General features: G+C 41.2%; 3 protein-coding genes across 4 annotated transcripts; 2 read left to right on the forward strand and 1 right to left on the reverse strand.

Moving 5' to 3' along the window:
* Nucleotides 1–1,130: 1,130 nt before the first annotated feature.
* Nucleotides 1,131–22,865, reverse strand: LOC308365181 (gamma-crystallin M3-like; the record flags this gene model as incomplete). 2 transcript variants are annotated; one of them, XM_080838534.1, is made up of 4 exons in its annotated part: nucleotides 1,131–1,406; nucleotides 1,621–1,869; nucleotides 22,506–22,745; nucleotides 22,857–22,865. In XM_080838534.1, 4 exons carry the CDS (start codon nucleotides 22,863–22,865, stop codon nucleotides 1,131–1,133), a joined length of 774 nt encoding a protein of 257 aa, XP_080694660.1. The 2 variants fall into 2 exon arrangements, with proteins under 2 accessions (XP_080694660.1, XP_080694661.1); XM_080838535.1 differs by lacking the exons at nucleotides 22,506–22,745; nucleotides 22,857–22,865 and adding an exon at nucleotides 2,030–2,038.
* A 5,225-nt stretch (nucleotides 22,866–28,090) lies between these two features.
* LOC308366070 (gamma-crystallin M2-like) lies at nucleotides 28,091–29,432 on the forward strand (the record flags this gene model as incomplete). The annotated part of the gene is made up of 3 exons (XM_080839705.1): nucleotides 28,091–28,099; nucleotides 28,368–28,610; nucleotides 29,166–29,432. The coding sequence occupies 3 exons, from the start codon at nucleotides 28,091–28,093 to the stop codon at nucleotides 29,430–29,432; spliced, it is 519 nt and encodes a 172-aa protein (XP_080695831.1).
* A 4,581-nt stretch (nucleotides 29,433–34,013) lies between these two features.
* LOC308365198 (gamma-crystallin M2-like) lies at nucleotides 34,014–35,318 on the forward strand (the record flags this gene model as incomplete). Its single annotated transcript, XM_080838553.1, has 3 exons — nucleotides 34,014–34,031; nucleotides 34,184–34,426; nucleotides 35,046–35,318. The coding sequence occupies 3 exons, from the start codon at nucleotides 34,014–34,016 to the stop codon at nucleotides 35,316–35,318; spliced, it is 534 nt and encodes a 177-aa protein (XP_080694679.1).
* Between the last annotated feature and the right edge of the window lie 36,771 nt (nucleotides 35,319–72,089).

Consider the following 72,089-nt stretch of genomic DNA (forward strand, 5'->3'; position numbering starts at 1 on the left):
TCTTTCTCCTACCCCTCCTCCTTCTTCTCCTTGCCCTTGCCCTTCTCATTCTCTTCCTCCTCCTTGTCCTCCTCTTCCTTCTCTGTCCTCTCAATCTTACCCCTATCCTTCTCTGGTTGTCGATCTTTTCAAAGTTCTCCATAGTTTACCAAACAAAACAGAGGCTCAAGACACTTTTATGGTGCAGTCCTCACTGCAAATTGGTCTGTTTAGAGATTTGACTATTTGTGTCTTGTAGGTTGATGCTTTGAGATTTTACTTGAGAAGTGTGTGCAACAACAGAACATTGTGTACAGTGTTTTGACAACAACGTGATGTGTAATTGACATCAGAGTGTTAACAAGGAAAATCAGAGTCTAATGCAGATAAGGGAGTCTTAAGTATTGCCAACTTGGGTCGAGCGATTGATACATGAAGTGAAGGTTGTGCAAATTGTGCCAAATTTTCGCTTTTTAGGTCTTAACAACTGTGAAAAACTGTAAAATGAGTTGCAGATGCACCATCAAAATAAATTGTAAAGACATTTTGTCATGTTCTTCACTGGATTTAGTAAAAATTCCACTCTGAGTTTTCAAAGGTTGCTTTGAGTGTCATGCATTTGGGTCCCGCAGTGTTACAAATTCTCTTTGGACTACCTTAACCTGTTTCCTTAGAGGTATCTTGTAACTTGGAGCAAATATTCACGTTTCTATTGATGATCTCCTTAACCAAAACAGTTAACATGACTAGTAATTGACTCAGACTTGATCTGGACTACGTTTGACATTGTGTATCATGTAAAGCATTAAAGTATTAATGAAAATCTATTTAAAACTATTTGCTCCTCATAGACTATATTATCACTTTTTTTGTAATTCTGACTGGACAATTTGCCTTATAATTCTTCAGGAAAGATCTGTTTGTAATAAATAATGCTAAATTTAGTGTTTAAAATTGTGTTTGAGTTTCTTTAATGAGAACTCCGTAGTAAAAGTTATGTTTCCCCTCATTAAACCTTGGTTGCAAAAAAATAAAAAATACTCCTTAATTTCTAAATTAAAACAACTAAAGAGGATGTTCTTTGACAAAAAAGTTAGTTTTATTCAACTTGGTTGAGGTACACGTATCATCACATAATGATGCGAAAAGCTTTAACAAGACTCCATAATGCGTCTAATAGACCCAATCCTCATGGGACCCATTCCCATGTCCCTGAAGCTTCTGTACTCTCCAGGCTTCATATACATCATTCTGCCCCTGTAGTTGGGCTGCTCGTACATGAGCCAGTGGCCGTCCATCACATTGCAGGACTGGCAGTCAGACATACGGAAACGTTCCTGGATGGAGTCACAGTCGTCCATGAGCTCGTGCATCTGCCCACTGAAGTTCTCCTTCTCGAAAATCCTCATGCGGAAGGTTCCTCTGTGCTGTTGCAGAATGAAACCATCAAGTCAATCCATAAGGCAAGTTAAAAATACACAGTTTTTCAACACTAAAATTATGTTTTTTGAGACAAAATGGCTTATTCATGGTAGGGTTTAGGCATAAAAGAAGCTCTTTGACTGATGGGACTGTCTAGAGTTTTACATGATGTCCCATACCAGCCTTTCATGTTGGCATGACCAAACAAAATCAGCGTACCATTGGAATCATGCGGCTGGATCTGACGCAGTCACTCATAGTCATGCCCATCAGTCGCTGGTTGTCAGGATAGTCTCCTCTCCTAGCCAGCATCTGGTGACCCATGAAGTTAGGGCGCTCATAGACCATGAAGCAGCCACTCTCAACCCTGCAGGAGTTGCAGCGGCTGAGGTAGGAGGTCAGCTCAGCACAGTCGCTGCTGGTCTCATAGGAGCGACCCTGGAAGTTCTTGTCCTCGTAGAAGATGATCTGAATGGAAAACATAATCACTGATCAATGACAGTCTTAACAGCAGAACACATATAGACTCAATATTGTAAACATAAACTTCGGTGAAGCGAAGGGACTTCGAGGATTGCACTGAAACAGGAAAAAGTCACTACAGTAGTGAGAATCATTATCGGTATACCCTGCCCATGATGATGTTCAATGCCTTCCACAAGAGCACTGGTAGTACTATATCAACACGTTATCACTGCTGCTTTTATACTGATCTTGATTGCTTCATGATCTATGCACCCATTGTGTAAACTCCACACTCAGCAAAGCTATATAGCGGCCTATAATGTTTGTTAAAGCGGTCTGTAAATGGTTATTATTCACAATTGTTTGCATCTGGGACAGTGCCAGATTCTTCCTGTGTGTTCCTAGCGAACAGAGGGGGTTGGTAGGGTGGGGCGGTGTTTGTGGCACTGTTTGTGGCGGGCAGGGGGATATGGGCAGCAGCAGTCCTGACCTTCTACATATTTAACCAGTGGTACCTTGTTTTTAAAAGCTATATCCTTGTGATCTCTTTCAGCTGAGTGCATTTTTATTGTGTTTTTTTTTATTCTCCCTTCCAGCTAATTTTTACGATTGGATGAACACTAAAATCAAAAGTATTACACAATGATCTAACCTTACACTCAAGGAGCAAAACATCGGCCCGTGTTTGCACCACTATAAGCACTATGTCCGTTCACACTTTTTGCAAAACAATACACACAGTGATTTGCAAAACACTAAACACACTTGTATACATTAGACACAGAAGTATATCAAGATGCCACTTCCTTGCAATTCCAAAGCATTGACTGTCAAATTACCACACCTATGTGACAATTGGTTACAGTTTTTCTCGATTGCTTTCACACACACAAATCATGGGTGTACTTAATCTAATGCTCACATCTTCTTTGCACAGCAAGAGTCTTCTCTGGCGAATGAGTTAACTATTTCTCATTGCTTTCACACAAATGTCTTTGAGTTTTACAGTTTTTTACGATTGCTAAAACACTAAAAACCCGTTGGCTGAACAAAGTTCTCAGTTGCCGGAACTCATGTAGCTAATTGTGCAGTCTGTTGTCAATACCTTCAACTATTTCACATGGTAAAACACAATTTGCAGATCTCACTTAGACTTTTCAGCAAAACTCTAAACACATTCTCAGTCTCAAAACACATTCTGCACTCTAATGCACATGACATGTCATCCATACTGGTAAACACAAGTGGCAAAAATGAAATACACATAGAGAACAAACGTCATTGATTACAGTTTTTTTCCATCGCTAACGAGCGCTTACCTATACTTAAAATACTTTTTCTAAACTCTTAACACAGACTTACACCTACAAAACACAATTGGCCAAATAGATCATTTTCTTCTCAAAAGCACATTTTGTTAACTATATACTAACTCTTCATTTCAAAATAGAAGACATCTTTCTCTGCACACACTAACTTTACCAAAACACTGGACATCTGACTCAAAATGAAATTATTCTTTCAAAGAATAACTCTTGTTTTCACTTCACAAGGAACATGCAGCCAATCAAAGTACACCAGGTTTCAAAATACTGGCTATTGTGGACATTACAAAAACGGCATAGACTTTTATGTTTCAGTTTTACAGGTATTTGCATGCAAAACATGCAATCCACTGTTTTTTACGCCAAATGTTTTGGTTGGGAACTGTATATCCACATGTAATGTTCACATTCAAAAGCATTCCAGTAAAAAGCGAATCAGTTTTTTTTTCTTTACTGTTTACTACAGGAGGTATAGTAGAAATACTGTTTACAGTATGATACAACAGAAAACGTTTTACAGTATTGTTTAAAGTTAACAAAATATCCATGAACAAAAAAGCAGCAGTAAAAAGCCCAGTAAAAAGGGAGAACTAAAAAAAAGCACAAAATTCCTTTATCTAATTCCTGCGATCTTCAGGGTTAGGCCACAAGTTTTCATCCACATCGCATCTGATGTTATCCAAGGCGATACACCTTGGATAAAACCGCTTGGAATGCCTGATCCACCCTTGACAATCATCAACTGTGATGTCCCTGCAGCCAGCATCCATGGCTTCAAGGAGGGACAACTGGTCATGTGGATGATGGTCATAGACTTTCCACCTCCATGTAGAAAAGAACTCCTCTATGGGGTTGAGGAAAGGTGAATAGGGTGGAAGAAATAGACAAATCAGTCTTGGGTGGACCTCAAACCATGCTGTAACTGCTTGTGAGTGATGGAAGGCCACGTTGTCCCAGGTGATAACGAAGGTCCTCCTGTTTTCACCCTCCTGATCCTGCTATGGAACCAGGCGCTGGTGGAGATCATCAAGAAAAGCAAGGAGGCGCTCGGTGTTGTAAGGTCCAACCTGACATTTGTGGAGGAGTGATCCTGCATTTGAAATTGCTGCACACATAGTGATATTTGCCCCTCTCTGTCCAGGAACATCAACTGTGGCCCTTTTTCCAATGACATTTCTTCCACGTCGACGCCTTTTGGCCAGATTAAATCCTGCCTCATCCACGTATACAAATTCATGAGGGGCCTGGTTGGCCTCCAATTCCATAACTCTCTGAAACTAAGTTTATGTAAATCATGACATTACAGAACTATATACCATACAGTACTGTAACCTATTACTGAGTAGGTTACCTACTTGAAAAGTGCAAAGCTTATAGAACTGTACATTGAATTGAATATACACACCATACCTGGACATATTGTTGTCGTAACACCTTGACTCGCTCACTGTTCCTCTCAAAGGGAACAGTGTAGAGCTGTTTCATCCGCACTCTGTGTTTGGACAATGTCCGCGTAATGGTTGCGAGGCTGATGCTATTGATATTGTGAAATATCTCTTGGTCCTCCAAAATTCTGCTTTGAATCTCATGCAGTTTAATTGCGTTATTTGCAACAACCATATCTACTATGGCAAGCTCTTGTTGATGATTGAGGAGCTTCCCTCTTCCCCCAGAGGGAGGAAGACGTTGCATTCTTTTGAGGGACAAAACAAATCAACATGCATTACTGTATGGCCTCATTGACATGTCAAGTGAGAATAGAAACAATCCATGTAAAATCTAAACTTACCAGTTGGTTTGTTGAAAGATGCGTATAATTGACTCAACCGTTGACCGCCTCAAATTGGGCTGTACTCTTTCACCAGCCTCTCTTAGTGAAAGACCGTGGTTTATCACATGGTCAATGATAGTGGCACGAATTCCATCACTCACTACTGCCCTTGTAGCCCTTAGAATGCCACCACCACGCATTCTTATACCTCTACCTTGCCCTCTCCTTAGGCCTGCTCTCAGGGCCGCTGACAGGTTTGGCTGGGCCCGGGACAAAATGGGCCCAGCCAACCCAGCCAAAAACTAAAAATCTTTTTTTTGTTCCCAAAATTGTCAAACGCCGAAACACAACCACAGAATTCCCTTGTGCAGCTCCCAAACACATGACGTCGGGATGACAAGCCCATTTATTACGGATAAACCAAAAGGAATATTTACAACTTTAATTGGATAGGCTATGGACTGAGTGAAGTTATGGCTTTCAGAATCATACCACAATAAAACTCACGCTATTTTATTCACTTAGAGCTCATTACAGTTTTTTTACAATTGGATACACACTAAAATCAAAAGTGTAACACAATTATCAAAACCTTCACTCAAGGAGCAAAACAACGGCTCAGATCTGCACAACTATAAGCACATTTAAACATCACACTTTTTGCGAAACCATACACACAAGTGATTTGCAAAGCACTAAACACACTTTTATGCTTTAGACACAGACGTATATCAAGAGGTCACTTCCTTCCAATTCCAAAACAATCTGTCAAGTTACCACACCTATGAGCCGGTCAAATAAACACAGCCATCAAGTGCCCAAACACATGATTGCTTAATTGTAGACACAACAAACAGGTTTAAGCACTATAGAAATGCAGCAGATGAGTAACTGTAATCTGTCTTCAACCAAAATGGAAGGAGTCAAAAGAAGAAGAGTGAGGGTGAGAGGGGGAATCCACAGAGGAGGAGAAGGAGGAAGAGGCCGAGGCCATGCCATGAGGCTGAGGTCAAGGTGGAAGTAGAGGAAGAGGAAGACCTGTAGCAGGAGGAAAATGTGCTCAAAGAAGAAGAAGACCAAATGTATCAAATACAGCAAATACAGTCAAGGGTACTTTTATTTATCGCCAGACCCGCGTGTATGTCCGCTGAACTTCCAGAGAATGTTTGGGGAACAAGGCGGAGCCCATTCATCTGGCGAGTTTCAAGTTAACGGCAATCAAAAACTAAGATACAGGCTACCCCAAAATGTCACGTTTATAACCCATTCGTTACATCCAACTCTATCTAAATGGCAATTTCACACGTTGCCATGACACTGGCTTATTTTAAACCATGAGCCGCGTTACACTGGCTGTAATTCAACTGACTGATGATTCTCAAATCAATTCAGCCTGATTGGAGTGCGCAGTGCGTGCCTGCCTGAAACATTTGATTTGGACATGGGCCTATTTGCGGGGTATTGTGCATATTCTAAGATTCAATTAGATATAGGCGTATGAAACACAGTGTAATAAAGGCGTTGTGGTTATCAAATTATTTAATGCCCCCTGTCTGTCTGATATTGATCTCCGTGTGACTTGCTCATGTGGTGCTGCGCTAATATGTTTGACACACCGCCTGTGCCTGTGTTACTTGACGTCGGCGCTGGAACAAGTTGGCCGTGTCTTACCTGGCTCTGCTGCACAGCTGCCTTTACTGGTACCTGCAGCATCACCTGAGTCTTTTCTGAAATATTTATAAAGAGATCCCCTCAGGCTTTGGGCTTCTTCCTCTCTTTTTTTCGCCTTTCTTTCTTTTTCAGGGCTCCTGACATGTGCATGTTGAATCGATTCGCACACTGACCACTAATGGAATGATGTCATCTTTTTTCTTCTCCAAAGACCAAACCATTTTGGCATAGGGGTGATAGGGGGTTATTGGCCGTTTTTTGATGAAGGGCAATGAAGGCAAACAATCTAGGAGTCATTAATTGAATGCAAATAAAGCACTTTTCTTCTCTAAATCAACACATTTTGAAGTATACATACAATAATTAATCCCAACTTCAGGGGGGTCCAGTTATGGGCCCCCCCCATTCCAGGGCCAGTCCAGGGCCCGGGACAACGTACCTGTTTGTCCCCCCCTGTCGGCGGGCCTGCGTGCTCTTCTCCCTGGACCTGCTCCTCTCACTACTCCTTCTCCTCTCACTACTCCTGCTCCTCTCACTTCTCCTGCACCTCTCACTACTCCTGCTCCTCTCACTACTCCTGCTCCTCTCACTTCTCCTACTCCTCTCACTACTCCTGCTCCTCTCACTACTCCTGCTCCTCTCACTTCTCCTGCTCCTCTCTCTACTCCTGCTCCTCTCACTTCTCCTGCTCCTCTCACTACTCCTGCTCCTCTCACTACTACACCTCTCACTGCTCCTCTCACTGGGCCTGCTCTTCTCCCTGGGCCCCTTGCTCTAACTCTTCCTTCTTTTTCGGTTTCTGTTTCCAAAAACATCACTCCTCAAAGTCCTCCTTTTACTGTATACCTAAGTAATGCCATTTATTCTAAGCCAGACTGGAATCAGCTGTGGTTGACCCAATATACCCAACATACATCAGCTGTGTGTCAATTATTCAATTGTTTGTTTATTATCAGCTGGGATATATTGTTTTAGAACTGATATTACTGTATTACAGAAGCAGAGGTTTTTATACTGTATCTAAGGTTTGGAATATTGTGTTTGCAATTGTGGGATGTTGTGTGTTACTGTTAACATTTGTAAATAATACAAAAACAATCCATAATTTAGTTTGGAGGTATAGCTTGTCTGTTAAGAAAATGTAAGCATTATATAAATGTGTTCACTGACTGCATATTGTGTGAAAACAATATGAAATGTGTGAATGGTATGGCCACAAAGGACCGATGTTGTGCTAATCCTGTTTAGAGTTTTGAAAATGTGACTACTGTTTAGAAAAACGCTCGTTAGCGACTGAAAAAAACTGTAAACACAACCACTCAAAACTGATTTTACTAGGAGAGAAAATTTTGCTTATGATGTCGACAAAGTGCTCTGGCCTGACCCAGCCCAAAGACAAGAAGAAGCACATTGATTACATGTTGACTCCTTTGATTTTTGTCCCTTTTACTGTAGTAGTGTATACTGTAGTAGGCCTACAGTGCATTGTAGGCTGTATAATGTACAATTAACAAGTTGTATGGCCCTGTAAAACGGGAATTCCTGGACCAAAAAAGGGACCGGGCCGTCTGAAAGGCTTTGAGTGGACGATGCTTTCTGTGTTTCTCTGAAAAAGTAATATTCATTAAACCACACATTTAATGCTCGTATTTAATCTGACTCCATTATCTCTGAGATCTGACCCTACTTTTTGGGAACCCAGTCTAAGTTCCTCCCTTAAACTGTATATATTTATATTAAATCGTGAGCTGGTCTTCAACCCTATGCACTCATCATCTGTATTTGAATTTCTTCTCTTACTTTCTAATAACCGTGTTCCACACAGTAATAGCGTCATTAAAGGACTCGCCTCGGCCGGCCGATTCCCTTTTGAACAAGTCCACCGTCATAATATGCATCTAGTCTGAGCTAACCACAGAGGTCTCATAATGCTGCTAAAGGTATATTTTCAGCTTGATGGCGTCACGTGATTCAGGGACAGAACGCCAGACTGGTGCCCGTTCCTAGTTTAAAACACGCGCACGCCGTACAGAGGCTGATCACCTACCTATCTCTATATTATAAATTAACAGTTCACTATGGCATGTCTTAGCTCAGGTGATTATAGCCAGGAACCCCCAGACTTACATTTCTTGATGCTGGTGTCTGCAACTAAACCCTAGTCAGTATTAGCGGGACACTATATCATAACATCAGTTAATGATTTCAGAAGAAGGCAGCGTAGGTCAGAATTACCGATTTATTATAGCAAGAACACGTTACCATTACTATTTATAAAAACAATCCTAAGTGAATAAACCAGTCTAACTAACAAGGAACATATCTACATTGAAGGATACTAAGTCTGCAATACTACATGAAACATAAAAACACTTCCAGAAACATGAACATACCTGGCTGCTGCGAAATGACTACTCACACGGATGTGAGGGAGATCTGAAGACAGAAGACTCCCCGAATTTTGTCTCTCTTACCCTTAAGTATCCATTTTCGTCCTGCATCTAGCCTAATGAATACCCCCCTTGACAGGAGGTTTCTCAAGATGAGTCACACATTACAGTTTTTCACTGTTGCTAAAACCCGTTTTTCAAAACAGTAACGTCTTTCTCAAAACTGCACACAGAAAATTGAAAACCTCACACACAAAATGCTAAACCTGACACTCCCTTTGCAAGATGACTCTTTGCTATCAAATCTCTTAACTGTTCACAAAATGGAACTCGTGTTTTCATTTGGTACACACAGCCATATTTTCAAAACACACACACATACATTCATTTAGTACACACAGCTAAGCATTTGCTGCACACTACCAAGCATTTACAGCACACAGAAGTGCAAAATTGAAAACACAATCATCAAATCACACCATATGAATGACAATGACTCGTTGAGCCATTTCTCCTTTTGTAAAATGTATCAGTGTAGGCCTACATTTTTCATAGTCAAACATAAAACAGCAATACCGTTGTTCTCAAAAACCATATTTACAATTTCAGTCTCCTGTTCCACCAAACACTAGATTGTATTGACATAAAATTGTATACAAAATGCTTACAGTTTTCCTCAATTGCTTACACACATTTTTTTTTTTACAGTAAAGAATGCCTCGTTTTCTCAAAACTCTAAACACAAATCCCAGAACAACTAACAAAAAATGCAAAACCCTTTATATCTCCTGGAAAATGCTACTTTGCTTTAAAAAAATACAGAAAGTGTGTTTTCTGCCTCCTCAGTGTGGTTCTCTTGTGGTCCTGCAAAATACAAATACTTTGAGCACACTATATTCTATTGATATGCAGTAGTACAGTACACAAGGCAAACAGATTTCGTACTTGTTCTCCATCCTGAAGGTTCTAATGAAAAACCATGAAAAAATGGTCTACCACAGCGGCCCAAATCTCATTGGAGATGACCATTCTCCTTCTTCTTTCTCCTCCTCCTCTCTCTCTTACCCCTCTCCTTCTCTGGTTGTCGATCTTTTCAAAGTTTTCAATAGTTTACCAAACAAAACAGAGGCTCAAGACACTTTTATGGTGCAGTCCTCACTGCAAATTGGTCAAAAGACCTAAAAGTTTAGAGATTTGACTATTTGTGCCTTGCAGGTTGATGCTTTGAGATTTTACTTGAAAATTGTGTGCAACAACAGAACTTTGTGTACACTGTTTTGACAACAACGTGATGTGTAATTGACATCAGTGTGTTCACAAGGAAAATCGGACTCTAATGTAGATAAGGGAATCTTAAGTTTTTCCCACTTGGGGCGAGCGATTGATACATGACGTGAAGGTTGTGCAGATTGTGCCGAATTTTCGCTTTTTACTTCTTAACAATAGTGAAAAACTGTAACAACCAAATGGAGAGAGTTCTCCCCCACAGTGGGGGTCGAACCCCCTCTACCCAGAGACACTTCTGACCCCTCGCAGAGGCCAAAATGATCAGGTCTCTGATATCTATGTTTTACTTAATATATACAGATGTAGAACTGAGACCATTTTCCCACTCACATTGAGACCATTAAAATGAGTCCAAACATCATGCAGAAATCACTTTCTAATATCACATTGAGTTTGACCCTCTCATCCTCATTGTCCTGTTCCTAGTTTGTCCTCAGCACGGAAAATTACACCGAGACAAACAGGAACAGAGATCTGAGATAAGAGTCTCTGCAGGGGGCTGGGAAGATCAACACAACACCAGCACAACAGGGCACCATAAAACAACACCCAGCCCCACCAAATGAATTAATTACAGTTTTTCCCAATCGTTTTCAGGCATTTAGCGAATCATGGGTCAACTTCATCTAATGCTCACATCATCTTTGCACAGCAAGAGTCTTCTCTGGCGAATGGGTTAACCATTTCTCATTGCTTTCACACAAATTTCTTTGAGTTTTAACACACTTTTCAAAACAGTTTACACACTTCTCAGAGAAAGACACAAAACCTAATTGAATAACCTTGTCAACACATTGCAGACACTTAGTAGCAGCCTACTGGCACTGCTCTCTATATTCTAAATATCGTCAGCACCTGTGTGAACTCTCTGTGCAAAACTACGTAATCAAGCAGTTCTCAACCTCTAAAAAAGGGTCAATAGATTGAAGTTGATACCAAGCATGTATCGAGGAGGCCACCACCAACAACCTCAGGATGAGGACAAGGAAAAGGTTGTGGTAGAGGTAGAGGGGCCCCTGTCAGGGGACGTGGCATTCGTGTAAGATGCTCAAATGAAATTAGGGCAAGAGTCATTGATCCATAGCGAATCATGACCTCTCCATGAGAGAAGCTGGCCAAAAGGTTCTTTCAAACCTGAGCTGTCATACTGTGGCATCAATTGTTTGTACGTTCAGCAATGACAATACAGTAACACTTTGCTGGCCTTCACAGTCAATATAATGTAGTATGTTTCACTGTATTTGCACTCTTGGCAGCAACAATTTCTATACTTTTGTAAAGGATGTTGTCACAATACAATGTATACTGTAGTTTCACTACATGTTAAGTTACAGTATTTACAACATATACGGTAAAATTCTGATTACGTGTATTGTAACAGTATTTACAGCCTATTGTACTATTTTTACAGAATCAACACACTGGCCCACACTGGTGGCAGGGGGAGATTGTTCACTGCAGAATAGAGTTGACCTTTTCACTGTATATTGAAACCTATCATTTTGACGTACAGAATATACATGTAATGTGGAAAAAGTACTGCAATACTGTAAATATTTTTGTGTCAGAATCTTTGCCATTTTGTGCACATAGAACAAATGTAACGTAATCAATGGTGTTGACAGGTCCTTGTTTAGAATATATGATATAGTGTTTAGCAATACAAAAACAGAACAACAATATTTTACTGTATACAAATTTTCAGATTTTGAATACTTTCTGACAGTATATTCCCTAAGTAAGAGTGCTCAGTACAAAACCCAAATTGTAGTACGTTGTCAGTGGTAAAATAGTCAATACTGTGAGGGTGTTGCACAAAAGTTGAAGTGATGGTTTCATAGGTTGATATTGAAAGCTGTATTTTGAGTTTTGCTATCCATTGTTAAATAAATGAGAAAACATACATTTTCAATTGAGCTCAAATTGTAGCTTTTGAAGGAAATGTTTGGTTTTGATGGGTGTGTGATACATTTTTGAGAAGGTAGTGTCATTCTGCAAACATTATATAGTGTTTTGGTCATTTCAGCTTCTGTTAAGGGCTGTGTGTGAGCTGTTTTGAAAAAGTAAACAGTGAATGGAAAAATTCGCCAAAGCGATTGAGAAAAACTGTAACAGAGGAATAATGCCATCTGTGATTTTCCACTTCAAAGAGCCATTTCCTCCTTACAGCCCTGAACATTGTGCTTTCTATTTGCTACAGTAACAGTACTGATTGCTCAATAGATTTTGACTTGTTGCAGGTTCATATCAACAAAGAACAAGAGTGGGTTCGTTACAGTTTTTCACTATTGTTAAAAAGTATAAAGCTAAAATTCGGCACAATCTGCACAACCTTCACGTCATGTATCAATCGCTCGCCCCAAGTGGGAAATACTTAAGATTCCCTTATCTACATTAGAGTCCGATTTTCCTTGTGAACACACTGATGTCAATTACACATCACGTTGTTGTCAAAACAGTGTACACAAAGTTCTGTTGTTGCACACAATTTTCAAGTAAAATCTCAAAGCATCAACCTGCAAACCACAAATAGTCAAATCTCTAAACTTTCAGGTCTTTTGACCAATTTGCAGTGAGGACTGCACCATTAAAGTGTCTTGAGCCTCTGTTTTGTTGGATAAACTATTGAAAACTTTGAAAAGATCCACAACCAGAGAAGGAGAGGGGTAAGAGTGAGAGGAGGAAGAAGAGGAGGACAAGAAGGAGGAGGAGTAGGAGGTTGAAGAGTAGGAGGACAGAGAGAAGGAAGAGGAGGACAAGGAGGAGGAACAGAATGAGGACAAGGTGAAGAAGGAGGAGGATCAGGAGAAAGAAGAAGGAGAATGGTCATCTCTAATGAGATTTGGGCCGCTGTGGTAGACCATGTTTTCATGGTTTTTCATTAGAACCTTCAGGATGGAGAACAAGTACGAAATCTGTTTGCCTTGTGTACTGTAATACTGCATATCAATATAATATACGTAGTGTGCTCACAGTATTTGTATTTTGCAGGACTGAAAGAGAACCACACTGTGGAGGAAGAAAACACACTTTCAATATTTTTTGAAAGCAAAGTACCATTTTCCAGGAGATATAAAGGGTTTTGCATTTTCAGTTAGTTGCTTTGGAATTTGTGTTTAGAGTTTTGAGAACGAGGCATGCTTTCAAAAAATGTGTGTAAGCAATTGAGAAAAACTATAAGCATTTTGTATACAATTTTATGTCAATACAATCTGGTGGAACAGGAGACTAAAATTGTAAATATGGTTTGTGAGAACAACGGTATTGCTGTTTTATGTTTGACTATGAAAAATGTAGGCCTACACTGATACATTTTACAAAAGGTGAAAGGGCTCAATGAGTCATTGTCATTCATATGGTGTGTTTCGATGATTGTGTTTTCAATTTTGCACTTCTGTGTGCTGTAAATGCTTGGTAGTGTGCAGCTAATGCTTAGTTGTGTGTACTAAATGAATGTATGTGTGTGTGTTTTGAAAATATGGCTGTGTGTACCAAATGAAAACACGAGTTCAATTTTGTGAACAGTTAAGAGATTTGATAGCAAAGAGTCATCTTGCAAAGGGAGTGTCAGGTTTAGCATTTTGTGTGTGAGGTTTTCAATTTTCTGTGTGCAGTTTTGAGAAAGACGTTACTGTTTTGAAAAACGGGTTTTAGCAACAGTGAAAAACTGTAGTAGTGACATGCCGGGTACAGTACTATAGGGGTACAAGGAGGAGAAAGAACCAACAAAAATTACAGCAAAGCAGAGTAGTAATTTCTGATACATTTTTAGCTACTATGAGAGAACATGTTTTCGTTCATCAAAAGATGACGGATAATTATGAAATTTGTTTTGAGATCAAAAATGTACTTCTCCTTGAGAACTATATGTTTTGAACAATGTGGGTTGTTTTTTTGGTGTATTTTTTACTGACTGCTTGAAAGTGTATATCATTTTGATCACTTTGTTTATGATTTAAGAGCAGTGTTTGATTTTGAGCACAGGTAAAACTGTTTTGAGGCAAAAGTTTCATTTTGCAAGAGGATTCAGAGGTTTTGTAAGTAGTGCTTGAAGATGAGGTTTCGATTTTACAGTTTTGAGAAAATGGGTGACTGTTTCAAGAAATGTGTTTTAGCAATCGTAAAAAACTGTAACACACTTTTCAAAAACACAAAACCTAATTGAATAACCATGTCAACACATTGCAGACACTTAGTAACAGCCTACTGACTGAGTTCTCAACCTCTAAAAAAGGGTCAATAGATTAGGCCACCACCAACAACTTCAGGACAAAGAAGAGGTTGTGGTAGAGGTAGGGGGGCCCCTGTCAGGGGACGTGGCATTCGTGTAAGATGCTCTAATGAAATTAGGGCAAGAGTCATTGATCTGTAGTGAATCATGATCTCTCCATGAGAGAGGCGGGCCAAAGGGTTCATCCAAACCTGAGCCGTCATACTGTGGCATCAATTGTTTGTACGTTCAGCAATGACAATGAAACTTTGCTGGCCTTCACAGTCAATTTACTGTACTGTGTTTCACTGCATTTGCACTCTTGGCAACATCCATTTACAGTAAAATGTGTTGCCACAATACAATGTATTACTGTAGTTTCACTAAAGTAATTTAAAACATATACAGTCATTACTTTATATTTACTGATTACTTTATATTTACAGTCTCTATAGCCTATCCTTGTCGCATCCTGAACAAACATCTGGTGCAGATGAAACAGATATATCAAGTGCCTTTTGAACGGAACTCGGAGAGGGTCAAACAGCATGAGTATGTGGAGGTATGTATTGTTCACTTTAGCACTCTGATGGTCCATACTGCACATAACCTTTTTATATGTTAATGTACTGTATACTAAATATATGCTGAACTAAACAATCTTGTCTTTCACTGTATTTCAGAGAGTTTTACAGATGGATGCTGATGGCAACGGCAATCCCTTGTGAATTTATATACAGTGCTGCTTGAAAGACTGATGGGCTTTTAGTACCTTCTTCCTGTTGTCCTCAGATATCTCCTTTCCTCTCTGCATTGTTGATCTGTGTGGGTACACCTTGGCACTACAGTAGTTTGTTTGGTTTCCTCTCTCTTTTAATCTGTGAAGTGCAACCCTTTTTCTGAGGATGTCTCAATTGATTGGTTTGCTTAATTGACTAATTAAGCACCCAAATGTGTTTCACCGAATCTGTTACCTACTTGACTTTACCAATGCAGCTGGGAGCCCTGTAAGCAAAATGACGTCCCCTCGACGTCCTGTTCTAAAAACGTAAATGTGTATGGTTCCCTTGACAACTCAAGGGCGTTTTGCACGCCGTTGCAAGAACGTCCCTAGGACATTGCGGTGACGTCTGGAAAACGTGTTTCTATAGGTCCTGGGGACGTTCTGCAGGAAGTTGCAAGAACGTCCTGAGGGCATTGTGGTGACTTCTGGGAAACGTGTTTTAGACGTCCTGGGGACGTTATTCAAGGACGCACCGCGGACGTAGCAGGCACGACCGTTTTTGCTGAGCTAAATGAAGAAAATAAAATAATAATAGATCGCGGAACCGTCATTTTGCTTACAGAGCGCACACACACACACACACAAGTTCATTTATATTACACATTTCATATGATATACATAGACACACACACAGACACACACGCGCTTACAAACTTGATTGCAAGGCATGGGAATTGAACCGTTAACCTTCCTATTACTAAACCATTTCACTACCTACTGTACTACCACTGTCTGATTACTATTTTGTCACTTTAACACGTTTATCACAGTGTGAGACAGCCAACAAACGTAGTCATTTTTTCCGAGGGTTTGAGGAAAAGCATATTGTAGCGATCTCAGTCACTACGCATTGAGGGTTTTCCATAATGATTCCTTTTTTAATTAACATCCATGGCACGTCACGGACGTGCGGGCAGGGAGGCAGAATAACTAGCCAAACTAAGAATGATGAAATAAAATAAATATGAATGCTTCTCTACTGATCTGTGCTATAAATGTAATGTCTGCATGATTTCAATACAATGCATACATAGGAAGGTCTATCAAGTATCTAGCTTTAACATTGAGCTTTCCACAGACCTTCAAAGATGCTGCAACAGAACGTAGAGCTCACCGGTCAAATTGTCTGATTGGAATTTCTTAAAAATCCCGTCTCGCAAACACAATCTGGATTTGACAACAATCCTAATATTTAGGCCTATAAAGCAAACGTGCACTGCCCTTATTATGTTTTAAAGGAACAGGCTAATCTGCCGTTAGAAAGCCCTAGATGTTCGAACAGCATCACCAGAGAAAAAGCCGAAATGTCGGGCGCTTAAGGTGCGAGGTAATTGAAAGCCACAGTAAAATGTTCTGTTAGCACTGCGAAAAGGCGATGCAAAGGATTCACAAGAGGGTCGAATAATTTTAGAATCTCAATGAGAGCAATGACCATGTTGCGGCGCTCATTTTAACGCCACAGCAGGTTGCGATTAAAGGCCACTTATTGACGCGCATCAGATATTAATGTTTTTGTTTCCCATTGTAAACTTATGAAAATAAACATGTTGCATTCTAAACCACCTGATTATGTTATTATTTAAGCTATGCAGGCCGTCAGTTTTCTACAATAGGCTAATTTAGAAGCAGAGATAGATATTTGGCTGGCTTATCATTAAAATGTCGGGCAAATGAAAAACATTTTTCTCTAGCGGAACCTCTGGTTCAGAGAGGACCATCAGAGTTCGTCAAGGGGACGTTTTGGAAGGACCGAATGCGAACGTCCCGCAGTGGACCGCAGGTAAAGGTAACGGGGACGTTTTTGAAGGACGTCCTGGGGACGTATGCTGAGAGACCAAATAAGAACGTTCCCTAAAAGTCCGTTTTAAGGCTCATGCCAACGTCCCGCAGTGGACCACAGGTAAAGGTAACGGGGACGTTTTTGAAGGACGTCCTGGGGACGTATGCTGAGAGAGCAAATAAGAACGTTCCCTAAAAGTCAGTTTTAAGGCTCATGCGAACGTCACACAGAGGACCTGCAGGTAAAGGTTATGGGGATGTTTTTAAAGGACGTCCTGGGGACGTTTGCTGACAGACCAAATTATAAGGTTTCCTAAAAGTCTGTTTTAAGGCTCATGCGAACGTCATGCATGAGGACCACAGGTAAAGGTAACGGGGACTTTTTTGAAGGATGTCCTGGGGACGTGTGCTGAGAGACCAAATTATAATGTTCCCTAAAAGTCTGATTTAAGACTCATGCGAACGTCACAGAAGGCCCAAACGTAGACTTGCTACGAACGTCAAAAACGTTCTGGTAACGTCCTCTAGCGAACGTTGTGGCGGGGACCAATTGGGGACGATTGGGGACCTTGCGAATGTCCTGTTAACGTCCTGGGGACGTTCCCTGTTTGTGGGGAGTTCACTTACTTTCACACATACACTGATTCCATGTTTCTTGTAGTTTTTTGGCTACTCACACAATTTTCTCTGAAAAAAACCTGACATTTTATATATCGAAAACTGGTGATGACAGAATAGGAAGATCATGGTAAAACAACCGAAAACTCTTAACTGCTCCAGGGGCTAACATACTTTTAAGCAGCTCTGTTACTTGATGAGGCAGGGTTCAATCTCAAAAGTAAGAAGGAGAGGCAGAAACATAATTGGCCACAGGGCTATAGTCAGTGTCCCGGGGCAACGTGGGGGTAACATCACCCTTTTCGCTGCCATTGCCCAGAATAGGGTCCTCCTCCGCCATGCCAATATAGGTCCATACAGTACACCTCACATCCTCACATTTTTGGACAGATTGTACATCACAGCAGTTAACAACATGCACCAGATGCAATACATTGTTGATCATTCCACCTCTCTGCTCTGGTCCAGAACTGGTTTCAGCACCATCCGCATTTCTTAATCCCATACCTGCCACCATACTCTCCATTTCTGACCCAATTGAGGAGTTTTTCTCCGCATGGTAGTGGTGGGTTTATGATCTCCGGCCCCAGGTGCAGGTACCCCTCATTCAGGCCATGGAGGAGGCCTGTGACCAAATTGAGCCCGCAGCCATACAAGGATGGATTCAGCATTCAAGAAGATTCTTCCCTTTTTTGTTGTGAATCTCCATGTTGACATGTTTGAGTATATGGAGAAAAATACATTATATTTTCATCAGGCATTGTTCTTGTGTGGTGTCTATTGTATACAAGTGTGTATTGCAAATCGCTATGTGTATTGTTTTGCAAAAAGTGTGAGCAGACATTGTGCTTATAGTGGTGCAAATGTGGGCGATGTTTTGCACTTTCTGGAAACACACTGACTAATCATGATCAGAGTAGCAAAGAGAAGCTACTCTGAAAAACTGAAAAACAGGTTTTCAGTTAACGACCCTGCGTGAGTGTGGAGAGGCCTGCAGGACATCACCAACTATAAGAAAACCTCCCCCCACTCCATGGAGAACCCTCAACTGGCTGACGATCTGAATGTGTTTTACTGCAGATTTGATCACCCCACATTCACACCCCTCACCCGTTCCAACTCAGACTTCACACCATCAACTGCACCCCCTGTCATCACCTCCCCCCTCCTCTCTCATTCCCCCCCTGCACTGACAGTCTGTGAAGAGGATGTGTGCCAGCTCTTTCAGAGACAAAAGACAAGGAAGGCATCAGGCCCAGACGGTGTGTCACCCTCCTGTCTGAAAGTCTGTGCTGATCAGCTGGCCCCCATCTTCACACGGATCTTCAACAGATCTCTGGAGCTGTGTGAAGTCCCCCCCTGCTTCAAGCGCTCCACCATCATCCCAGTCCCTAAGAAACACTGCATCACTGGTCTGATTGACTACAGGCCCGTCGCCCTGACGTCTGAGGTCATGAAGTCCTTTGAAAGACTGGTGTTGACACATCTGAAGGCCATCACAGGCCCCCTGCTGGACCCTCTGCAGTTTGCCTACCAGGCAAAAAGGTCAGTGGATGATGCTGTCAACATGGGGCTGCACTACATCCTACAACACCTCGACTGTGCTAGGTGTGTGTAGTGTTTTGGAAGGAAAAAAAACTTAAAAATTGTGCTTTAACAATCGAGAAAATCTGTAAATGTACCTGCCATTCACCTTCATTGTGCCAGTAATAGAATAATAGAAAAATATTTACTGACAAACTCAAGTTACCTTTGTAGTGAAAATGCATTGAAAAAAGTGATCAGGCAAATTTTACTAGAAGAACAAAGACAGCAGCTGAAACTGATTTATCACAAGCTCTGCTTCAGATCTTGCCTTTGGTCCATAGGCTGCTATCTGAATACAAATATTTATGTACAGGTCATTGTTCATTTCAAATTGAACATGTAATTTACAGGGGAAATATGGCCTGGCATTGCTGCTTATCGTTGGCTTGTTTGGGCTTTGGCTTCGGGTGGCCATCTAAAGATCCAAGTTAAAGTCTTTAACAGTATTAACCTGATTGCTGCCTTCTAATTCAAACTGAACTTCCTCAGATTGCATGTTATTTTACCTTTTAATGTAATTTAATGTGAAAGGGTAATAGAAGGTTATACTGACACATACTTGGTCCAAATCTAGTGTTGATAGAGTGGAGCCTCTGCAAATCAAAATCTATCCGAGAATGCCAACAGTGTTACTTGATGACTTTTTCATTATAGATAGATAGATTAACTTTTATTAATCCCGTGAGGGAAATTCAATTGTCAAAGCAGCAGGGTAGTGGGAATAGGAATCAAGTATCTATACATTTTCATCAAAAATAAATAAATACAAGTTTGAATAAGAGATAAAATAAATAGATACACAGCACAACTCTTTATATAAAACTTATGTTTGATTTGTGTTGGTTGTGGAGTCTGATAGCTACTGGCATCGAAGGACTGGCCTAGGCGCTTTGTGGTGTGCCGAGGAGGGATCAGTCTGTGGCTGCAGTAGCTCGTCATAGAGGGGATGGGAGGGGCTCCTCAGGATAGCATCCAGCTTCCTCCTCGTCCTCTCCTCCGCAACTGCCTCCAGTTTATGTAGTTTAACTCCCACCACGGAGCCAGCCTTCCTTACCAGCTTGTTTAATTTGTTTGCCTCGCTGGTGTTGATGTTACCCCCCCCCCCCCCCCCCAACACACCACGCAAAAGAAGAGGACATCAACTAATGCATTGTTTTTTGACTAATACAAATCTAAGTATTTAAACTGTATTCGCCAGAGCACTGTTTTTAAGAAAGCCCTCCACAAATGCTTGCCTTTGGTGAAGTAATTGCTTGATTAGTATTTTAGCTAGCATGCTTATATTAAGCTGGAGATGGCAAAATAAATGTGCCTACTCTATCCTGTGTCTTGATATGGTGCTGTAGGAGAATTATATCAACACTTCAGTGGCTGTATTTTGTCACTGGTTGTGTGCCATACTTTAAGGAGAGCCTCGTCGATCAGGTCTTGGTACTTTTTTCTTTTTTCAGTTGGTGAGAGATGGCTAGCCTGACCTCCCAGGGCACTGTGATTTTGGCTACTATGATGGTCTTTGTGCTCCTGGATAGAAGAACCATGTCTGGTCGAAGTTAGGTTACCGCCACCTCCTCCGGAAAGACAAGTCGTCTCTTCGGATCCATTTGAGTACTTGCCAATTCCCAATATGAGTGTTAATTTGCCTATGGCGATGTTTTATCAATTTCTCCTACCCAACTGTTTCCGGTAGGCAGGTTTGATAGGGCAGCAGAAAATGGCAGACAGACATAAAATCCTGCTACCAGCTGTTTTCCGGCAGGCTAATCTTATAAAACAGCCAAAAATGACAGAGCACCTCCTGACCGCAGCCTTGAGTTTAATGTAATGTTGCCATGAAGTGGTATCGGAGAAATTTGTATTCATTTATCGCATTCATTCTCCAAAGTATGAGCACAGCACAGTATCGGCCCAATACCAAATACCAGCATCGGTGCATCCCTGGGGAACTTACTTTTAGGATATACTCTCATCTTACAGGATTCAGTTGGATAAATTGGATGCAATAACAAAATGTGTTAGTTTAACATTATAACATGTTTTAAAGAGAACCAAGAGTAATGTTATTCCAATATAATGTGATTTATTAACCTTGTCAATTCCTCTTTTATTTTTCAGTGTTCTGAACCACTGTATATGTCAATAAATAACAGTTTTAATGACTTAATATATTAAATACTTATATGTTATATAATATTATATTATATTATATTATAACTGCATGTTAATCAATGCAATACAAGTCTGTGAACCATTATTCTTTCAATGATATTTTACATTGGTGGGTTATGGACATTTTACCTGAAATTTGAGGGAATGGAACTGGATTTACACAAAGTGAATGAATTGCAGGGAATGGCATTTGGTGGTGCATTGTTTGAGCCAAAGCTAAAATGGCAGCAGTTGAAACGTGGTGTAATTGTGTTGCTCCGCTCTCGTGCAGCAGGGAACAGCATACACACTCGTGCCGGTTCTATCATGACAGTTTACCGCGTGGTTGAATGACAATGGCTCCCTGAAATGAGTTTTCATAGGGTGGAAATGAGTCAGGTGTCAGAAGAAGAATGTTGAGTGTGTGAGTGTGAGGTGAGGTGAGGTGAGGTCGAGCTATACCACAAGCATTGCATTTTTGCGCACTAGTCAAACCAGGAAAGGCAGGTACGTTTGTTTTGTTATTACAAATGTTTTATTTGTGAATTTTGCCTGAATGTTTTTTAGATCCAAAGACAGTCATTTGTAAAACAGCAAAATGACTTGTCAATGAATCAGCAAGTGAATTAGAATCTTAAAGAATGACAATCTATCCTTGTCCTTGTTACTGACACTGGTCAGTGATGCGCCTCATGCTCATGAATCTGGTGTTGCTGTATCCCATGTCTCTGAAGTTTCTGTACTCTCCAGGCCTCATGTACATCATCCTGCCTCTGAAGTGGGGCTGCTCATACATGAGCCAGTGGCCATCCATAACGTTGCAGGACTGGCAGTCAGACATACGATGGCGATCCATGATGGAGTCACAGTCATCCATCAGCTCCATACTCTGACCTCCGAAGTTCTCCTTCTCGTAGATCTTCATTCTGAAAGATCCTCTGTGCTGTAGTTAAAAGGAAATAATAGGTGAATGCTTGAATGGATCTAGGTGTCGTAATGACTGAAGTGATCAACAAACTAATATGGGGAAATAGACTCTATAAAACACGTTTATATCATGAACATTGGTTACCATGGGGATCATGCGACAGGAGCGGACGGAATCAGTCAGCCCCATGCGGGTGTAGTCGGAGTATTCGCCCCTCCTCATGTAGAACTGGTTGCCCATGAAGTTGGGACGCTCGTACACCATGAAGCAGCCGTTCTCCACTCTGCAGGAGTTGCTGCGGCTGAGGTAGGAGGACATGTCAGGGCAGTCGCTCATGCACTCATAAGAGCGCCCCTGGAAGTTCTTCTCCTCGTAGAAAATAATCTACAGAACAAAAAGCAAAAGTATGGAAGTTATCAGTTTGTAATTTCTAGTAAGAACCTTAAAAAAAGATTTCTAGTTTATTCAAACAGTTCTTCATGTAACATACTGTACCTTGCCCATGTTTGAAGGGTTGTCGACCTGGGATTCCATCCAACTGCCGTGTGTAGGCTCACGGACGCCTTTTATACCTCATTCGGACTGCAACAGGTTTTGTCATTCAAATGTCCTGAAACCTGATGAATAAGCAAGTTCACAATTTCATTTAGTGTCCACAACAAGAGTAATGGGCACATGAATTAGGGACTACTCATTGTGTAACCAGACTCCAATGTACATTCATGTCTTTACATTAAATGGCATTGTGATACATTATGAAAATATACAAGCAAATAGAGAAATTAAGAAGGTGAGACTTAACAATACTTGTATCTGGATCTGGAAAGAAAACTAAAGCAGAAAAAGCAGAGGGCCAGATTTCTTTCCAATACAAAAATAACTGATTTGCAAGCAGACATTCAATTATTCATCATTGTTTTAAAAGGACACTGACCCACCTAATTTATATAGCTTAATGCTATATAAGGTCTCATAATTAAAAGCAAACATATCAACAGTATTATGGAGAAAGTTAATTCAATCAATGTTTGTGAGCAGAAGACAAAGCTGTCAATATACAGTACAACTTGTGATGTCTTTTGCCCTCTATGGGTTGAGCCATGTAACTACAACTTTAATTGCTTCAATTTTCAAGAGTGGATGAGCACATTTTGGACAGTTGGCTTGATTATAGTCTGTGCCACTGCCAAGATAGAAAAGTTTTGGACTTGATCTTACCAGGAACTCAGACTGAAAGTGCATTTATGATAAACATGTCCTATGAAATTATTTAAAAAGTGGATACATGCAACCAACTCAGATGTGCAAGTGAAATCCTATTGTGACCCATTCTCATTCATTAATAGTAATGAAGATTGCCAGCATAGATGTGCATAGGCTCTGGGCTCTGTAAAGCGCCTTGAGACAATTTGATTGTTCTGGCACTATATACATAACATTTTATTTTAGAAGGACAAAGGGCTGGGAGAGGGGAAGAGAAGCACATAAAAAAGGGCAGATAAACCTCAGGATGATGAGCTACTGGGATGTGGCATTGTTTTTCAAGAATGGCTAATGCCTTCAATGGCGGAGCTCGATTGACCAAGGAGTCAAAGAAGTGTGCATTCAAGGTTTCAACTTGAGAAGAACATGGAAGACAAGTAAGTTCCATGTCGACTCAGGACTAGAACTCAATGCCTTGAAGTGAAGCGTATGTTTACTGTGTATGGGTTCTTCGCCAAATAAGTACACCATCACATGTGGTGTTATCTATGGGTTGGTGTCACTGGCCATATGATGTCAGATGTAACAGGTATTTGTTTTCAGTTGTTTTAAGGACAACCGTATTTTTCAGTATTGTGGTGACTTCAACTGGCCACTTTCTGGGGATCATTAAGGACAAGAAATCTGTCAAATCCAAAATCACAGGCTCTAGAAATAATATACTAGTAATTTTAATACCGGTAGTTTGAATAATTTGATGGTATGAAGTAATCATATTGTGTTCTCAAATTCTTAACTTCCTAAAGTAGTTTGTGTCATTGGACAAGTATTTGCTTAACAATGAACCACACTATGTTAACATAGTGTTTCAAAGATAAAAGAAGAGAATAGTGAAGGCCTCCATATCACTTGTTTGATTATGTAATGTTTGTATTGAAATGTGAACATATAGCATACGGTTATAGAGGTACACCAACATCTGTAACTTTGTAAACACCTGTTTTTATAAAAAAAAAACTGTAATTGTATAGCACCTTTCATACAAAACAATGCAGCTCAAAGTGCTTAACAACTAAGAAATTACGTGCACAAAGAAATGACACAGTGATTCACTTAAAAATAGACATAAAATAAACATAAACATGAAAACTGGGATGCACTGAACACACTCATTCAATACATTCATTTATTGTTAATAGCATTTTGTTGGCTTAATCTACACCTACTATTGACTTTGAAAGTAACCAGAACACAGCTTTTACACTTTTTTTTTATTCTAACAATCAGACAAACAGCATACAGAAAATATGAATAGGTCTACCCCTACCACTGTACTAGAGGGTGGCAAATGTTTTCAACTGTCAAGACGGTGATCATACTTCTCAGAAGCACAGGTGTCTTAGTTTTTTGGTTCGGTGCTATTGCCAAAAAATAAGAAAGTAAGGCCAAATGGAATTAGTAAATGACTAGAAGCATACATGTACAACATGCAAAAGAGAGGTTGAGATATAAGCTAAATAAATTCAAACACTTCATCCAAATAATGTAAGGATACAGACAAAAGCAAGATTTAGATATAATGTCGTGATGTATATGTAAAACATTGAAATTGAATTTAAAGGATTTAAGCTCCAAAACAACTGTTTGGAAAATCGCTTTCATTCAAATATTATTTTTCCAGTTTTGTCACATACAGTAGTACAAAGAACCTTGCATAACTGCAACATTGACAAGACGGTCACCTTTTCCATCGGTTACAAGACAAAGCAAGAGGTCTTATACAGAGATAAGCTGCAAAACATCAAAGCTGTTGAGAGTCAGAGTGTTGATCCACTGGTGCCGCAGGTCATGGAGCATCCTGATAGCTGACGTGTCGTCATAATAAGGTGTAGACCTCCTCTGCATGTAGCTTAAGTTGCCGTACATTCCTATATTCTCTTCATATCAGATAACCTTCAGATCAGCAAAGGAACGCAGCTCAGAAGTCATTCATGCCACCGTCTGCCTAGAATGTACTGATTGGCCAGCTGGAGGGATAAACCTGGAAAAAGGTGAGTGACAAGTGACAAAAGTGAGTGACAAGTTATGACAATGAACTAGATACAGAATATCTGATAAAGCAAAAAAATGTAGGGTTTTCAAATGATGGCAATGATAATTATGAATAATAATAGGAACTAATTATCATTATTCATTATTATACCTTCTATTAATAAGAAGTAATGAGAGTAGTCTTAATAATAATGTGAATTATATAATAACAACAATAAACCAGGGATATTGACTTGGGAGTCAACTGATATGCTCAGCATTCACAAGACACACAGTATTTAAAAAAAAAATGAGTTATCAACCCCAGTTGCAAGCAGGTCACATTTTCCCTTGAACAAAGAGCCTCTCCAACTTCATTCATGCACATAACTTCTTAAACAGCACATAACACCTTTTGATCTTCCTGAATAGTAGCCATTTGACGTAGTTTTAAGTGAAATCATGTCCTCTTTGTCATCAGCTAAATCACCTTTAGAGCTTACTGACAGACCGATACTGATATCTACCGCAGCCTTGTCAGTTGAGCATTTCCAGACTGTAATACCAGAAAAAAACGGTTAGTGTTTCCTAAACATTTACCCCCTTTCACAATGAAAAAAAATTGCCCGCCCCTCCACCCAACACTACCAGTCACATATTACCTGCAATTGAACCTTTAATAAAAAAATAAATAAAAAATATGCCTGTCAACTGCTTTTCTTAAACATTTCAGTTAGGGTTAAATATTTTAGTAGTTAAACTGTTTTGAGCTGTTTTGATTTTTGTTTAAACTTTCTCACTGGGAGATCAATCCATACAATGTTCATGTAAGCCTGTTGTTCTAATACTTAAGCTAACTTGTAGACTAAACACTATATATATAAGTACAAAGTAGGCTACTATGCTTTAAAAGCACTGACATGCTATGCTTTAAGAGCACTGACCCCCCTCCCCCCCACCTTGCTGTAAGTCCAAGCCCCCTAAAGTGCTAAGGAGAGGTTTATCAAGGGGAAACCCCTCAGCCATACAACCCCAATACATCTTATTATCAATGGTCTTGGGAAATAGGTCTGTTGTAAGTATGCGCCATTAAGTTTAACTATAATTTTACGGATAATAAGTTGCTGATGACTATAGTCCTGGCCTTGAATACTTCATGTCCATCATTAGTCTGAAGCAATATTTCAAGGACATGCATGAATAAACTGAGAACATCCTAAAATAGAAGCACCATATTTCTGAGGATGTCCATTTCCTCTTTCAAGATCCTTGTTTTCCCATTTGTTTAACAGTAATGTAACATTAAACAGTTTTTTTTTTTTACTTCCACATGATTTGATTTGCTTTGACAAAAACAAGGAAGGAGATGTGGCTGGAGTGTGTCTTTTAACAACAACAACACAGAACAGTAAATATCACCACATGTAAGAAGTTTAGTTGAAAAATATGTTGTTTGCAACATCTTAAAAATGTAATCATGGTATTGGTATTTTGGGACTAAATTGATTAAGATATGTTTGAAAAGGTTAGGTACCGCTTGCCAATTTCAGACTTAATCTCAATTCCTCGTGTTGGTTTTAAGGCCTGGAAACTCACAACTAAAAAGATATTGTCTTGACAGATTTATAACAAAGTCATAATGTGATGCAGAGTGATTAAGGTGATGATAAAGATGACACACTTTTGTTTCTAGAACAGTTATATAGCACAGTAGTAGTAGTAGTAGTATATAGGTGTGCCATTATTAGCTTATACAAGTACCGACTTTTAAAATGAGATTAAACGTTCAAATATAGGCCTTAATTGCAAGGGTTAATATACTTACACTTATGGTATACTTTAGTGTAGGTGCATCCTTTTTTAGTGATGCTGGTGTCATAACAAACATCACAAATTCCCTAATTGAACTGCTGTTTAACCCCTCAAACAGTAATGTCCTAGTTTGTAAACGTGAAATAATCTAAATTAATGTCTAGCCTCTTTTGCATGCTATTGCCATGTATAGAATAATCTACACATGATTTCATGCAGATAAACATAACATGATTTATTAGTACAGTCTAGTGTATTTAGTACATGGTCACTTTTAAAGAAAATGCACAAATTACCTGCCCATTACACTTTTGATAGGTTATCACTTCTCGATAATGTGTAACGGAAAAGATTCCGCAAAATCCTGTGCAGAAGTTGGCATATAAAGAGTCAATTAATATGAGCTTCTGTACATGCCATACATTAACAAAGAATGAATACAGGCAGACCGACAGACTGTCTGAGTTAGCCTCTGCAAGGTACTATCACATCACATCCCCTGAGGCAATTGTTTGATAGAGTCATTACATTGTGATAGAAATCAAACCAACCATTTTGCTGATATGCAAATCAAGGTTATTTAGTTAACAAAGGCTTTCCCTCGTCGGCACATTCTGCTTTTCGATATAAACCTCGAGTGTGCTGCGACCGAGTGGGAGGTGAGCAATTCAATAAATGTAACAATGGGGAAGGTAAGTCTTACTCTGATGTTCACAAAACTTTCAGGCTTTCTTTAAAAAATGCAGCTTGCATTAATAAGATAAGATAAACTTTTATTAATCCCATTAGGGATGTTCAGGTGTCAAAGCAGCAAGATTTTTTAAGTGAATAGGAATCAGAAGTTATGAGCAACAGTAAAACACAAAGACAGCTGGATTAAATGGCAAGAGAGACAGATAGGAGGGGTGCTGCGGCGCATTTGAAGGTGAAGCTTACCAGTGCTCTGTGTCTTCGTTTCAGATCGTGTTTTATGAGGAGAAGAATTTCCAAGGTCACAGTTATGAGTGCAGCAGTGACTGCCCAGACCTACACTGCTACTTCAAACGCTGTAACTCCATCAGGGTGGAGAGCGGCTGCTGGGTCCTCTATGAGCGCCCTCACTACAAGGGCTATCAGTACATCCTGAGCTCAGGAGAGTACCCTGACCACCAGCAGTGGATGGGCTTCAGCGACAGCATCAAATCTTGTCGGTGTATAACAAATGTAAGATCATGATAATAATGAACCTGGTGTTGCACAATAATCGCAAAGGGTAAAAAAGAAATGTAGGTATTCTCCATTTGATGTAGCTTAAAATAGTTATAATAATGTTTTTGTAGTCAGTCCGTAGAACGTATTGTGTGTGCCATACCTGTTAGGAACCCAAGACTAGACATGCATTAGGCGCTATTAGTTAGGTGGCATCAAACAATTGAACTTGCTCTTTGATGTCCCCTTTGAGATTTTGAGAAATTGGACATTAAAGAGTGTCAGGCAGACTTCTGATGCAGAGCAGTGCACTGGTTGAACTGCATGCTAGAGAGAGCACCAACCAGGCATTATGCAGCGAAAATCCAACAGACAATAAGGAGAGATAAAAGGCTCATTTTTTTGGCAGCAGTATGCCCATGCACATTATGATGAAGGAAGTCAGGAAAATAGCCAAGAAAACCTCATAAAAAAGGGTCACTATGAAGAGTTATGTTAAGCTCTCAAGTTACATAATAGTGGAATTTCATCCCCCGTCCTATTCTACATGTGTCTGTGTTATTTTTAAAGGTCTTTGGAAATTCCTATAAACTAAGAATTTATGAGAGGCCAGAACTTGAAGGACAGATGGCAGAGTACTGCGAAGACTGTCCCGCACTCAGTGAGGCCTTGAAGTTCAACTCTTGCGTGGTGATGGATGGCGCCTGGGCCTTCTTTGAGCAGCCCAACTACAGGGGGCGCCAGTACTTCCTGGAGCAAGGGGAGTACCGCAACTACACAGACTGGGGTGCCACCTCCCCCTCCGTGGGTTCTTTCCGCAGGGTCACTGAATTCTAGATCACCATGGTGTTCCTACACTGGTTTTCAAAAAGTTGCTTGTGTGCCTCACGTACCAGCAAATAAAGCAATGACTATGCTGCAAAGTGTGTTTTGTAATCTTTGTCAGCTTTAAGAGGCTGTGGAAAACCAAGGCAAACATTCTACCTCAACTAAGTTGTCCACATGAGACTGTACTCTGTCTTTGTCCACTGACTCAGAGTTACGTACCCTGTTGTCTTTTGAAAAAGTAATATAGCAGTGACAGTAACAGCACATGAAACAATAACCAATCCCCAAGAATTTAAGCAGCTCAACTGTTTCGAGTCTCTCAAGTGACTTTCCCTGACTGCATTTTGCATTGCAGAAGACTTTGCTTGGGGACTGCAGATAGTTCTCAGAGACTTTAACCACATGATGTATATTGTCCTGTGTTAACTGTGTATTAAGGAAAAGTATGTGTTCTCAAACGTTTTGGAGAAAGAATCTAAACATTTATGTATTCATTAGTTTGTTTGGTCTCATAAACTACTTTTAGTCGTTTAATGGTGAGCTGTGTATTCTTGATGAATATGTCAGTTTTGTTGCTTTGAATTGGTCTACTTTGAGACAGAAAAACAGTGGAAGTAATAACATGCCTGGCCTGAAGCCGAACAGCGTTTTGCTATAACATAAACAAATATATAACAAATATAAATGTTGAGCACACAAAAAAAATAAGTGATATCGAAGAACATAAACATATTATCTAAAACACTAACAATAAATAAACACTTGGTATCAGTCACAACCCTTAATGCTGATCAATGGTGAAGTAGTGTAGAGATTGATTGTAGCACTGATTCTGGAGTTGTTCTTCTGTGATTCATTTTCTCTAGAATGAACTTTTTCTGCCATGTTGTTTTGTTTTGAAAGGGGGTCTCTTGAACAGTCAAAAATAAAAGGGCATTCAAGTGTAACTACATAGCATTACCAAGTACTGGGTAATACTTTATACCACAAGTACAGTTTAACACAAAAGTGATCATTGTTTACTTATACATTGAAATTCTCCACACATGACCCTAACCCTAAGTATAATAATAAATAAATAATAGTAAAAGTATTATTTTCTACATAGTATGTGATGGTATATACAGTAGTAACACTGTAACAAGGGCTGTATGATATAATCTTGCTTGCTGTTAACAATCACACAAGCTTTTTCAAGAACATATCGCATCCTGCAAAAGTAATTGCAAGTTGTCTTGAAAACACAAATAATGTAGTTATTCAAAACTCAGAAGAGTGTCCAAGATAGATCAGCAGCATGCCTTGCTTTGCTTTCAGAGATGATGAGCCCAGTCGTGACGGCATGTCTGAGAGCTGCACAGTTAATAACACAACTGTTCATCTTCCCCCCAGCAGTGGGAGGCCCTGAGACACCCGCAGACTGATGAAAGTCATTCAGAGAACTCATAGACCTATGGGTTCAGTAAATATGGGTGATCCATTTTCACAGAATTAGATGTTATGTTAATAACACAACATGCACAACATTCATCCTTAACACCAAAATCTGTTGTATTATGCAAATACAATGACAATAAAGGCTTTTATTTTCCTAACTGTAGGTGCTCTTATTTTACTCTCTTTTTTTACTACCCATATTTGCTCCAAGTGTCCATTTCCTGCTCAAACATCTCCTAATCCCTTTTCACAGTTGACAGTGTGACTTGTAATTCCTTGGTGTCTCTTCTCTTGGACTTCATGTATTTGGTCAGATCATCCGACGACTGTGCCTCTCTACTTGCTCCACGGAAACCATAACATAGTCCTGATGGCCTTGATTAGAATCAGAATCAGAATCAGAATCAGTATCAGAATCAGAATCAGAATTGTTTTTATTCCCAAGTAAGTTTACTTTTTTGTTTTGACATATTGGTGTAGACAATAAACTTAAAAAAACATAATAAGGTATGAGGTATGTTCACCTTCATGTGTGCTGCTGAGTAGAATGCAGCCCACTTAGTTTGAATAGGTATAGACGGAAGGCATCTGGAACAGATGTAGAACCTTGATCTTGTGATCTTGGAGTTTTTGGCCCTGGAACCTCTTGAGACCCCAAACATGTTTTGGTTAGGGTCTTGCCATTCAGAGAGTTGTTCTGGGTCTTGGCTTGGGCTGGTTTCAGACGAGACCACTGCCTCTTCCCAGCAAGCTAAAGCAATGATTGTGTACTTCCACCACGAGTAGCACCATATCTTTGCTATAATAGAGAAAAGGCGGTTCTGTCTAGCTTTCAGTAGTACCTTCTGTATCACATGCAGGTACTGACCTGAATTAAGGTGCAACAAAACAAAGCACCTAAACAAGCTTGCCCATGCAGGAGCTGGCTGGCAAACAAGCAAAACACCGGACTGCCTGATTGCAACAGTAATGGTTGAGCCAGCCAACATTACATCTCTCTCTCTCTTTCTCACACACACACCCACTCTGTAAACCTTCAGTACACTTTCTGTGTGTGTTTCTCTTTCTTGGTAGACTTAGTCCCACACCCTGTACCACAGCCCCAAAGTTGGCTCAGTCTCAGAGATTGTTTGTGTGGAGCCTACCAGACTCCAATGGGAATTCACCACCACTCACGGAGTTCAATCTCTGGTTTGGGTATTTCAACATTAGCATGTAATTTCTTGATTGTACTGCTAATCCTGGAAGATCTGTTTCATCCAACACAAAGTCACTCCAAAATCAGCTTGCATAAACAATGTTCATAAATATAAATTGATCTCATTAAGCATATTGTGATTTTATCTTTAACCATCCTGATGTACTTAAGTTAGTAAAGATTTTCATTCTTTTTTATGAAATTGTAAAGGAAAACTTAGAAATAATTAGAAATGTCAGAGTCTGTGGACTAGAATGTTCCCAATCAGATTTTCCAATATGATTGTTTTGGGTAGATTGTACTGGACCTGCCAAAGACAAGTAGGTCCTAATCATGAACATATGCAGTGTAATCATAAAAATACATTTATGATGAATAAATAAAAACAAAATGTTCTCCATATATGTTGACTGACTGCCTGATTTGTTGGTGTGGTTGTGCCTTGATGCCAAATCTGCTGTAGAGCACAGATAGCTCTTGGCCCTGTTTATCCATTTGGGCAGAGCATCTTGCAATCTGCTTCCACTCCATCTGCACCTCCCATGTTCAGTATCCCAGCATGGTGGGGACCTCCTTTGATCAGTATCCCAGCATGGTGGGGTGGTCTGCACCTCCTCTGATCAGTATCCCAGCATGGTGGGGTGGTCTGCACCTCCTATGATCAGTATCCCAGCATAGTGGGGACCTCCCATGATCAGCATCCCAGTATGGTGGGGTGGGGACCTCCCATGATCAGTATCCCAGTATGGTGGGGTGGGGACCTCCTATGATCAGTATCCCAGCATGGTGGGGTGGGTCCTCCTATGATCAGTATCCCAGCATGGTGGGGTGGGGACCTCCTCTGATCAGTATCCCAGCATGGTGGGACGGTCTGCTTTTTTACCATCATTGGTCTGGCGTTTTTCCCCCTTCTTTGATGCCAGTTGGAGGTCCTTCTGATCCGTCTTAAGAACCTTATCCAAACATTCCTCACCTAAAATAGACCCAGTGGCACAAAAGTAAAAGCATTTCAAAGTAATCTCCGGTTTAGTTAGTAGTCACAATATTCAATGCCAGTGCCTATATACAACACGTCATACCATACCATTTTACATGGGCTCATACATGCTGTTCAAGGAAAATCGTGACCTTCACATGTTGGCTAAAGTTAGCTACTTTTTTTTAAAAATTTGTTTTACTATTTTTAGTTTTATTATTAATTGTAGTAACTGAATTTTCTGAAGCGTCATCACATAATCTGCTAATGTCGCTATTGCAGCACCAGAGTGGACAATCTGTGGGGTTAACCCTCTGGGAACTACATCGCTGTAGAGGGATTCTTTTTTTTTTCTTAATGTCAATATGCCTTTAAAGCTCGGCGAGTTTTTTTTCCTAGTCATAAAAGGAACACCAACGGAAATCTTTAATCTTCAACATATATGCCACTTGTGCATCAATGTTTTTAGTGAGAGGAAATATTCCAAAAACATCAAGGCATGTCAGACTACCTAAAAAAGTCTAACAGGCCTCAGTCCCCAGAGGGTTAAGGGTGGGGCTAGCGGCTACAAATGCACCTGGTCTTTGTGAGGCAGGTGGCAGCCTTCACACGCTCACTCAGTTGTGTGGCCAAGAGCCAAAGCTGTGGAAACTGTTGCAGCGCCCAGAGTTTGGAAAACAATTTAATTGGATTGATAAATCTTTTCTGGAATCACGTATCCCTGGATCAAAAGGTCAGTGTGCTGACACAATGGCGAGTAAACGTTGCATTAAGCCACACATTTAGAGACAATCGCAGCATCAGCTGTTGCGCAGATGGTGCTGTTAAAGCTGAGGCTTTTCGGATGACAATGATTCCCCTGGCAGTGCAATTCAATGTCCCACATATATAAATCTGACCCGTACCACTGTCAATACGGCATACATCTAAAGGGAGTATAAACAATTTCTCATCAAAAGCACCCGGACAGGCCCAAACCATGGATCGAATGGGAAAGGTGAGTGATGTTATACTTTATCCCTGTTGTACTTAAAGTGAGGATTCCTCTTGACCTTTGCCCCCTCCTACTGTATTCCAATTTACTTTCTCAATCTGACAAACACACTCAACACACAAACAAACACACATCTGAACACTGTCTATTCACAGATTACCTTCTATGAGGAGAGAAATTTCCAGGGGCGCTCTTATGAGTGCAGCAGTGACTGCCCTGAGCTCAGCTCCCATTTCAGTCACTGCAACTCCATCAGGGTGGAGAGTGGAGCGTGGGCGATCTACGAGCGGCCCAACTACATGGGCTCCCAGTATGTCCTGACAAGGGGGGAGTACCAAGACTACCAGCGCTGGATGGGCTACAACGACATCATCAGGTCTTGCCGCTTAGTCCGAAACGTGAGTCCCAGTCCCTGAAGAGAGACCACTCGTCCAGTCCACACACCGACTGGTGGCTACTCAGATCGGTCTTGTACTGGAGTGACATTTTGTCCTCTTTCCGATTCAGTCACTAACAAATACAGAAACACACATGCAAACAAACACACAGTGTCTCGCTAATTTAGACTAGACCAGAATGAAGACATAGAGACAAATGTCACAGAATTACATTTCAGTCGATCAAAAAGTTGAATATTCTTTTGCATCATGAAGAGCGATAAAAAAGTTTTTTTTAATGGCAACATGATGCAATAAGCAAGACGATATTGTACTATCAATATTATTATTATCATATTACTATCACAAGCACATAGCTTGTAAAAAAAATTGCACTCAACAACACTTCACCAACTACCAATACATCAAGCAAGATGTGTAAAGGCTGTTTTATCTACATCAGTGTAAGTGAGAGTCCATAGACACATTTTTAGTCATTCATCACAACTCATCTTAACAAAAAAAAGGTTAATCTTTTCCTCCTGCACTCCTGTAATTAAAACGGTCAGGAAGTGAAATAGTGTGTAACTGAGAATCAGTCTCCTGAACCTCACACCCCCTTTCTCAATATCTCCTCCAGGCTTCCGGCAGTTTCCGCATGCGGATTTACGAACGTCCTGACTTCCAGGGACAGATGATGGAGTTCACTGATGACTGTCCCTCTCTGCATGACCGCTTCCATCACCGTGAGGTCCACTCCTGTAACGTGATGGATGGGGCCTGGGTCTTCTACGAGCATCCCAACTACCGCGGCCGCCAGTACCTGCTGGAGAGGGGCGAGTACCGTCGGTACACAGAGTGGAACGCCATAAACCCTGGTGTGGGTTCTTTTCGCCACGTCCCGGAATTTTAGGCCAGTTTCCTAGAAGCACCTGTGTTCAGATAACTGTTGCTCTGCCATTTAATAATAATAAAGAAAAACAAATCTTTTGAGCTCAGATGAATGTCAGTGTTTTCAAACTGCCTCTCGTGGAGTCTACAAATTAAAGAGCCATCTCAAAAGGATAGCAATACCTTCCTATGGGTCTCGGTAATCTTATGAAATGCCTGTTTAAACAACTAAAAAGTTGTCTTTCCTTTGCTGTAATTGTAATATTGACATTTGGTGCTATTAAATATGAGCAACCCCAAGATCTTTTGGCAGCATGTGAAACTGGCATTGTCTTTCTTACCATAGGCACACAACTACATTCTTAAATTAATAGATATTTAAGACTGGAAGGTGGAAAAGCACCAGTGTCCTAATAATGTGTGCAGCCATTATAACTCTTCTTCACACAAGCATGATTAAGACAATGCACTCATCTCCCTTACATGTTCAATCCAATCTACCCAATACAAGCTATTTGAAATCATTCTGGAAAATGTATTTTCTTGATACAGTATGAAGTAGAATGGATCGCAGACCCTCACAGTTTCCCGGTATTTTTTTTGTCAGTAAGAAATGTATTGCATAAATATATTTTCTGTACATTTTAAAAAGTTGAATCAGACTACTGAGCACGAGAGTAACATATCACACTGCATGAAAGTTAAACTCCTCAAAAACATTGTATTCTATTGTCCTGTTTTTCCTATAAGGAGTTTAAGTTGAAAATTACTGTCAAAACGGACTCAAGACTTAACTCCATCACCCTAATCCAATTGATGTGTCTGGGGGTGGTGAAACATAGTATTTCAAACAGAGCTCCTCTCATGAAGTGACAGGTGAAAGGCAGGAAGTGTCCGGTCCCATCATTCCTTTCTCCATCATTGATAAAGTTATTTTGCCATACTTGGCCCTTTCTAGGACACGTGTCTGACACAAGCGCAGTAAGAACAATGTATAAGTTCTCAGTTGATATTTTTACTTTACCCTTAAAAAAACATATTCCCAAAATATGTCTGTGTTTTTGTTCAGTAACAATCAAAATGATCCATGACTTCTCAAAATGTTTTCATAGCATGAAAAGGTCAAATCCCTATAGCCCTTGCAGTCACATAGACATTTCTATTACTCGATACTCCCCTCTGTTGGCTAAGCATGGGAAGTTGTGTTCCAAAGGGATGTGCCTATTGCATTACGCCAATTAGACATTGTAATGTTACAGTTTAAACGCCGGCCAGGGCTCTAAGGTAAAAACACCTAAACAGCCATAAGGTCTGAGAGTAAAACCTGTGGGTTGCCAGATTGCTTTGTGGCCTCTAACTGTTAGAACAACTATGAGAGACTCTTCTGTTCCAGGTCATTAGCCATGCAGAAGCCAAAGCAGGATGTACAAATAAAAGAGAGAGAAAGAGAAGAACAACAGTTTGTGCCAGTGGTGTGTGCCGCCAACAATTTGAACAACAAAAAAACTCTGAGGTCGTGTTGATGATTTAGGGGGATATGGCTGGGAGGGCCGCAGCTATGCCAGAGGGCCCTGGAGTGCTGATGTCGGCAGGGAAACGAGCCCGCGAGCCCAGAGCCTGCTGAAACAACACAATCTTTTCAACATAAAGGGTCCCGGCCAGCACATTCTACCCGGCCACCACGTGCCACGTCCGTGTTTGTTCAAACCCTGTCTCTTTTTTTCCTCTTTGTTTGGCAGCTGCACCCACTCCTGGGTGACAGGGTGTTTAGGAAAGAGAGAGCATTAGCTTGGCTTCACAGAGCCCACAGCGCCCTCCTCTGGCCAGAAGTGGACCCTGAACCCTGAACATAATATATTGAGCCAACAGTGGCTGTGATCTAAAGTTATCAACAAAACACATGAGGTTTCCGAGGATGTGAACGAGCCACTGAGGTTCCTAAAATTAACATTGAGATCTAAGACATAGACAGGAGAAAGTGAGTAAGAGCAGTACTTGGGAATCACTTTAGCTCTCTTCTTGAGAAACAAAGCACAATTGTTTAGGCCCACATGGAAGACGGGTCTTCTAGCCATGATGATACCAATCAGTAGCTCATTAGCAAATGAGAATGCACAAGCACAGTTCTACACTGACTAGCCTCTGATACATCTCCAAGTGTCTACAGTGCAAACTGATGCTGTAGGCTACATGTTTCCCATCAAGATATTTAAGGTCTGGAAATGACACTAGGACTAACAGTTTGGCCTTCTGAAGCAGCTTTCAATGGAGGAATTTCTTTCAGTCGGCCTCCCTGTTATGAAATGTTCCCCTCATTTAAATTCTGCTGGCTCTGACTGCGCTTGGCCCCTCAGGATGGTTACTCAGGAGACGGGCAGTGCTTAACAATCTGGCACGGTCCGAGCAGGTGTTAATTACCTGGTAGCAGAGGCCCTAGATCCCAAGGTCACGAGTGAGACTCACCTGCTGTGATGTTCCTGCGCATATATGCTCCTGTACAGCTCAATCGACCACAAAGACACCAGGGATGCGAAGGTTTTGTGCACTCCACTCTTAAGGAGAATATTTTTAGACTAGCACGGCAAATGACTGTTTTAAAAACGGACACAGGCGCGCGATCGAGTGATATTTATGTCATTGTTACATCCTTCATCACTTCATGTTTTATGCAGGTGTCAGTAATGGTAAAAGTCCACAGATGACATATGTGCCATATGTGGTGCAAATTGTCTGGAAAACATATGCTTGAAAGACAGCCAGGGTGAAAACACATTTGGGAAACCAATTATTTTCTCTCGCTTTTTCTTTTGTTGTTATAAATATCTATCGCTATCAAGTCTTTCTCTGTTTTTCTGGATTTCACTTGACGTAAGAGGAGCATTTCATTTTATAAATCAATTTTGAAGGTCTCATTTTAAGCATTGTGTCATGCTGTTTGTCTTATAAATCACGCAAGATATCAGAATACTGACAATGAAATATTCCATAGGAAGATATTTTAACATAGGTTAAAATAAACTAATTCCATGACATTTACGTCTGTGATCAAATGTAGTCATCACTAAATGCTCAAAAGTCGCCTGACACTACCACAATTCCATGTTCATTTCATTTGCACTTTCTTCACTTCAAAAAAACTGAAGCACTATAATGACGAGGCTTGGCTCGGTCTGCAGGTATTTTCATTTCTCCACTTCCTGAAGTCTCAGTTTCAAGTTTCTCATCCTTTGGTTTCTCCCACTCCCAGGCTTGCCCCCACCTAACCCTAACCCCCGTCCCCCCGTCCCTCGCCCCCCCCCCCCCCCCCCCCCAGCCATGTTCTATTTTTATCTGATGGGTTCTGGGATAGGGTTTCGCAGCTGACAGGAATTACTTTAATCCCTGGAAAAGAATGCAAAAATAAACTTTCCAGACATGGGAGGGTTGCCATGTAAGGCAGCACAGAGAGAGGGAGAGAGAGAGAGGGAGAGAGGGGAGGAGGAAAGGAAGAAAGAGAGGGAGTTTACATCATGAACTGAGTTTGACACTCAAAACAATGAGATCACAGTTTCATTTTAAAGGAAATTATTTTGATATACATAAGGCGCACATGGTTCTCTTGACAACGACGAGGTTTATCCATTATCCTAAATAAGTCAATGCAGTTCAATATGTAAGGGATTCAAAATTAAAGAAGCAAAATACAGAAAATGCAAGTTTCATTGTAGCTTTTCTTTGTGGATGTAAAGACCTATCTGTTTGATGGTGAACCTCTGCAATATTATCTACTGTATTTGTGTTTTACTAAGTAATGATTGAATAGGTTACTTTTCTACCTAACTGTATTTGAAGGTTTTTGAACTTTAAAGTTCACACTGTTTTATGTACAAATTGTATTGGATGCAGCTGGAATGGCTCCTGCCTAAGTGTGTTGCCAATGTTGTTCAACAATATTTTGATATGTTTGAGCAAGTAGTATCCTTGGTCAGAGCCATTGTGTTGTGACATTTCTGAGACATTATTGTCCAATTTTGATAAATACTAATCATACCTAATCCCTGTTATCCCAGCAGATTATGAATCAACGTAAGATTATAAATTAACCCTTATGGTCAGAAATGTTCAGTGATACTTAAAATTAGACCTGTACAGTCTCTTTTCTCAAACAAGCCCTTATAACTTAGTAAATGTGCTCAGCTATAATGGTATAGCTTCCAAAAATAGTTCCTGTTATTAATATGCAGTAGGCTAATTATTGCAGCTATTTTTTCACAGTTCCCATGAATTAGTTATAATATCCACCACTACGTCCTAGCCTCTCATCCTAGATAAGATGGTTTCAGACATTTGCACAGTACAGTGGCTGTTATATTAGAATGTAAGATGAAAAACCGACAGTGAGTAAGCTGCTGTATCAAAGCTACACTATGTTGGCTGAAGTGGCGTAGCACCAGAGACACAGTCTGCTTGACCCGTGATAGCAGGCTTTCCATCACACACCTGACACAAAACGGCATGCTGGGACGTTAATTAGGACTGCCACGTTAGGGACAGAGAGCACCCCACTGGCAGTCGTGATTTTCCTCAAACCTCCGGAGCATCAAGCACTACAGGGGCTGGATTGAGTCCCCTCATGCTCCAACTACCACTGGGGTTCGTGTGGGTCGTCTTTGAGAGGGAGTTTGTCCACTGGCCTACGGGGTCAGCGTAACCTAATAGTCTGCTAATACTAATATAGAGAAGCACGTTTTCACATTTGATGATATATACAGCTTGATTAGTTCTCATGTGAAAGGTAAAATGTGTGAGAAGATGTAAAGTTTTTTTTTCTTCCTTTGGGGGGCAGCATTGCTTATTTTTTCGTGTTTTTTTTTTTTTTTTTTGCTGCTTTAGTGTTGAATTTTAAGGTTGGAATTTTGTTTTCATTGTTGATGGACCAGGTACTTTATAACATACTGCAGATGGTTAAGCAAGCCATAATTAGGCAAACATTCTAGGCATAGCAATGTATTAGAAGCAGTATTATTTTTGTTTGCATTTTGATTGATTATACAGAATACTTTTTGCTTGCAAAGAGGAAAAATCTGCAGAATAGCAGGTGCTATGAAACAAAAACACAGGATGTTAGGAATAAAAAATAAACAGGTATACACCATTATTTCAACTGTGTTAATTTCAATGTATCCAATAATCAGACTCACATGGATCAGTTTTTGAAGAATAAAAATGTTACTTTCATATTCAGGCAGGCATATATAAACACACACACACACACATACTAACCTTGATGTAAAGGATTTACCAGAGTGGCTGTGACGTAGGTATGAAGAAGTATTGCCATGGAAACCAACCTCCCCACTATCCCCATCCTGGTCTGTTTCTGTAGACAGCACGGGCTAAACACACGCCTGACTCCAACTCAAACTCCATCAAAGCAAAGGCTTTCATCTGTAGATCTATGTCTATATCTGTAATTTCATTCAATCAAATAATGTATCTTATATGTTTTCATGTTATAATTGTATTGTTATAACAAAGAAATGTATAGTTTGTGAATCACACTCAACTGTCACCAGTTACAGTGTGGGATTACAATTTGTAATCGGCATTGAAAAAGAACAGATGTCTTGGCTGAAATAGTCTTAAATGAGATTGTTAACTGTTTACTTATTCAGGTCTGTAAATGTATATAATGAAAATAATTATTCTTATGGATTTTATTCTAAACCACATTTTATTGTGCTGGTTTTTGTAAGTGAATAAAAACTTCACTGGATGTAAATGTGTGTGAATATCAGGCCTAGGTGCTGATCAGTGATTGAGATCAGTGTGTGCTGGGCACACTGCAGAAATTAATTGACAGTAAATATCCAGACTATTTCCCACCAACATGAAACTTCTGAGTTAATGTTGCAATGCCCTGTTTCTATTTTTATCCCTGTGACCGCAATGCCCATTTTATTTGTTTTGTCATGCTATAAAATCTGGAGAAAAAAAAAATGGAAGGAAGTCCTATTATCATGAAATGAATACTGTGTTTCTCAATGAAGAAGAATGTTATGCCCTTAAACCTAAGATAACATTTACATAAATATTTTGTTCAGTTACATATATATTATAAAATATAACTATTTTATTTACTGATAGGCTATTTGAAAGTGAACAGAAACAAACTGGATAAGACATTAACCGCGCCAAACTGCCATAAATAGAGGATTACACATTTTTTTAAACTATGGTGTATGGGCTAAGAAGACACGAGATTGTCTTTGACAATTTCAGTGAGATAGGATGAGATAGCATAGGATATAATTTACTGTTACTTGAGAGGGAATTTATTGTCATAAGTGTGTTCTTAACATACAAACATACAAATATAAAATAACATACAAAATAAAAAAAATTAACTAAATCCCAAAAAACACACTCAACCAATCAACAGATTCAGTCCCCCCACATAATCTTTCATCTGAGAATTAAAAATAAAATAATGACTTTCTAACCCTGAGATGCTGTCTTTGAGGAGGCGAGCGAGTCTAGGCTGCAGTGCGTCTGGAAGTGCTGCTGCTGCTGCTGGCATGAAGTGTTTACAGTGCTGTGCGAAGGGGGATCCTGGGAGGCTGCTATTTTTAGCCCGCGTTTCATCATTCCTCAGCGCAGCGTCGAGCTGCGGGCTGCATAGTAATGACAGAGGGATGGAGAGTCGTGACGCTAGCCCAGAGAACCAGGGCCCCCGTCTCTCCTTCCATCCTCCCTTCCTCTCTGTCCTTTTCTTTCTTCCACCTCTCTTTCTGTAGTTTGGAGGTTTACATGGAGCCTGTGCAGGCGCTAGGGTGAAATCACCCAAACAGTAATTAGGGTTTTCCTCTAACTGTGGACGTTGGATTTGCTCAGAGGCTATTGCCTCGGAGCTGACCTGACCATCTAGCGGCTAGATGGTCAGGTAAGCTCTGAGGCAAAACAAAAATAAACAAATCAACGATAAAACTGCTTTACTTATAAGAGCAGCTTTATGACAAAATAATTGCTTCCATTTGGATATAAATCTCAGTACTAATGCTAAATCTTTATTATTCACCTGCATTTGCATGTTACGCTGCTGTACGGTTCTATATTTCCCATTTGGTTGTCACAACAGCTGTAGCATCTGTGTTTGACCCTGTACATGACCTCTTTATAGTTAGATTCCCCACAGAAATATAACTGTGAAAAAGCACTAAACATCCATTCAATCCTATAACAAATAATCTGCAAAATCTAGTTATGATCTTCTTAGTACTCCAAAGAGGCAAACGGAGATTTCACAAAACCCCATTTAACGCGTGAGAGCAAAGGTTCTACGGTAGAAAAAGATCATCGCCTGCATTGTTATCTTGTGTTTCTACTCTGTCTTTGCTGGGCAATTTTGTCGTTAACTGGAGGCATCTGTTGTGAGGTCCTAATGAGGGGACAAGCCAGCTATTTCTGGTGGCGGAACTATTCTTGGAAAAAGAAATTGAGTTTGTGGCCCTCTTGACATGCCCCGCTGCTGAGCATTTCTCTGTGGCAAGTTGTGTAATCTTGACAGACCCAACAGCAACGGAGTTCTCTCTGTAAGGCCTCACAATGAACAGGGCTGGCGAGATGGATGGTGTGCCCCGTTACCAAAGCTCAAGAGCCACATTACTTTCTCAAACACATTTGGGATTTTCCATCATGTGAGTGCCGGCCTCACAGGCTTGCCTGCCAAGTTGCTGGACTACAACCGTGTTAGGTGCAGGGGTCTGTTTATGAAAGCAACAGCAACTGGACAAGAAAATGTCATTGTTTCCTTGACTGTTTAAACTGTGTTTCTTCCCAATCTGCTTCCTAATCCGCTGTTTTTGTCTAGTGTTAATATAGAACATGTGTAACTGTTTCACTGACAGATGCATGGCATTGGTAATTGCCTTGTTTTATTTTGATGTTCAGCAGCCCTCTGACTGCATGATATCGCAATGCCGTCTGGCTAATGTCATCTGTCACAACACAATTCACAATACAGTTCGCCAGTTCAAACGTGTTTTGAAAGGAGATTATAGTTCTATATTGTACAATGTCGTTCTATATAGTAGCTAGTTCCATTTTTACAACAAGCCAAAGAAGCATTCGGTCATACTGTGTTAACTGCTATATAAGAAAACAAATCAGAAGTGGCATATGATAGAACTGCATGAAGAGTATAATGCAGAGAAAGAGTAATTCGATTCTAGACCATGGTCTGTAGGTAGATTTTCGTAAAAATGTCATGCGTATTTCTACAATAATGTCTACATTAATGACAGTGTCAAGATCTTTAAAAGCTAGTCTACACAACATCAACAGACTATCAAAAATGTTGATACTGATGTGGCATGTATAATGTAGCAACACTTTGCTTGCTGAATCTCTTTGGTTTAAACATTCTCAGGGCCCAGGATTATGGACACATAACACTGAAGTGTGCTCACGTTATTCAAGGCATTGCTGTAGATGTGCTGTAACCAATCTCAATCACTATTTGTACTAGTAAGTTTCTAGTTTAAACGTATAAACAGAGAGCACCTTCTTGCTTCTCTGAAGATATGAGCTTAGCTTTTCAGATGATTGGGGAAGAAATGTAGCCTGGATACCAGCCTGAACTCCGCCCACAAAATTTTTGGTCTGGGAGATTCAGTCTGGAGTCGAGCTAGTTGGGAGGGTTTAAACGGCCCCGAAAAGTGATCTGACCATTCAAATTGTAAGGGCGGGCTTTATACGTTGATGGACAGATAGAATACCGGTATACATCGAACAAAGATGGCGCCGTCTCGGAAGCTTAGTGGGACATATTTCATATGATTTAAGCTATCTACACGACTTTTATATGTCTACATTGACTCGGTTAGTTGTGTATACGCAAAACGAGTGTTGCCGAGGATTATAGGTCTTAACTGAAGCACTCTAGAGCATTATTGATAGGTTATGCTAACGCGTAGAAAAAAAAAATATTGAAACAAATGGTAGCTTCTAGCCTTGAGTGCTATTTAAGTAACGTGAGCAGGCATATCTCAACAGATATCGACAGCGCATTCATTTTGAAAGAGGAACAGAGAAACGCGATCAAGGCATTTGTCGATTGAAAAGATGTTTTTGCCGTCCTTCCTACGGGATCAGGTAAAAGTTTAATCTATCAGATGGAAATACTACGTTGCTCTGATTGGTTCTAGGTATCCAATTCAGCGAAGAGGAATTTTCTTTCCTGGTTCGTTGAAACACGCCCCATAATCACAGCCCAATGGGTTCGGTCTCAGACTCATAGGGCCTCATTTATAAAACGTACTTACGCACAGAATTGATCTTAGACTGTGCGTGCGATCAAATCCACGTCTAAGTACAGATTTATAAAAACCGTCTTAGACGTAGAAAAGGACGTATCTCTACGTCTGGTTTTAGTTCGTGTAAGTACATTTCCTTGTGGCAATACTGGAGTACTGCAGGAATTTAGAACTCAAAGCGCCGACACGCAGTTTCATTATCATCATCGTGCACCACCGTCACCATTAGGGCTTATGTTTCGCTCAATAAAATCAATTAAACTATTAGAACAATTCACACATGAATGAGATTCACGTCTAATAGGTATTCCGTTTTTATTTCACAAGTGTAAAACATTTCGCTCAATCTATAGCCTATAGAAAGTCTAATAGTGGCTTAGTTTTCATTAGGAGATATAGCTGCATTGGCGTTGTTAGAGGATATTGCCAACTGCGCAATAAGGAGAGAAAGGGTTTTTTCGTGATCGCGCACACTTTTTGACACAGGATGATGTATGGCTGATAAGCAGGTAGGCCTACAGCTTGTCGAGAGCGTTGTGCCCAAATAGCCTCTCGTCTACAGAGGCGCACCAGATGCAACCAGGCCATACACGTTCAGGTTTTGTCTGTTCTTGGATTCCTGGCTACAGGAACGTTCCGATGAGAAATTGGAATTCATTTAGCAGAATTTTGCCCGATGTTCTTCGCAGTATTATCACTTTATATGCCCGTAATGTATTAGATTTCCATACAGTGCCCAGGAAAAGCAAAATGTGTAAGAGGATTTCCTGCGTAAAACAGGGTTCCCAATGTATTTTCATCCAGATTGCGCACACTCAAACAGCCTAGGAAGACCACTTTAATACAGCACATGCCCGTGCGCGGTTGGTAGTGGAGCACAGCAAAGGCATGCCTAAGGGAAGGTGGCGATAGCCAGCGAGACTCCGATGCTGGAGCACCAGTGCGACAGTTGCGGCCGCTGGTGCTTCGGAGACGTGCCTTCTACATGTCAAATACTTTGCTTTTGCCATTACGCCACCAGACAGGCTTTTCTAACGATGTTTTGGCCCGCATCTGCTGTTCCATCAGCAAAACATCGATGTCAGCCTCACTTTAATTCTTCTGTTCACATGTTTCTTTCTTGCTTGCCACTGTCACAGAGAGTTTGTGCATTGAGGATGCGCTCTGTTTGTGCATTGATAATATGCTGATTAGATTAAATAGGGGCGTTTTGAGGGCGGAGATTCAGTTGCGCACAATTTCACGACCATTTGTGATTTATAACCAAAGGATTGGCGTACACGTGTTTTTTGTGTGTACGTCTGTTTACTGTGGATCTCACTTACGCTCATTTCAGGAAATGTCTTAGACAAAATGTAGGATGGTTTCTACGCAACGTTTTATAAATGAGGCCCATATTCTGACTAGAATTATGAGTATGACATCGTCAGGCTAGAAGAAATGTATTGTCTCGCTCATAATTCACTCATATGTATCTCTATAATTATCTTTATATATCTTTATAATTTACACTCATCATTATCTTTCTCACTGTTAGATAATGTTTTTGTGCTAATAGCACACACTAAAATGCTCAGAATAGACTTCCCTAGAATAGACTTTTCACTTCCCTGTCATTCATAACTTTTAATTGATTCCAAGCAATCATACAAGGTAAGCCTAGTCTAAGCTCTGTGCTTCCTGTGTGCATTTATAATGTTTTTGTCAGTGATGCAGTAACATCTGAGAGGTGTAACGTGTGGTAGGTAGGTAATGCAATTTTGAGAGTGTGTGCGTAAAGCCTCGTGCAAAAATGATTAATATTTGTCACTCCGAGGTACTAAAACAGGGGGCTTTTTCACTTGGGATGGCACAAGATTCAATCAGAGAATTAATCCCCTCTGTTAATGTGGCTTAGGGTGTGCGTGGCGCGGGGTGTGTGGTTTGTTTTTTGGTACTTTTCAAATGAATTGCTTTCTGGTATTTTGTCACATAATCCTCATGTGGTTTATGTCAGACCTTTGTGTTGGTGCACTATAAGTGTTGTGTTCTCTCTCTCTCTCGCTCTCTCTCTCATGCTATACACATTGTCACTTACCTCTGCATTCTCTCTCGTTTCCTAGACCGCATGCATTGGCAAAATGTTTCTGAGTGCCAGCCAGCCATGACGATAAACAAAACCCACAGGTTCCCTTTAAAGCGGGGCATATCAATTCTAATGTGATGTAGTGAAATTGCAGGACCCAAGCCAGCTGCCTGGGGATGGAGGCAGTAATTTATTCCCCTATATTTCCCTTGCCAGGCGGGGTAGGTGGCACAAATGGAGTGTTTTAATTAAAAACTGCTGAGACACAGGGATGCAGGAGAAGGTGGAGGAGGAGGAGGAGAAGAGGATGCTGGCATGTTAGGATGATTCCCAGAGACAAATGCACCACTTGTGGTTTCATCTTGAAAAAACACAAACAAAAGGCAACTGGCTTCTTTCAGCTCAGAGTAAAGGGACTATTTTAGCTGATGATGATATGTGTATCACATACAGTAGGTCTTCATTAAAACGTCATAAAATGGTCAGTGTGATGCCACATTTGAGAGAGTCAAGCTATGAGCTTCATAGAGAGTGGGATTAAGGTATTCCTGATATATAAGATGCGTAAATGTACCACACATGTCATTTCTGCATGTGTGGTGTCAAAATGTAATAAAGTTTCACCGGCCACGAAAACCTGTGAAATTGTGTAAAGGCATTCTGTCGTGTTCATTAAAAATGGTTTTACGGTCCTGTGGCTGCATGATGGGCGGATGGCTGCTGCTCGCTATGAAGTCCAGCTTGACCAGATGGCACATGTAAATCAGAAATGATTGCTCCTATAGACATCCCTGCTTGTGTATGCCTGTAAAATGGCCGGGTCTGTTTTAACTCCCACCAAAAACACCCTCCACCAAATGTCAGTGATTGGACCCATCTGTAGACGTTTTTTATAATATGTGTTTTATCTAGGAGGGTGTCAGATCCTCGTACCAGACTTCAACTACAACAGCTCCTAGCAGACTTAATGCAGCAGTAAGGAAGTCAAAAACTAGTAATCTAACTATAGATAAGGCATGCAAAAACCTCATTAACACCAACAATAGCACAGTTGGCACTGATTAAAGGCTTGCTAGCGCGCTAACTCACGTTGTTTGCTGATATAATTGGCGATGTCATGCTGTGAAAGCATTTTTTACATTTTCGTGGGGTGGTCCGACCCAGGCCACAGACCTGCATAGAGCACAGCCTCAGTGGTTAGTTTGTGTTTATCTGTCCTTCACATGACCATATACCAAGAAAATGTATCTGATGATGATACCATTACTAGTCAGTAATGTCTCTTTAAACTATAACATCTTGTGCCAGACTTTACCCAGAGAGGACAAAAGCAGCACATTGGTCCGATAACAAGAGAGTGGTCCAGTTCAGTGGGTAGCATCTTCTGTAACATTATAACAAGTACTTTCACCTGTATTCACCTAGAGAAGGCTATTCAACATTAATCTTAATACTTGAAATTATGCGTTTTACACAAGCGCTCACAGTAAACTTGAAACAAAATGTGACCACACTTGTTTCACTGTTCAATATCTGGCATGAAACCAAATTAGGCCTATGGTTATTTTAGGCCGTTTATTGTGTAGATTGTGTAGTGTTATTGTTTGTATCTATTTTTTTTCCTATACAGTTTGTGGGGACACCTGTACTGTTCAAACATCACATCTTTTCTCAACCAACTTCTCACTTAGTTGTATTTTCTTAATATGCATTGTTCGGATGGCCCTTCCATATCTGTTGTGTCATTTTATATATACAGTATACGTATATAATGTATATATATTATGGCATGTGTATTCAGACTTTGTTTTATTCAATATATTCAGACTCATTCCATATTCTCAAGTTTTATTCAGTATTTTCAGACTTTCATTCAATATTCTAAGGTTTCATTCTATACATACAGACTTGCAAATCTATATATTGCAAAATACTGAGCGAGCCTCCCTGAAACACAAAAACAGGCCCTCCCACCACACTAACACTTCCAGACAACATCAGGTGCTTACACCCGCATACAGAAAAACACAACATTTTCCATTATTGTGTGTTCTTACACATGCCGTCAAAATAGTACCTGACATCACCTTTAGAGCCCATTTGCCCGTGTTCTCACCAGCCTTCACAGTAAGAGCTGAGGCGGCCCCGATCATCCTCAGGTCATCTCTGTTTGAAATGCGGGGGCTTGTGTTCACATCTGTGCAGCTGCACCAGCTCCCCTGCGCTCCAGCGAGCCAGCGAATGTGTCATCTCTTTAAAAGCCCCGGAAAATCCATTAGAGCCCTCGCCAGCATCACTGGCTGGCTGATGAGACACAGCCAGAGCTTTCGGTCACATGGGCAAGAACCTCAGAATCTGCCAAAAATCATTATATCATCATCCAAACTTAGAACCCACTTAAGGAGTGTGTACCATTTCTAAACCAAGCAGTGTGTCCTGGTCGAGGACTGTTTACAGTTCAGCACAGTAAACAAAGGTGACTGAATGGCAAGGTTAACCGAAGGGCAGCAGCAGCATGTACTCAGTTGTGGGATAGCCTGAATAATACTTAATTGATATTAAAGAAATCATGCAAATAATCACACATGGAGTTGCCTGAAAAGCAGTTTGAGTATAATGGAGAATGGATCAACCATCTTTAATTCCTCTAGCAGAAGTACTTTGACCCTAACCCTAACCCTAGTGAGAGAATGGATGGGAGTCAAGTGCCTTCAAGATAATGGTGCACGAATGCAATATTTACCAGTTAGCTCAACATTCTTGGAAAGTGAAATTCATAGCTTTTGTCTGAAAGTAAGGAACTAATTCGCTAATAACTGACAGACTGCACTAGCCAACACCCATAACAGCATTGCTATCACTGAAAAAAGCTAGCTGTAAACTGAACATTTGCTGTAAACGTGTTATTTTTAAGTCTAAACCACAAATCTACTGAGTGAACAGCCTGACCAGCTAATGGGACCAACAGGTGTGTTGATTTACCAATCATGGGACTGTGTACCATCCAAATTAATTTAAGGATGTTATAAAAACGTACCAACAAAAACACGACATATTGTCTCTTTCTGTTACATTCATCCTTTTATTAAGTACATTCTCTTGTTCTGCAGTACATTGGTGCTGGCTAATGGTAAATAATAGTGTTTCAGTCTTCAACTAAAAACAGTGTGTAGGATATACATTGAAACTGTAGAGTGTTTGTGTGTCGCAATTGTTACAAGTATATGACTGGATACAATTCATGTGAATGTTTGCAATAAAAAAAGCTTTAAAAAGCAATTCATAGACTTTCTGTATACCAGCTGTTGTATTATTCGCTGTTTAATGCAACAGCATTGTTGAATATTCAATATTTCATTGCATACTATTTTGAGTGAGGGGAGTGAGTTGTCAGAAATTACAGGGTTTGCTGCCACAATGCTTTAGTTTCCATACAGTCAAGCCCCTTAACTCTGTTCTGCAATACATATAAATCCATGTGAAAATCTATTAATATTTCATTGTGTACAGTATGAAAAGCCTGCTGATGTTCTTTTTAAATAAAGCAGGTGCACGTCAGCTAACCTACTGCAAATACATTTTTAATGGCCATTTGCAGAGCAATGCTGGTTTCTTATGAAATTTGGACGAATCATGAACAAGTTACACTTGATTTAAGGTCCCCGCCAAAAGCTGTGGTCCAAGTGAAAAGGATATGACTCTCTCTCCGTAACAGCATGATCTGAGCTCAGATGACACATGTATAGTGTTTTTAGTTGAGGTGAAGGTCATGATGTCAGCATGGCAATCACTAGTCACACTAGTTAAGATCAGATACAACACATTTTCAGACAATGAAAATATCGATACTCTTGAGTAACGCGATACAGTGCTTAATTTGAGGGGGAGCAAGGGGGAGCGCGCTCCGGAAGCTCTGACGCGCGCTCTGGAAGCTCTGATGTGCGCTCCGCCAGCTGGATCTGGATTTGTGTGTGAAAAATCAAATAATTAAATACATAAATTAAAGTTTGTTTCGTTTTAATATCTGGTTTTAATATCTGTCATGGTGATTTCTCAATTCTCCCATGAAACGAGATACTCAAAATATCTGGGCTAGCCTATTGCGGAAAAGGAGCGTGCACACACTTCCGTTCCATTTGATAGAGTTTGTTGAGCGTCGGTGGTAGAGTGTTCGTGAGGGAAAATGCAAAAGATCCATTTTCAAGGACTTGGTGTATTTTGTTGTGTTGAGAATACAATGACTCAATGACGCACCTGCGAGTGCATGACATTATTCCTCAACTGTTAGTAAACAACGGTAAACTTTATAACGTGTGGCTGTGTGTCTCTCCAACATAACATACCGTAAATCCTCCAATTGTGGCCGGGGCTTGTATTTACTTAGGCTGCACAGCGCACCGGCCTTTATTTGGGGCAGGCCTTTATTTCTTACTTATCTTCTGTTATAGAATTGTATTATTTAAATAATGGGCATAATTGCCGTAGGCTAATATAATTCATTGCATATGCATATGCAAGAGCTGGTTTGATATCCAGCCTAACTTTCTTTCTACATCCACCTGCTAGTCGTAGCCTATTGCATTCGTCTCGGGTCAATGTCAAATTTCTTTGCTGCTTTTTCCCCCGAATGTTCTTCAGCAATCAGCATACACCATCTCTTTGAATTTAATATCAAAGTTACGTAAGTCTACTACTGCTTTATTATCCCTTCTGGAAAAGGTAACCTAGCCAACTAAAACGTTGCAGCTATACGATACGTGCATTTAGGCTAAACCATAACAAATTGCCAGACGCGCCTTCATGAACAAGATAGGCTACTTTATTTTACCCCCGGCTTGTATTCGGGGCCCGGCCTTTATTTGTCCGTATGGACCACGACCCCGGCTACTATCTGGAGCCAGGCTTCTAATTGAATCCCGGCCTTTATTGGAGGATTTACGGTATGTTTACTATTTTTTCTGGGTACATCCCCATTCACGAGGCTTTAGTAGGCTAATTTCTTGCGATGTTGACTAAATAAGCCTACAGCATTGAACATGGGATTTTGTGTGGGTTGTTCGAAAGCGCCCACCAGAGCCCCACCCCCCCCCCCCCCCCCCCCCGCCGCTTTTTTTGTACTCGTCCTCAGCGCTCCGGGAGCTCCCACTTGACAAATTAAGCACTGACGCGATACTATGTTTTGCCAGCGCCAGGAGTTACGAGTTACGACTATGTTACGACAGGAGCGTTGTGGGTAGACAAAGCTTCTTCCTGTTGCATCAGTCATTGAACCATTCTATTGGTCTGTTATTGAATGGGTCCTTCATTAGATATGTTAGAGTGGTTTTCCCGTTTTTAATGTTGGGCGATGGTAATGCTGCTGGTCACCCATGCCGGTAAAACGTGGATAAAGAGCAATCAAATTACACTTTGGGTTGAGCAATGTCTGTGTATTTTATCATTAGAGGTTAATAACAAAGGACAAAAGTCCATCACAAACATGTGTAATCAAAGGGTTTTTACCTATGTTGACAACATAGTGTCTATGCCGACTGCTGTAAAACTGTAAATTGTACTTCTGTCCTCATGTTATTTGCCCGTTATTTAGAAATATGCTTATTGTAACATCTTGTAGCCTGTGTCAAGATTTAGGAAAGACAAAATTAACAATGAAAACATTTTCATCTTCACATTACCCCATTGGTTCACAATGGAGATTTTATATTGTTACATGTGATAGCACTGTATTTATTGTAATCAGATTGAGTACTATTGCCACCTACTGATTTTTCTTGGTATTGCAGATTTTAAATACTAATACTTGTTTTTGAAACCATTTGAGGTCGGGATTTTTGGTCTGGCATTGCTCCGTTGGGGCGGAACTATCTACGCACCCGGGCTGTTCGCACTAGGGATGCACCGATACCACTTTTCGTACAAACCGATACGAGTACGAGTGGTTTTATTTGTGAACTTGCCGAGTACCGATACCGATACTTCTTAGATTTGGTCTCCATGAAAGTGCAATTCATTTGGAGGCAGATTTTATTTTATCCTCTGCAGATTATGTGAAGCCTATAGTACAAAATTAACAGAAGGCTATCCCAAGCCAACAATAAACAGAGCTTTCTGTTTTTAACAACAGCAAAAAAAGGCTTCAAAGAGACAATATCATCACATTAGACAAAATGCGAAAATAACCAGATAAAGGCAATTCAATTTGCTGCATAGATAACAACACAGTCTGCTTATCAAAAAGTGCACAGAACTATTACTGGGTTAGCACATGAGCACATTTCATCAACTCATGCATGGCCTTCATCCTGGAGAGGCAGCTTTCCGGTCCCAGCTTCCACCTCAAGCAGAGTGAGAGTGGGGGAAAGCATTTGCTGTCTGTCAGCAAGCCAGCATGGGGCCTAGCCCACCTTTCCAAGGGCATGTAAGACTCCCAAAATCAGAGACTATTGTGGTTCCTGCAGAACCCGAACTCTTAGTGTGGGGGCAGACAAGCGAAGATTCGTCTTCCTCGGGACGTACCCTATCGGTTGAACCATTACCCCAGCATGACGCAGAATGGCGGGTGGGGAGGGCCTTCACCAGAAGGGGGGGTTATGTGCCAATCCGCCTGTGTAATCCCCATCCTTATGTTGTCGAGATTGCCCCCAGGACAGTCCTTGCAGAACTCCACGGGGTGTCAGCAGAAGATGTCCAAGCACAACAGGTGCTCCGCCTGCATGGGGACGAAACCGGGACTGTCGAGGTCGCCATCCATAGCATTGATGCCCTCCAGGCCGATGACTCTGCAGTGCCCCCAGTGCTGGGTGAAGGTTTGACTACAGAACAACAACAGCCGTTCAACATCAGATTCAAACCGGCTCTGCACCACCCAGCCGGGAACGATACCGGCCTGTGCCGCCCAGTTTCTATCCAGAGCTCCGCAGTCTTCTGAAAGGCATGCTGGAGACTGGGGAGAGTTCCAGCCCATGGGCAGCCCCTTGTCCTTGTTAAAAAGAAAAATGGCTCCTGGCGCTTCTGCGTGGATTTTCGTGCGGTAACACACAAAGATGCTTACCCATTACCACACATTGAAGAGTCACTGACCTGCTTAAAAAAAGCTGCCTGGTATTCCACTCTAGACTTAGCTGCTGGCTACTGGCAAGTCGAAGTTGATCCGAGAGACAGAGAAAAGACCGCCTTCACGACCCCTATGGGGCTATATGAATTTGACCGGATGCCTTTCGGATTGTGCAACGCGCCAGCGACTTTCCAATAGCTAGTGCAGCGGTGCCTGGGGGGGATGATTCACGAATCCTTGTTAATTTACTTGGATGATGTGATCGTCTACTCCCCAGATTTTGAGACCCGGAGACGGTGTTCCGACGCCTACAGGAGATGGGGCTCAAACTACAAACCAAGAAATGCTGTTTCTTCAAACAAAAGGTAACTTACCTTGGCCATGTAGTTAGCCAGAAGGGGGTAGCTACAGACCCGGCGAAGACCGCAGTAGTGAAACACCGGGAGGCACCAAGCACTGTCCAGCAGCTACGGTCCTTCTTCGGCTTCGTCGGCTACTATCGTCGGTTTGTTAAAGACTTTGCCAAAATCGTTTGTCATTAAACCGCCTCCTGCAAGGGGGTAGGGAAACGAGCAAGAATACCCCAGTGGTGTGGAGCACAACATGTAAGCAAGCCTTTCGACAACTGAAGAGCGCTCTGGTGAGTTCCCCGATTCTGGCATATGTCGATTTCACCCCTGTCTCAGGTACAGGACGGTAAAGAAAGGGTAATAGCATATGTCGTAGCTTACACCCCACTGAAAGAAATTATCAGAATTATAGCTACTTTAAGTTAGAATTCTTGGCATTAAAGTGGGCTATGACTGAAAAATGTAAGGATTACCTCTGGGGTGCTACGGTTGAGGTTTTCACTGACAATAACCCTCTTATCCACCTCCAGTCAGCCCGGCTTGGAGCTGTAGAACAACCGTGGGCCTCGCAGTTGGCCAACTATAACTACAGCCTAAGATACAGACCAGGAAGGAATAACCAGAATGCGGATATCCTATCCAGGTTGCCCGGGGAGCAGGTGGCTGCAGTATGTCTGCTGCAAGGAGAGAGTGAAGCCGAACAGGGGGCCGAAGAGGACTGGGCCCACCAGCAACAACAAGACCCTGACCTGTGTCGCCTCTCGAGCTGGTTGCAGAGGTGCTCACCAATGGGCCTGGGCCTAAAAAGATGGCTGCGGGAATGGTCCCGGTTGGAGAACAAGGAAGGAGTGCTGCTGAGGAAGAGAGTGCAGCAGGGAATACGAGAGCCTTGCCAACAAGTCTTGGTACCACCAAAGAGAGGAAGGACCTTATGGGAAGAATACCATCGACAAGCTGGGTATGCCAACCCAAAAAGGGCCGCCGCCCTCCTACATCAATGGTACTACTGGCCTGGAATAGCTAAGGACGGTGCCACCTGGGGCCAAGAGTGTCGTCAGTGCATCACCAACAAGCCTGGACCTGCAGTAAGAGCACCCTTGGTGTCTATCCAGTCAACCTACCCTACCCAGAAAGATCCATTCGGACCGAGGGGGTGCCTTTGAGTCGGCCCTCTTCAGAGAGTTGTGCCAACAGTATGGATACCGAAGGAGTTGAACGACACCATACCACCCACAAGGGAACGGAGCATGCAAACGCTTCAATAAGACACTTTTAGGCCTGTTGGGGACTCTACTAGAAGAGGAAAAGTCGCAGTGGCAGGCTAAGCTGCCAGCCTTACTCCAGGAGTATAAAAAAAACACACATAGAACGACCAACATGACACCCCATTTCATGGTCTTTGGACGCCACGCACGGTTGCCAGTAGACTGGATCCATGGAGTAACAGTGCAGGGAGATACCCAAGCTGCAAACGGCTGGGTCCAACACCAACATCAGCTCCTAGGGAAGGTCTACCGCTTGGCCCAGAAGCACTCCCGGCAACAGCAAAGACGGGACAAGGTGCGTTATGATCGACATGCCCGTGCACCTGACCTCCTTCCAGGGGAGCAGGTCCTGTTAAGACATTTCCGACAGCGCGCCCAGGGTAAGCTGACTCCCCATTGGCTCCCCACATCCTTTGTGATTGTGGAGAGGGTGTACCCTGATGGACCCGTGTACCTCATTAGGCCTGAGGGAAGGGAGGGGCCCACCAAAACTGCTCATCGAAAAACAATCTTCGGCCTTGCCCTGTAACTTTCCCCCAGGAACCTACAATGGCAGCGGACCCAGAACAACCACCAGGGCGAACCACAAGCCAGAGTGGCACTGGTGCAAGCCAGGGGAGGACCTACTGGCCCCTGACCTTTTATGGTCAAAGACCTGCACCTCAAAGAGAGCCCGAACCACCAGCAACCCCTGACAATCATCTCGATGGGCCAGACAGCCCTGTCCAAGATGCGCCAGCCAGCGCTGATCCTGGGCTGTCCGGACCCCGGGTTGCCTCTGCTCTCCAAGGTACCAACGACTTGCCCCTGCGCCGCTCTAACCATTCCACTCAAGGCAATAAACCTGACCGGTATAGTCCATGTTAGTCGGGACAACTATGTTCAAAGTGAGGGGGAAATTGTCAGCCTATTGGGACTGTATGGGTGAATGTATTGGGGAGCTCTGGTATGCAGTGAATAGTGTGCTTTTATTGATTTGTTGTGGCATTTACGTGATTGCTGTGATCTCCTATGTTTGCTGTGATCTATGCTTGCTGTGTATTGCAAAATCTTTTACTACGGTGTGCACCGTGTGAGTTGCATGGACTACTGTTCCCCCACACAAAGACTTCCCATTGGGCTAAGCCAATGACTAAATCACTTTCACCTGGACACATACCTGGACAATTATGAACCTACCTATCAACGGGAGCGAGGGGCAGAGAGGAGGCGCATAAAAAGAGGAAGCAGCTGACGGGAGACATGGCGGGGACAACGACACGGTGGCAGACAAACCGAATGGGGCTGCAACGGATGGAAGCAGTCCAGAACACGCCATCGTCACGGGGAGCTGTATTTGGATGATCAATGCTCATCATTTCCGAGCAAAGGAATGTAAGCTTTTCTTCCTGTTTTTACAGTGCATTTTTATTGTGTACGTGGCCTGTGGTATGTTGATCCTTTGCCTGGATATCCAAGGTTTGCTGGTTGCCATTTCCGGGTGGCAGTGGCGGTTCTAGGATTTTTCTGAAGCAAGGGCCACAATGGGGCCAAATGTAACCTTCAGGGGCCAACAGTGTCATCACCATCTGATATCCAGTGATGACGCTGCTTAAATAAACATCAATTTGCGACAAGGCAATACACACATACTGACAGTAAAGAACATCTACTTCTAGTCAACTATCCAAAAGCAACAATGAATAACTCAGTATCCCTTTTGAAACTGATATAAAAAATCATGAATCAGTAATTGTAATATATATATATGTTTTAATTCAGTGTGCATAAAGGGCACATAAAACACACAAAACATAAAAGATAGCAACAGCTTTTAACTGTAGGCCTATATACAACAACATATTCTCTCTCTCTCTCTCTCTCTCTCTCTCTCTCTCACACACACACACACACACAAACAACAGCTTCTCCTTCTAAGCTTTGTTTATAGTCGCTAGTCCTAACAAGGTGGCAAAAACCATGTATATACCTCTCTCTCTCTCTCTTCAGAAAAGAAGAATTCTCCGATTGCCATGCTTTGCGCTAAAACGTCTGACAAATTCATTCAAGTCCAATGACTTGGCCCGTCGAGACTCAACGCTTAGCACACCCAAGTGACTCAGACGAGCATCACCCATGGTTGTCCTTAAATGGTTCTTTATACGTGCTAGCACTGAACAACTTCTTTCACAAGAAGCACTACTTACAGGTGTTACTACAGCAATCTTCCCCAGTCTGAAAAGCTCATGGAACACCTCTTTGAAGGGTTCCAGAAAAGCAACAAAATCTGTGAGGGTGGTCAGCTTTTCCATTCCATTCTTTCATATTCTATCCAGCACTCTCTTTATCTGATACACTTCATTGGACAAGTCCTCTACATTTGAATCAAACATCTTGGCAAAAACAAAAAGTGTGTCTATATCTAAAAAGGCTACATCACCATCATGTTAACGCGGGCTTTTAAATCTAACCTGCTGTGTAGCCTATATGCAAACATTAAATCACAGGACCTACTGTATTCACAAATAAATAGCCTAGGCAATGCACTGCAATTCATAGATACACATAAGTTTGAAATTCATCCAGCTAGGAATGAGAAATGTGATTCGGAGATCGCATAGACTACTTGCTAAATCATTTAGAATTAGCAGCATTGTTCTTTTTAACTAGCGCTTGCGAGTTGACACACCAGTAGCAGGCTATCCCTGCATGTCTAAGGTTAATTTTTCCTGCTTAATGAAAATGCCATTATCTAATGATATTAGCCTATTGGTGATGATCGACCTCTTTCAAAATACCATGCACCTTAATTTTGTTTCTCTTACCTCGCCATTCACCTGTTTACTACGATATGTCTGATGAAGTGCACCATTTGAGATTCAGAACAGAACGCTTCTTCTTCTATTCACTTGTATTGACGCAACCGGCGCACTGCCACCAACAGTTTAGGGGTGGAACTGCAGCAGTGATCATTTAATTCTCCGATTGGTTTTCTCGCCAGGTGATTGGCAGAACAGGGGCCAATCAGGGGCCAATCAAATTAAAGGAGGGGCCTCGGCCCCCCTGGCCCCGCCTCTAAATCCGCCCGTGCCGGTTGGGGACCGAAAGGACTCTACTGACAGAAATCGGAACCACGAGAAACCAACGTGGTGAATATTTCAACAGTCACGATACTCAGCGTAAAGGGAAGTATCTGTTCCATCTAAATCATATTACGTTGTTTATTGCATTGGCTGAGTCTTGATTATTTCCTTTTATTGTGGTTTATGTGACTGCCTGCTCCGAGAGGCCGTGACTGACATCATTGGGAGTCCCCGGAGAATCCCATCATCTTGAGGGGGGCGTCGCCCACAAAGTCACACCAAGCTATCCACACTGGACATCTGCCTTTATAGACAACAAAGCTGACTGGACTTTCCTTGTCAACATTTCATTTATTGGAAGGCTGATTTTTAAAGATGTAAATTATCTTCAACATTTTAATACACAATAAAAGTATTTTTATATTTACATACTTACTGGTACTTCTGTGTCCTGGGCATTCTTTAATTTAAGGAGGGGCCATACGGCTGACACCTTATTTTCTGGTGTAGTCGGCAGGATGCCCAGTGACAAAGAAGACCACTCGGGCTGGCCCGATAGATTAAACGTTCCACAGAGTAGTGCACCTTTAACTCCGGCTTCACCCTTAACTATGCCATGGTATACTTACTGGTGGTACTTCTGTGTCCTGGGCATTCTTTAATTTAAGGAGGGGCCATACGGCTGACACATGCGTTTTTTTTATTTCGCAAGACGTCATTTAAGATTGGTTGCTTTGGTCTTGCGCGACTAGCATTAGTGAACTCTGTGTTATTAGCACTATGGTGAGTCTTCAGATGTTTAATCAAATTGCTTGTGTTAAACAAAGTACTTTCCTTTCTGCCCCTCAACACCGTAGCAGTGCAGATCTTGCACTGTGCCTTACTCCTGTCGTCGTCATTTATCTTAAAATTAGCCCTAATCGCCATTAAGGCAGCACAACGGATTTGCCCATCACTAATGAGATGCTAGCGGCTAAATTTAGCAAAACCTGTTGACATTTGCTTACTTTGACAGTATGACAAACTTTCCTTACACAGTCAAGCATCAAGCAAGTGCAACACAAGACAAAACAAGACGGCAAATAAGCTACTTACTAGTCCGGCAGAGGGTGGTAGGACAGGTAGGACAACAAATCACCTTTTGTGTCCGCATAGCGCGACCAGTTTGGTATCGGTGCTTGGTATCGCAATTCAAAAACGAGTACGAGTACGAGTATTTTAACAAAGTATCGTCCCGTATCGGTATCGGTATTGGTGCATCCCTAGTTCGTACCAAACAACTTGTCAGGGCAGGCTTCATACGATAATGGACAGATGATCAACAGTAACGTAATCAACCACGTCACCAAAGAGCGCTTGGGTTGAATTTGTTTTCAACAAACATGGCTACCACTGGAGAGCTGAGATGTGTAGATTCTGCCTTGTCTGGGAATTCCCCGCCCCTTCACTGCATTTCATTTGCTCAGTTAGTCTGGCGAAGTACTAAATGGAGGTCCGCTTCTGTCACGTAATTGGACACGCCTTTAACCAATCAGACCAACGATACTATACAACGATACAACAATCGGTAATAAAGCAAACACATCTTTTCTGTATGAATTGTTCCAGAGCAGGTTTCTGTTCTATTTTCAAAGAAAACTTGCCTTTGAAATCATCCAAGACAGCTGCGAGAGCAGTATATAGTTTGCTGTGCTTTTCTCTTTGCTTTCGCTTTTGTTACGGAGACATGGTTATTTTAAATCCGCCAATGGCGCGCCAGGTAGCCAAAAGCCAGTTTGTGATTGGTCCCAGAGATCCTGAGCATGCTGTAGTGAAATGCTGTGCAATCTTTGCCAGACCCACTTCTCAGGCAAAATCAAATTTGCCGGAAGAAGAGGGGCGGGACTTCCCAGACAAGATTCTGCCATCAATCTGTTATAGAAGACTTCGACAGCGCATTAATTTTGAAAGAGGAACAGAGAAACTCGATCAAGGCATTTGTCAATCTAATTGCTCTGATTAGTTGTAGGTGCACTTCTTTTCCTGGTTCCGTTGAAACACGCCCCATAATCACAGCCCAATGGAGCAGTATCAGACTCATATTCTGACTAGAATTATGAGTATCAGAACGTCAGGCTACTGTTCCAGTACTTGAGAGGAAAGCATGCAGTGGAATGTTTTTAAGTTTCTCCTGTCAGTGTCAACCAGTGGTGCTTTATTTTATTAAAAATAAAAAAATTCACATCGACACGCTTGCAAGTGCTGCTTTTTTGTTATTGTTGCGCAACTGCTCCTACTGTTATTCTTTACCATGTTTACAATATGTAAAAGGATAACAACCTTGCTAGTGATGCTTTCCTTTTGTTGATATTGTACAGATGGTCTTGGATACTGTAAACAGTGTTAATAAAGAAAACTATGTTTCAATCATGTTTTGTCCTGAGTTCATCTAGACAGAAAAAAGCTATTCAAATTGTGAATGATCTTATCAAGTTTCATTTTCTGTCCATATCTCCCAGCCTTTTGAGGAAGTTGCATTGGTAAGGGTCAAGAGGGAAGTACATGAACTGCACCTCCAAAACTGAGGCATAAAAATGCATAAGCATATGACTGAAAAGGTAGTTACCTAAGATAGTCCCGATTTCCCCACAACTGGTGACTAAGCGTTTTATTACTGGTATACTATTACACAAGGCCAGTGTATTGAAGTGTATGGCAGCTGCTAGAACCGTATTGTAAAAACAGAAATTTGGCAGACTTACTGGGACAGTCCCCTGATTGTTTTTATGTCAAGTTTCAGGTATGTGCCTTGCTAGAGATGATTTCCTTTTGTTGATTTTGTACAGAGGGTCCTAGATACTGGATACTCTGTTAATAAAGAAAACTAATTTTGAATCATGTTTTGTCTTGAGTTCATCTAGACAGAAAAAAGCTATTAAAATCGGTAATAAGCCTTATGAGGAAGTTGCATTGGTAAGGGTCAAGAGGAAAGTCCATGAACTGCACCTCCACAACTGAGGCATAAAAATGCATAAGCATATGACTGAAAAGGTATTTACCTAAGATAGTCACGATTTGTAATGATTACTGATGCACTGTGGAAAGATGGAACAAAAAATCAAACAACAATTGTGGGACATCTCACTTACCATGTCTCATTCATTAGCAACCTCTGACTCTCCATAACTCAATGCAAACCGGTAATGTTTGGTTTGCAATGCTGAATCCCTGTGAGAGTTGTTTGAGGCCCAAGCAGACAAGCTGCATAGGCACTCATGGTGTTTCTACATTTTCTTATTAATCTTTCTTGGGCCATTGAAGTCTATGGCAGCTGCTAGAACTGTCTCGTAAAAACTGAAATTTGGCACACGTACTGGGACAGTCCCCTGATTCTTTACATGTCAAGTTACAAGTCTGCGCCTTGCTAGTGATATTTTCCTTTTGTTGATATTTCCCAGATTGTCCTAGACACTGGATACAGTGTTAATAGAGTAAACTATTTTTAAATCATGTTTTGTCTTGAGTTCATGCAGACAGAAAAAAGCTATTAAAAGCGTGAATGATCCATGACACTGAAGATTTTATTTTCCGCCCATATCTCCCAGCCTTATGAGGGAGTTGCATTGGTAAGGGTCAAGAGGGAAGTATACATGACCTGCACCTACAAAACTGAGGCATAAAAATGCATAAGCATAGGACTGAAAAGGTATTTACCTAATTAAAGGATTCCCCAGAACAGGTGACTAAGCTTTTTATTACTGGTATACTGATACACCAGCATAATGGTTACTGACGCATCGTTTGGGACTCTGTAAAAGACTCATCAATTCCAAAAACACCCAAAGTACAATAGTGACTAAACCCATTATCCTGAAAGACTATTCAACAAACTCACAAAAACCTTCACCCACAAACTCAAATAACCAACCACCAGCAGAAATGACCATTCTCACCCCCAGGCTCTTAATCCTCCCACCCAGCAGATCCTGGCGCCAGGATAGCAATTTAAGAAATGGAAAGACCTGAGACAGGAGGAAAAAACAACGATCAAAACTATGTAAATTGAACAGCACCAAACTATAGGCCTCTCAGGTTAATTTTAACCAACAATACAAACAATCACTGAAATGGTGCAACTCATGCAACCGGACAACAACAGAGCTTTTCCCTAGCCATTAACCCCTGACTAACTAACCTATCTTCTGACTGAGCCCGAGAGCTGGGGATTAGTGAAAAACAATTCACCCTCCAATACCGCTGGAGAACCAGCCATCCCGACAACAGTCAATTCAGCCTTACTCCACGGCGGTGACCTCCAGCCCAGACTCAGTCTCTGGAACCTAAAGGCCTGAGCGCTCTTAATGGGAAAACGTTTGCTCTCTACGTTGTCGTCCAGTTCCACAAGCACAACCGTAGTTCGTCAAAACAAAGCAAACACCAAAAAATGGCTGGACTAAATCGCCCAAATGTCCCACAACCAATAACCTTAATTCAAATGCGGAACTCCCCAAACAAAGAAACACGCGGCGTTCAAGGCCAATTTACCTTCCATTCACAAAATGTCCACTCATGGATTTTTTTACAGGATCAAGTGGCTGGACGAGCCCCCATTTGTTAAGACCACATGGCTCGATGTGGAGGTAACATAAATGGGGAGACCACACAGAGTTAAGTTTTAAAGCAAAAGATAATTTATTAACTGATTAAATGAAAATACTTACAAAAAGTCAGTTAATGAGAGGCAAGAGAAAGTAAAGTTCAATGTCGTGCAGTTCAGCATATTGTGTAGTGGTAAAATGGAACAAATAGAGGACTAAAGAACCGGTGCTGCAGGCCCTCAGCAAGCATAGACCATCCAAGAGGATCAGCTCGCTAACTCACATCAGGAACTCTTTTTATATTGTCCCGCCAATCATCTGCCATCTAGCCACATATACCAGACAAGACGGCTCCCCTTGTGGATCAGCGGGAGAGGGACAGCCCAGTCATATTATAACCGGGTTTTAGTGAGGCACACCCAGCATGGCCAAGCCGGGCATGACAGAACAAAAAAATCAAACAACAATTGTGGGACATCTCACTTACCATGTCTCATTCATTCGCAACCTCTGACTCTCCATAACTCAATGCAAACCGGTAATGTTTGGATTGCAATGCTGAATCCCTGTGAGAGTTTTCTTGGGGTTTAAGCAGACAAGCTGCATAGGCACCCATGGTGTTTCTACCTTTTCTTATTCATCTTTCTTTTGCCATTGAAGTCTATGACAACTGCTAGAACCAAATCATAAAAACAGAAATTTGGCAGGCTTACTGGGACAGTCCCCTGATCCTTTTCATGTCAAGTTTCATGCCTGTGCCTCAGTGCACATGAGCGTGTGCGAACAAGCTAGACATGCGTTTATGCACATAACTTTAGAACCGCATGCCCAATTTAAAAAAATGAGTTCAGCATACCCTATGAAGTCCATTTCTGTATTGGTTTTAATGCCATATTGGATTTTATGAAAACGTTTTCAAAATTCAGGTCCAAATCCAATCCCCCTTGGTACTGATGATCTTCAGTCTTCCCATTTCAAGATGTGGATAAGCCCCAAACAGTTGTTTATACATCTGTATTGGCCTTGCAAGGTTCACAATGATTTTAAACTGCTGGGGTGTTTAACCATTTTCAACACATAAAAGGCAGATTTTATAGAAATGGGAATTTTGTCAATATTAACACCAGCTTTGATGTGTTTTATCACAGTTCAGTAAAATCATTTAGTTTACAACTCAAAAACACTAATTTAGGGTGCAGTACCTTTTCAAATTGGATCAAATCTGGCCAGATCAAATACATTTTTTGTATTGTCTATGTATCCTTTCATCCTTTGGATCGCTTAATGTTAGGCACATCCGTTGCATTAATAATTTGGTTAGCTATCCCTTTTAACATAGATGCTAAACGGTAGGCCATGACCATAATAAATAACTTCAAAAGGCTATGAGCTCATCACCAAATAGGTTAGCTACAGGCTACTGCGCTGTGAGGGCAATGACATACTTAATTTGACTAGTAGTTGTTGGTTTAGGGTTCAATTTTTATCACCCTCAACCCAGGCTTCCATTGCTGTAATTCCACACCCCCTGAGGGCCCATCCCCCACTTTGGGAACCACTGGTATATGCACACTGTACTCTTTTCTGAGGTTGTCAAAAACAATTCCATCATCTGACAACTGGAGGGGCACTCTTATAGGCAAAAACGTGTTTTTCTTAATACCAAAAGTGGCTGTTCTGTCTGGTAATATGTTAGGAGATCCCAAGGACAGGACATGGCAGCCTATCCTGTCGACCAAATTTACATGGCCGCCATATTGGATTTAACCATGAACAGTGGTCTTGTTGAATCTTCCGTTACAACCTATCGAGTTTGGCACCGAAGACACCACACAGGAAGGGATCTCATATCTCAACCAATCCTTGGCTAGTTGACATGAATACAATAAGTGCACACAGACATGCTCTTGACATAATGACATTAAGTTTCCATGACAACTATGCTCTGCTGGGCTACTTGGCCCCTTCATTGTTGTTTGCAGCTATATTTTAGCTTGAAATACCAAACGGTGAGCAATCATAGTTATCATAGTCAATGACTCATTGTCGTAGACATACAAATGACGTACAGGTTTACCAGCTTTCACACATTTTGTGAGCCTTCATCACCACTCCATTCAAATCAAAGCAAGCAAGAGGCAATCACTCAGTTCGGAATCGCTCAGAGTCTGCATGCGAGTGTATGAATGTCAGAAACTAACTAAATAAGCATTGTATACTTTGTAAATTCTATTTCTATTTCTAAGGATTGTTTCCTTAGTCCTTATATTGTCATGTTAAAGAACCGCAACAAACAACATGATTATTTCCTTCCTTTCAAAATGTCTATGTGTAATTATATGTGTGTTTGTATTATGCAATCTATATGTAATTAAAAGGATAATTTTTGTTTTGTGATATACCAGTGTTCCTTTCAACTCGGCTGTGTCGTGAGGGTCCCATATGTCCTCTTCTGCTGGCCCTGTGTTCACAGGGATCACTGATTAACATTCAGCAGGCCAGTGCACCAGCTTTCTCCAGAGCATCGTTATGCCGCTGTCCACTGAGATGTTAGGGGTTGTGCAGACGTACAGTACCTCATCTCCCCACAGGTTCGGAAGACCTCTGTTGCCGTGGTGACTGCAAGGCTTCTTATGTCATCTGGTCAGGTCGTCAGGGTCGGGCAGCAGTAGGTAGAACAAAAAAACATGTTTTGCCTTGTTCCATCACCCCCACACTCTCATTTGTTCTCTGCTCCTTGATTTTTAAAAAAGGGAAAAGAAGAAAGAAGTACTAAGCTACTGGAACTGAAGGCACCCTCTTGCCTGTGCTTTATCCTTGTCCATGAATGAACCACTTTAGAAAATAAATATATATAAATATAGAAACTGGACAGAGAAAGGCACAAGTGCCGTACTAAGTTCTTTATTTTTTTTTCCCGGTAGTTATTAAGGCACCCACAATGAGCCCTGGAGCATTATAATCATATTAGGTTTTTATTACTGTAACTTGGTTTTTACTGGTGGGACAGGGCATGGTGTGTATTTGCCTGTACACAGCTGGCGCATAATCACTAATGGGAGGAGGGGAATGCAAGGAAATGTTTATAGGATGTATCAAAGCAGGGCTGACACGCTAATTAATTTACCAATCACTTCAACAATTAACCCTTTGGAGCATGAATCCCACATGAAATGCATGTGGCCAGCCAGAGTCATTAAGAGTGTAAATTGGGGCAACCAAGCTGTAATTAATGACTCAAAAATGACTAACATTACTTAATTTTCCTTAAAATTGTTCAGAGTTTCATTAAATCTTCTAATCTTCCTCTGAACATTGGGTACATGCAGTGAGGACACTGTAGCCAGGACGTTTGCCCTGAAAACGCTTCAGTCAAGCATCTAAGTCTTGGGAGTCAGAGGTTTTATTTCCTCTGACTTTGTAGTTGCTCCAACTGAAAACATGTCAGCTAAAGCTACCCAGAAAGCTCTCTGCCAGACCTCTTGACACATCTTCTCAGTGACATCTGTTGAACTAGATGCCCAGCATCCCTTTACATCCCTGACTCAGTCCCGGTAGCCCCTCAAACTCCAAGGACTGCCGTGATAACACAGCATTTCTGTGCAGACAGGTGAAATATCACTTAATAATTCATCCACGTTCTTTTAAAGGCCTTAAAAGTGTGTAGACTCAAGGGAGCCGAAGAAATTTGTGAATAACTGGACAGAGGTCTACATAAAGAATGGATGACTTCATGTAAACACACAAAAAAAGCTACAAAAGTGATGGCATAAGTGTTTTGGAGGGTCTGTTTCAGTGAGGTGCACATGGACGATAAGGAACAGTGTGGTAAAGTGGTTTTAGGCTTAATTTAAATAATGCAAAAAATAAAACCCTTTTAATACAGCAGAGAACTTATAGTTTCCAGGAAGTCTCCTATGCTTTCTATCCTTACACCAAACCTATACTTGAATTGGCTGCTTGTGAGGCAGGCTGGTTATACATCTGTCAAAGCTGAACATAATCATTAACAGTACGTAAAAACGCACTGCTACTATGCGCTTACATAAGCTTAACTCAGATCTTAACCCCCAGTTGGTTACAGGGCACTTAATAACACACATTAAGAAAACGTTAGACTAATAGTTCACTTAAATCTTTCATTTTCATTGCTGGGCTGTGCTGTCACCTTAGTAATTACAATAAGCTTCAATACTGGCAAGTGTAGGCAACCTTTTTTTCATGAAGATTTTGAATGTGTAGGTTCCATCAAATCTTCTGCAACCTCTCTTTCTACCTGCTTTTTTCCACTCTCTACCTGCTTCTGCACCAAACCCTTTGCTTATACCCCTCCCCCGCTGCAATCTGCATTATTTGCTTTTCCACTACCACTCTGGTTTCTCAGTAAACAAAGCCTCCTTCAGTGACGTCACAGTGGTGTCCCCAGCAGACAGACCGCCACACCACCTTAAAAAAAATTGATTAACCCTCGACTCTGGCATGAGTTTGAACAAACCACATTAGCTGAGGGGTGGTGGAGTACATTTGTGGAAACATAATTATCTGATCATCACAGGATCGTAGGCAAAGGTCTTATTCCTATGATTAAAAAGAGCTGAACTTTAGATGGCCTTCTCCACTATGCTGCTGTTGACTGTTCATGTAGTTAATTCTAGGTGTCCTCCTGTAAGGAAATTTGTCACTGTAATGATGTGTTTAAACAGGGCCAGGGCGGTGCACCTGGGTTTGAAACCGAATATTTGCATGGAAACTGGGGGTGTTTAACGATTGTTTGCCAGGTGCCTTGTTTTCATTTGTCTTCATGGCCTTCTGATTGGTTGACTAATCTGAGCTGAGATTGCTGGGATCTGGGAATCTGTGACAGACCACACACCACTGCAGCTCCCACAGTGGCTGCGAGCAAAAATGCATGGCATGGCATATCTACATTTTTCTAAATTACATTTTTAATAATTAAAAAGCCCCAGCATGAAATATTAAAAGTTGACATGGTAGTATCCCTGAGAGATGGCCACCCACATCTCACATCTTCATAAGAAAAAATAATACAAATGCTTGTTATTTTCAAAATCCTTGCCATCCTAGAGTGTGAAAGCTCCTTTTCTTTCCAGGCAGATGCACCTGTATTGTGTATCAGTGCAATGGCTGGTGGTTTTGGTATTTGTCCTTTGCACTATAGTGAACCTTTGTGCTTCTGTCCATTCATCTATGAATTGATTTTAGTCTCCAATTAGAGCAGTCATCATCTAGAGCCCCAGCATAACTGACTAACAGAGCGTGCGCTCTCCCTAGTTGGTGTTAAACTGCGATGTTGGTGATACTCAGTATAGTGGTTAACCAGGGCATCCCCGCTCTTGTGAAGCAATGGTCTCTGGGGATGTTTTCTCAAATGTGTGAAAGCAAGTTTTTTTTGTGTGTATCTATGTGCATGTATGCATGATTGATGTCCGTGTACCGGTGTGGTGGGATTAGGCCAAAACATTGCGTTAAGGATAAGACATAACATTATCTGTAAAGGTGGGGCCAAGGCTCCATTGATTTGGGCTTCTGCACATGTTCAGATGGATACCTTAACCTTGCTCACTAATTACAGAAGCCCTTTTCAAACTGGGTGCAATTAAACCTTGGAGAGAGTCAGTCTAGACTTAAAGAGGGACGTTTAGATAAAGATCAAATGTCTCACAAATTGCTGCTTAAGAGGGAGGGAGTTTTTAACATGGTATAACGCTGATGCCGTTTGAAGGAAATGCCTTTGTGTGAACATTGTGTCCTTGCAAAGGAAATGTTGAGTGTATCTGCAGATGTGTGCATGGTTATTGTGGTAAACTTTGTAGAGTTGTAACTTTTTTTTTTCATGTTATCAGGCAGGGGAAGTCATTTTTGCCGCGTGCCTCTTTTGCAGTGTGCAGCAGTCAGTGGGCGTTTTTTCAGCTACACACGTTTCGGAGTGGAAAACAAAAATGTTCAAACAAGGATTCTCCTGTCTGTGGAATTATTTGCCTGTTAACAGAAATGACACTAACATAACATACAAATTAACATACAAATACATTTCAACAATTCCGTTAAAACGTTTCGTGAGGCTTTATGCAGTCGTTTAAAACTACATTACTCAGAGCGTCTCATGAACACTTAGTGTGTTCACACATAATTTCTGATGAAGTTGCAAAAAATGGTGTCTTTCTTGCGGTGTTTGGTGCACACCCAAAAACTGAAATGCCTCTATGCAGAAAGGCTCAAGCAGGGGCTGCGTGTGGGTTTTCATCCAGTGTGTGTGTGGGTGGCGGGCGGGCGCAGAGGCCCAGGTCACATACACACTGAAGACGGGGTGAACGCAAGCGAAAGAGCGACGCCACAGAAATGTCAAACTCTAAAGGACTGTGTATGAGATCAAGGTACCCATCATTGTGCATTTAGTCTGTGTTCAATGACGCCAGAGAGATGTTAACCAATCCACCACGTCAATTGTTATGGGGAAGTCAAATGCGATCACTAACTCCTCATTAACCCAATCCATTTACTTTTGGGTATATTTAGATCAGATGGGACCTAACCAATAGCTGCTAATTTTCCTGTAGATTACTAATAAAGAAATCGGCTTCTTACTAGTAGCAGCACTATCTGTTGTTGTTAATAGAGAAATTATTATTGTTCAGAACCTTGCTGTGAGGTGAGACAAACAAAATGAAAATCCTGTTTTACACATACCTCAACTTATCTTAAATGCACCTGTCCTGTTTAACCTAACAAAACCACACAATATAATACATGAGCCCTGGTAACGGTCCTGGCAACCTCTTCATGATGCTATTGTGGAACTTTACTTCCTCAGTCTGTGGTTTGGTGTGTGGTACGGTGCTGGGGGCCCGGAGTGAGAGAGGCTCAGTCTTGGGTCAACTTCACACCACCAGTGTCATGACATCACTTTGCTGACCATTGCATGATAAGTTATCAAACATTACAAATGCGTTTCAATATGTTTAATTGGTGAAGACTGTTTGTGTCAGTGACTGAGAATCGTGGGTGTTGCGTACATGGTAGATTGCATCAGAACTTTAGTGATTTTGCTAAACCTACTGGTCCCATAAGGTGAAACTCCCACAGAGGTCTGTTCCATTAGCAGTCATAAGGAACAGCGGACACTCCTCCCACAGGGTACATTGGAGGGGTTGCCCCTTTTAACTGACAGGGGGAGATGTGTCACTGCAGATGGGTCCAGGGAGGAGGACGGATGAGAAAAGGGGAACTGTGTGGGTAATTGGGTAAAAATAGAATGGTATTTTCCGAGTTGTCCAAGGCCCGTTGTGTAGTTCACTCATTTGAAAACATGAAAGAAAGCGCCACCGATTAACTTTCCACTGATATACTGTATGTGTTCCAGTTGGTGATTGTGACGATGGTCCATTTGTAATTTAAAAAAAAAAAAATCAAAATGATGGGAAACGTTGCAGGTCTCAACTGAGATGGCTTGTGGCCCACTACCACAAAGTACCCAGACATTATTCTGTTGCAGAAAAATAAATGGAAAACATTGTTGTTATGATCAAATCTGCAGGGATCATCAGAGTCTTTTGAGGTTTCTGAGTAGCAGTGTGGATGTTTGTCACTGTAACCGTAGTGTTATCATTTACATTTAGTCATTTAGCAGACGCTTTTGTACAAAGCGACGTACAAGGGAGAGAACAGTCAAGCTAGGAGCGATAAAACCTGGTGTAACAATAAATACTGCTTTTTTTTCAAAAAATAGAAAACAACATAGAAAGAAAAAGAAGTGCGGACTGTCACTGCTTAAGTGCAAGTTAAGCCAAGGTGCAGCAAGGTGTTATGTTGGCTAGCTAACAAAACTAGCTTGTTGCTAAATTCTTTTCACAATGTCCCTGTCTCAGTGTTTGAAAAACAGCTTTTAAAACAGCTTGCATATCATCCTGCTTTAATAATTTTGTTAGGGGTGGGCTGGAGATGCAGGCTATATTTTTGCCTTCATTCACCTTTAATTGTACTGAAATATGCATAGACCACATAAATATATGTGACCTGCACTGACGTCAGTCCTGTCACTTTCCTGAGGCTCATCTTGCTCTATCAGACAGAGAGAGGCTGGGTGGGATGAGGTTAATTGTGAGTCTGTGTTGCAACAGGACATGGTCTTACTGAGAGGAAAGTCCACACTGTGAGGGAAACCACTTTGAACGTGGAGGTTTCATCATTGACAGTATGGTCCTTCAGTGAAACTAGTAGGCCTACCTCACTAAATTGTTTGCTAAGCTAATATGCTTTTCATGTCAGGGTCGCTACATTCAGATATGCCTATCAGATCCACTGGGGTGTGAAAGGGCTTTAGAAACACCTCATCATCCGGTGCTTCATTACATAATGTGATATGCCTTAGGTTTCCTAGCTGTCCTTGACATTAAAAGTAAAAAAAACATTCTGTTAAAACTACTGGACTTATCTGGTCATTTTGGGAATTTAACAAAGAAATAGCATTTTTTTGTATAATTATATATCTAATACATATTATTATGTATTACAAATATATAATTTAGCAGTGAGCCCATTTGTTTAGCTGGGGCAGGTGCAGCAAGCATAATAAGAACAATGGACTTGTATTATAAGTTGCTGTATGATGACATTAGCACTAGGAAGCACTTTGTAGTCACATGTTCAAAGGTGGTTTGGCGTTAAAATCCTTATGTAAATTGGTTGGGCAGAGGAGAAAAATTAAGGGGGTGAGGGCACTCAAACTGAAAGTCTGTGCAGACGAAAAACGTCTGGTTTTGATCGTGCTGCTGGGGTGGAGCCCACATTTGCTATTTTTGGCCTTTTGTGTTCTCCTGAAATTAAACAGCAGAATGGTGGAGTTGCAAAAGCTTAACTCACATCACGGCTGGCTAAAATTTGTTTGATAAGCCCCCATACCCCTCCCTCTTCCAGCTGACACTCTGTTAGCCTGACCTTTGCTTGGCTTACGTCATTGCTTATGACATTTACTGAGAGGTGTCATTTGAACTTCACATATTCTTCTGTTTTACTTTTACACACACAAAGTTCACATATCTGTCCTAAGCAAGTAGAAATGTTTTCACCCCACACTCCAAGTATCGTATCGAAAGTATTTGTCATGAAT

This window comes from Sprattus sprattus (assembly GCF_963457725.1).
Source record: "Sprattus sprattus genome assembly, chromosome: 5".
In the NCBI taxonomy this organism is placed as follows: domain Eukaryota; kingdom Metazoa; phylum Chordata; class Actinopteri; order Clupeiformes; family Clupeidae; genus Sprattus; species Sprattus sprattus.